Genomic DNA, 72,089 nt, shown 5'->3' on the forward strand with positions numbered 1-72,089 from the left:
ACTTTACTGTTGTTGTCTAGATGTACCCTTGATTTAGTACAAAGAAGAAACAATTGTTCAACAAAAGCACCCTGATTTTCTTATTGCGATCGGAGATGGTTTGGCTTGAAACTCATGGTTCCCACAATCTGAGAACCAACTCAATGTTCAGAGCATGTTGTACAGTCCTCTTGTATCCACTTTAGAATGTACATGAGAGATACTTTTTATGAAAGTCTCTCTCTCTCTCTCTCTCTCTCTCTCTCTCTCCCTCCTTCCCTCTCCCTCAACCTCTCCCTCTCCCTCTTCCTCTCCCTCTCCCTCTCCCTCTCTCTCCATGGAAGCTTTTGGACATAGTATGCAGTAAATGCTTGGTTGCTGCCAAAAATGTTAACCTCGCGTCTAGTTCCCACTCCTCCTCTATGGCATCAAGTATAGACTTCCCCAAACTGGTGCCTACCAGATGTTTTGGACTTTAAGTCCCATCAGCTCCAGCAAGCATGGCCAATGGTGAGGAACGCTGGGAGTTGTAATCCAAAATACTAGGTCGGGAAAGGCTGATCTAGCAGAATTTACCTTGTATTGTGATGTCAGGACGTTCCACATTCCTTTGCCTTCCCACAGAATGCCGTGATGCCATCATTTGATGTTCTATTAGACGTTACAAAGGAAGAGGAGGCATTAGGCAAGCAGATGGTATTTTGGCTCACCTGTCTCAATGTAGGAGTGTGGAAGCTTATTTGAGTTGTGGACCAAATGGCCCCACTACCAACCCTTCATAGTCCAGATGACATCAGGAGGCATGGCCATAGCTGGGGAAAGCCCTCTCAACTGGAGATGACAGCAGAGAACCTCCTTAATGAACCACTCACCCTCCCAATTTGGAAATAGGGGAGCATGCAGAGGAGACTTTGCCTGCCTGAGACTCACTGGTTTCCTTGCTCGTTCGCTTGCTCGCTCTCTGCTCCTGGAAGCTGTTGTTCTATTGCTAGAGGAATCTAGACACAGAATATTAACTTAGACAACTGAGCTCGCAAACCTTAGCCCCCACATCTTTTTTTTCTCTTTGGGGGAGGTGGCCTGAGGCTTTGGGGAGGCTCCAAAGTGATGTACTTAAAGTTCCTACTTAATCACTTCCTTTGAATTATTACATTATATGAAAAAAGCACCAAAATAATAATCAAGAAACAATTTCATTTACAACTGCTAGGAGAAGCTGCACTTAGACATTGGAGAGGGCAATCAGGTCCAGCAATATCAGAGTAGAAATGCAGGTAAGTGAAAATTATCAAAATATATAAGAACACAGAAAGTCAAGTACGCAATGGCTTTATTCAAAATTGGATGCCCTTTATTGACTCCAGGCAAAACAGTCCTACAGATTAATTTATTTTTGTCATATACATTGTTATGTAAGCAGTAGCATTTTTAAGTCATTGTGGTATACACGTAAGTCCTGTAATTTCATGAATTTCAGAAGTAAAATGTTTAATGCTAATTATTATTGTACTACAGGTGTTGGATCATGTCTGAAAAAAATACTTTCATTTGGGATGCATGTGAATGGGCTGTTTTGTAGAGTGGCCACTTAAGCATTGCCAAAAAAGAGGAATTGTATCACCCAAAAAGTGGACAAAAGAGGGCACCAATTTTGATGATATTTGCATATGCAAATATATATATATATATATATATATATATATATATATATATATATATATGGGGTTAAAACTAATAACTATAAATAGAAATTGAATGCCTCTCACCATAGTGGTGGAGAGTGACCAGTTCACATTGTGTGCCTGCTCAGTCTGCTGTCCACGTACTAATTTATGCTGGTGGACAACTTCAAGACCCCTTGTCTCCTTCCTTATGACTCTGTCATTTTAAACCAGACTTGGAGTAGACAATCCATCACATACAGGACATCTTCAGATAGGGACTGTTTTCTGTAAAGTAGGACACCAGGGCATCCTACTGCTTCGGCTATTGGGCGGTATAAAAATGTAATAAATAAAATAAATAAATAAATACTGTTTTGGCTATAACAACACTTTCCCCCTTTAATGGCAGATGCTTAAGAAAGGAGTCAGGGTGTTTATTTAAGGCTGTGATCCTATGGTCCTTGGGAGGCTATTCCAAGGGTCATAGGACATTGTGAACCTCCCCTTCCATCAGCAGAATGGGAAGTCGACTGGCAGAAATTTTCTTGTGCTCCAAGGTGGGGTGAAATGCATTTATTTTGAGCTTTCCCCATGCTAACATATGGCTTGTTTCAACTGGATCAGTAAGACTTCTTCTGGTGGGTTGCAACCCTACTTATGGTAAATTTCACCAATGGTGCTACAACTATCTTTTAGAAGGAGAAGGGGATGGAAGGAAGATATATAAAAAGAAAACAGAGAGAAGAGAAATATTAGTTAATCTGTCAACACTTTTTTTGTTTCAATCCCATTTTGGTTAAAGATGACATGAGTTAAAGATGAGAGTTTGATCAGGAAAGACGAAAGACATAGTGTGCTGTGACTCACCTGCATGCTAGACTTATAAGTAACTCTGCAGAACAGATTGGAGAGGCAGACAAGATTGGCAGACGTGTACCATTGCAATTCGTAAAACATTTTTAGCCATTGTTGGCACCAAGTCTAACATTCTTCTTTTTTCCTTTCTTTTTTCCTTTCTTTTTGCAAGGTAGGCCAAAATTTATGGCTTTGGGATGAGTTATTCTTAGTCACTGCTTTAGGCTGAAACATGAAAGCTGTTTGCACTATTTTAGTTACCCATTCTTTTTTTAGATTAATCCAAGCAAATCCAATTGTAATTTATTTGCAGGAATTTGTACAGAGGGAAGGAGACAAGGCCAGGAATAAATGTTATTTTACCCATGTGATTTACGAGCTCCTGTGTTTAGTGAGAGTTGTATGTGTGTACTTTGTACACCAACTTGTGTTGCTTCCTAGCTTTGTGATCAGAAATATTTATTTTTGTAGTCCAAGGCTTAAATGTCAGCCTGTATTTCACATTCTTCCTAATATTTACTTAGGGATGCTGATAACATGGTTTTGCTTCTGAGTAGAAAAAAGCACATTTTATGTATGACCTGGCCAAAGTTTAAAAATTCAAATTAGATGATTGAAATAGATATGGCTGAATTTAATTTCTTATGCAGGGTTATGTTAGACTTATGTCATAAATCTGACTGAAGGAATCCACATCAGTTCCATTGTGGGCTGCTTGTACCCTGTCAAATCCTACTGAAACAAAACAGAGGTTTCCCCAACCAGAAAGTTTTCTAAATGGAGCCCAATTACTCATTTATGTAGATATTTGTTTTTTAAAAATGTGCCCTAGTTTGGCCAGCTCAGTATCTTTAATTTTGCACAAGGCCCTCGGACATAAATTTTGTTCTTGGTTTCATAATGTTACCAACATTGCAGGAGTAGTTATTTTGAGATGTAGCCATGATTCCATCCCCCCACCTCTTCCTCTGTTATTTCCTTTGAACTATGAATCCTAGAGGCAATTATAATTTCTTAGCCTGATTTGAAGTGTAAATTGCCTTTCCAGAACAGCACTCTCTGTAGTTTCTAAAAAAAATGTAATGCAAGAGCTAAATGTAGCAGTTTTTCTTGCAAAAAGTATGCAATTACTCCGTTTCTTTCCTGTTGTAAAATAGATTCATTACCCATGAACAAACATTTTTGAAAAATACTGATTGGACACACCATGGGTGGGGACTGAAAGAACTACATTACTCAGGGGCTGGGATCCAGAGGCCATACAGATATTTTGGGCTACAACTCCCATAAGGCCCAGTCAGCATGGCCAATGAACAGGGATAATGGGAGTTGAAGTTCAAAAGATCTTGAAGGCCCCAAATTGCCTACCCTAGGTTAGGAAACAATTCCCAAATAAATTATGGACTCTTATCTTCAGCATAAGTAGCTGCCATATACTGTCAGTTCATCAGTCTATCTAGCCAAATACTATTTAGTCTGATAGTGGCTCTCCAAGATTTCAGGTAATTCTCAGCACTGCTACTACAGATAGACAAATCTGTCAACTGCAGAAATATGTCACATATTCCCAATCTTAAATTTGGATCATCTTGAATTTTGAGAATTTCTGCAGTCTTAAATTCAGTTCATCCCAATTTTTTTTTAAAAAAAATTAAAGTTCATATGAAAATTCACATATATTTTTTGGTACAATTTACAGATGGGTCTTAACAGGCTCCACTACTATGGCTCCTATCATCTAAACTGATAGAGATCTAGTTATTAATACATAAATAATTTTCTTTGTTACTAATGTTGGTGGTTTCTTCTGATTGTTTTTAATTGTTTTTTGCCTGCTCCTCATAAACTGGCAAAAACAAAGAGGTTCCTTACAGCTCAGGTGTTCCTTATAATTCAGAAGCTTGTAGCTCCATTTGTTACAAAAATAAAATAAAAAATGAATTCAATTTGTAATAATTCTACTGTACTTTAAATATACCAAATGTGATAATTTTATGCCAAACCAGCTAGTACATGAATACATAATTACATTTTATGTTCCTAAAGTAACAAAGTGACTTTCAATCTGTAAAAAAAAGTGCTAATACTGCATTTATTAAAAGTTTTCTGAAAATTTCCATTTTTTCCTGAAAAAAAATGGGAAAATGTTTTTCCCCCCAATGGCTTCAACATTTCTGGGAATTTTACATCTCTACAGACACCCAATCCAGGGGAGCAGTTTCAGGACTGTTCCAATCCATACCTAACTGATTACAAATTATACTCTTCTCATATCTTAAGAGAAATGCATGTCTGGTAAGGTAGCCATGTGCCTTCTTTTACTGAAGACAGTCCTCTATTTGAAGGGTGGCCAGAGGACCATCTTCTATTTTAAATGTGTCCTCTGTTTGAATGGCTGTTCAGTCCATGTCCAATTTCAAGATAACTATCAGAAGGAAATCCTGGGCTTTCAGGTTGCCCATCTACAGCACCTGGACAGCAGACTCACACAGGGAAAAATCATGTTTCCTTTCCGTCACTTCTCCACACTTCCTCATTCTTCCTGGAGGGGAAAGAGGAAGTAAACAAAGACCACGTGGCCCATTCAGAGGCTGTTTTTATCACACAACAGGAGATCGCAGCACATTCCCATATTTTTTTAAAAAGTCAGATTAAAAGGGGTCTATTTTGCTACAGAAAAATAAGTGGAAGGAGTGGGAGGCAGACAATGGGCTCATCTACACCAAGCAGGATATTGCACAATTTATTTATTTATTACTTTTCTATATTGCCCAATAGCCAGAGCTCTCTGGGCAGTTCACAAAAATTAAAACCATTCAAAGTATAAAACAACAGTATAAAACCATAATATAAAATAAAATATAAAAGCTCAACCAGATAAATGAAAGTGGTATATAAAATGCAGGAGCCCCACTACTGCTTTATAGAGGTATTGAAGGGCACTGCAGGATCTACACTACTGCTTTATAGTGGTACTGAAGTGCACTGACCACTGTTGGGGCCCATGAAACATCTACACCAAGCAGGATATAACACTATGAAAGCGGTATGAAAGCGGTATATGGAATGTGTCAATGGGCCCCAACAGTGGTCAGTGCACTTCAGTACTGCTATAAAGCAGTCGTGTGGCACCTGCCTTTTATATACCGCTTTCATACCACTTTCATTGTGCAATATCTTGCTTGGTGTAGAAGAACCCAGAGTGGAGCTATGCAAAAGAGTTTGATTTACCTTCATGTAAGCGTGCAGGACCCTGATTTGGATTGGGAACATGATGCTCTGGGGGAGGGGTGTTAAACCCTCCACCATCTGTTTTCATCCTAAATTTTCCCCAGCCACATGTGAGCAGGGTAAAATAAAGAAAAGAAGCCTCTATTGATTCCTTAGTCCAACCCTCTGGAGTAACAGAGAAAAACTCTTCTCCATCATCTCTTATCACGGATATGTCTCAAGCAAGCACTAAAAATGTAATGTACAGATTTATTTATTTATTTAAAAAAAACCAGTTTCCCTGCCTGTCTTAGGTGTCAGATTCAGTGAACAATTTCTAATTTCTGCTAGTATTTCAGATCAAAAACATTGTGATAATAATCGTTCTAGCCGGATGTGTAAATATTTCCCCTTCTATTAACAACCAGTGCAACACAGCCAGGAACCTGTTTGATATATATGTCCAATTATTTGAGGTGTAAGTTAGCATTATGACACAACTCATAATATATGCTGTCTGTATCTTGTGCAAAGAGAAAGAAACTTTCGAAAGAATCCCAGACATCTAATTATTCCTCATCTGTCAACCTGATCCCTATGTCAGTCTCCCAGTGAGAGATAGAGGCAGTTTTACTATTCAGCATTGATTATTTTTGCTCCCAGCAATGGCTATTCTTTTTAGAGATTTGTGGTAACAGTCCAATCTCTTTCTGCAGGCAGCTGTGAATCTGAAAATATTGAAGGAATGGAATCTGGTCTGGGGAGATTTCTTCTCTAATTCTTAGGCAGGTTTTGGGGTGTATGCCATGTTATGCTTCATGTTATTCTTTTCCTCCAAACGTGTCTGTTACTAATTTGGTATTGCATTTATGATGATATATCAGGGGTACAGTTCCACAAACAGGTGGAGGCCTGAATTCCCCACTACCACCAGGTCCTCTGTAGACCAGATGATGTCAGTGGGTATGGCCACATCCAATAATGTCATCCCTACCAACAATCATTTTGCTTTTCTCCATGTTCAGCCTTCTGAGTCCCTGGCTTTGCATGGCACACATGGCACAAAGCCACTTGGCAGACACTGGGGAAGCAACCCCCACCCCAGCACCTATCAAGTCCCTGGCTTTGTATGGTACATATTGCCCCCATGGAGGTGGCACACACCACACCAAGCCTCTCAGCTGACACTGGAAAGAGAGGGTGGTCATCCCAGCAGCGGCTGAGCCCCTGCCTTTGCATGACACACATCATCCATTTGACTGACAGCCCTGCTAGCAACATATCACTTTTCGAGAATTGCTTAATTCAGAAGAAAGCTGAAATGAGCCACACTGTTTTCCTTATCAATCAGTACAATTTTGTCGGCCAATCTTTCCAGATGCCAAAACAATAAAATAATTTCTTCCCTCCTGGTTTCTCCCATGCAGCTGTTTTTGTTTACTTTTAAAATGAGAAGTAATATTAATATTTATGATTGATAATATTGGGGCTTATTAATCATTTATCCCATTTTAAGATTAAAAATCTATACTCAAGACCCCATCATTTATTAAATATCCTATAATATTTAATATTCTATAATAATATTTTAGGATGTAATACAATATTACTTATATTTGATTTAATAAAGGAGAACAAAAATAAATTGACAGTTCAGCTACAGAAAGACGTCAGAACTAGAGAGTTAAGATTACTGGACTATTACTGGAGAGTGTCTGGGTATTCTCAGACACTGGTCATTGTAACCCCAAGGGTGTCAAGGACATTACTCCAGATTTCATATCGTTAAGGATACAAATTCTCATGATTTCATCACGTGTGATTTTTGAGAGTTTATCAATGTATTTATGAAAAACATGTGAAAGCTCCAGATTCATTTTCCAAAACAGCAAGGAATCCACATTCCACTGAATTGAAGGGCAATATTCCTGTCTGTCTGTCTGTCTATCTATGGCTGAATGGCACTAGGGATGGGCCGGACACACAAGAGGCCCAATATCAGCACACACCATGATCAGGCAAATGTGGGGTCCCATGGTCCAGGAGAACCCATAGGTGACTGCTGCTGCTGCCTTCTTCATCCCCCTCAAGAGGTGCAGGGCCCCACCCCAAATATACTATCCTTCTGCAATGCTAAGTTAAAGCTGATAAGCATGCTTGGGAATTAAGATGGTGGAAATTAAGATGGGTTGGATCCAGATTTAAGTTGGATCAACTATGCCAGCAGAACTGGACTTCCTTGCCTCTTCCTTCCCATGGAAACATCCCCAGCCCCCTAAAAATGCTACACGGAGTCAGGAGACCGTGCTGAATGGGGTGAGCTGTAGGAGATGGAGAGGGCAGGTCCCCAAAAATCAGTTGGAGTGACCTTCCTTGAGTGGAGCCCTTTCTTTCGTAAAAGATCCCTTCCTTTCATGGAAGGCAAAATCTGGATCCAAACCATTGACTTTAGAATCTCCATTTTCTCCTGGAAGACTGGTTAAGCAAAGATATAGGGTCAGGCAAGGCATGAAACTTGTCATTTACACTTGCTGATCTTTAATGTAATTAAACCATCAGTAGCAAACCCCTGGCATTTAAAGAAAGAGAGCTTCTGAAATTGCAAAATGTCTTTCTGATTTCTGAGACACTATTCTAAGGAAGCTACACCATTCAAGATGTACCACCACTACAGGTAAATACATTAGCAGTCATTTAGAGGTATTAAGGATGGGAGCATCCAAAATGTTTACACACTGTACCTCTTGCGGTCTAGAACTTCCTGCGCTGCTTTGCACACAGAACATTTTATACACCAAATGCCTAGAAAGCTCAGTATCCTACACTCTAATGACATCTTTTGTAGCAACAGAAGTGAGATCTTTTTTCTTTTCTGCAGCAGGGGATGATCTACACCCCACAGGGGAGTCTTGCACAGCAGGCAATAAATTTAGGCCAGTTGTACACATGGCCCCTAAGAAGGCCAGTAAGTCCAGGCACCTGTCTTCAAAGAAAGGAAAGTCCCGTGCCAATAAGCATCCCACCACAGTTCTCTCATCTTCATCTGATGAGGATGATTTATTTTATTTATTATTATTTATTTAATTACATTTATATACCGCCCCACAGCCGAAGCTCTCTGGGCGGTTTACAACATTTAAAAATAGTAAACATTAAAAGTATACAATTTAAAAACACACACACACACACACACACATAAAAAACAGTATAAAAACAACAGTATCCATATAAAAACAACAATTGTGGGGTCCATTAAAAACAAACTTAACGTTGTTAAATGCTGTTAAAATGCTGTTAAAAATGCCTGGGAGAAGAGAAAAGTCTTGACCTGGCGCCGAAAAGATAACAATGTTGGCGCCAGGCGAGCCTCATCGGGGAGATCATTCCACAGTCGGGGGGCCACCACTGAAAAGGCCCTCTCCCTTGTTGCCATCCTCCGAGCTTCCCTTGGAGTAGGCACTCGGAGGAGGACCTTAGATGTTGAGCACAGTGTACGGGTAGGTTCATGTCGGGAGAGGCGTTCCATCAGGTATTGTGGTCCCAAGCCATGTAGGGCTTTATAGGTTAAGACCAGCACCTTGAATTGGGCTCGGAAGCATATAGGCAGCCAATGCAAGCGGGCCAGAATCGGTGTTACATGCTCAAACCTCCCTGTTCCAGCTATCAATCTGGCCGCCGCATTTTGCACAAGCTGCAGCTTCCGGACCGTCTTCAAAGGCAGCCCCATGTAGAGGGCATTGCAGTAATCTAATTTGGAAGTTACCAGAGTATGGACAACTGAAGCTAGGTTATCCCTGTCCAGATAGGGGCGTAGCTGGGCCACCAACCGAAGTTGGTAGAAAGCACTCCGTGCCACCGAGGCCACCTGAGCCTCAAGTGACAAAGATGGTTCTAGGAGAACCCCCAAGCTACGAACCTGCTGGGAGAAGGAGGTGCTCAGTTGGTAGCCAGTTTGGAGGCCCTGGGGCATGAGAAGAAGCAGAAGCAAGGTGACTCTGGGAAAGCTAACCCAGGGGGTGAGGAGCTCAGTGGAATGGGATGAACCAGGCAGGCAGCAACAGCCCAGCTAAGAAAGGAATACTCCAATCATGTTTTAGACATGAAGACCAAGATTGCTATCTGAACCCACATCACCAGGTGCCAACCCATCCAAGCAACAATAGTTGGATGCCAGCTGTATCAACACCAAGCAATCAGGTCACACACTGTGGCCATGGGGGCCCTGTGCTATGCCTCTTTTCTCATCAAATTGGCCTTTTTCTCCTTCTTCAGGCTCACTGTGCCATAACATTTAGACATACTTACCTGTGACCTCATCACATTGTATGCTTTTCTACCCCCACTCAATCTCATTCGCTGCCATACATGGGGAGGCAAGGAAATGCATGATGACATCAAACCTCAAGAGAGTGTGCCTAACAGTGATGAGATGGGGAGGAAGAATTGAACACAAGAATGCTTGCTTTGGCGTTTCAAACATAAGGTCACTCCACTCTGAATTTGTTTGAAACATGAGTTGTCTATCTTAGGAAATGTCAAATGAAAAGAAGAATTATGATTACTGAGAGCAAAGCTGAAGTTTAATATTCAAGCAAGTTAAATTTGTATCAATAATATTCAACTTCACATGACATTTAATTTTCAGCATATATTATGTGCTGCTCCCACACAAATTAATGTGATTAATAATTTGTCTCAGGGTTATTTATTTAATGCCAAATACATTAGGGAATTTTGACATACGGTTACAAATGCCGATGCATTGTAAAAGTTCTAATCAAATGCTCCTGAGCAAATGCAAAATCAGTGGGATGTTTTTGATTTGTATAGTCCAGATGTTCATTTCATTTAGAACTATTATTTTAAATGTAATGATATTGATATTGTGGATTGGAAGGGATGAATAGTGTCTTAGCTATGTAAGAGATTCTGAATAGTCAACAGATGTTATGAATTTTCTAGGTAGACTCATTTTATAGAACAATGAGCAAAGCTCAATGAGGAGCGACTGAAAGAACTGGGCATATTTAGCTTTGAGAAGAAAAGACTGAGGAGAGACATGGTAGCACTCTTCAAGTACTTGAAGGGTTGTCACACAGAAAAAGGCCAGGATGTCGTCTCGATCATCCCAGAGTGCAGGACACGGAATAAAGGGCTCATGACACAGGAAGCCAGATTCCGGGTGGACATCAGGAAAAACTTTCTGACTGTTAGAGCAGTACAACAATGGAACCAATTACCTAGGAAAGTCACGGGCTCTCCCACACTAGAGGCATTCAAGGTGCATGGTGAATGGGTTCCTACATTCAGCAGAGGGTGGACGCAATGGCCTTTTGGGGCCCCTCGAACTCTACTATTGTATGATTCTCTGGGCATGTCTACACCAGGGGATGGGAGGGGGAGGTCTGCTAGATCTCTAGTAATAAGTCTTACACCTCTGTAATCTTATATAAGATGTTGGCATTGTTGTTGGCCGTACCCCTTTTGACCTACTCCTTTTGCCTTCAGGCCCACGAGTAGTATATGGCCCCTGAGCACTTCTCCAAAATGGAATTTGGCCCTTGGGCTGAAAGAGGTGAATCACCCCTGCCCTACCTCATTCATACCTCATTTGATATTATTACCCATAAAGAGGGTCTCTAACCCCAAGAGACAGCAATACTATCATGTAAGTCAACTGCTCAACTACCGTCTCAGTGCTGTGTGGCTTTAGTTTTGACTCACAGGAATTGTCAACTAGGCCCTGGTATAATTGGGTCATTTTACTCTTTTAGCCTGAAGATATATTTTCTTTTGCTTGACAACTGAAAAATGAATTGAAATACCCCACACGTACATCTTGAGCATTATATTAAGTTCTATTATGGCTAGTCACAGTAGAGTTACTTAAAATATGTTGCTAAGGTCATTCTTAAATGAACATTCAGGATACAGCCTAAATAGTACATCTGTAGAAAGAAAACAAAGTTTCATAGCATCAATTAAAATAGGGAAACTTTTTGTCCTTTTAGATTTTCATCCTGACTTAATGGGTATTTTTGAACCTAAAAGGATGCGACCATTCCATTATCATTATTTCTACTGGGGGTTTTTTCCCCCTGATTGCATTTCATTTATTAGCTGCAATAATTAAAGTGAAATTCCTCTCCAGCTCACAAAAACAGAACGCTTGTTGCAGCAAACCGATTGCCTCCAAGTTTGCTATATAAAGGAAAAGCAAGGCATATGGCAAATCAGTGGGTGCAATCAAACTCCCATTATAATTTATGGCAACATTCACATGGGTTTTAACAGGAGCTGGATTGTGACCAATGTCAATTGTCTCATTCCTCTCGAATTTGACCCTGCCCCACCAACACTTGACAGATGTCTCTTATAAGCTTCCAAGAAACTGCATTCATGCCTGGTATGTTAATAAGGATTTGTTTAAATTGCTGAACTCCTCCTTGCAGGGCTGGTTTCTGTTACAATCTTGAAGTTGATGAAAAATCTGTGGATATTTTCATTGTTAAAAAAAATACCAAGGAAAACAACACCTATTTATCTGCTTATCCTAGTTTTACAGCAGTTATGGCAGTAAAAGACTTCCATTGTATAGCGAACATCCTCTAACTTTCAAAAAGGCAATTCACCATTCACAACAGCCCAGAATTCAGGCATTCAGTTTTAAAATTGAGTACAGTGGTGGGTGCCCCAGCCCTGCCCCCTCACTCCTGATCTCACTGTGTTGACAAGGAAGGCCTATAATGAAAGTGTGTTGGGATGGTTCCTGGTCCCAGTAAGCACTTAATGTACATACATGTTCAGTTCCAGATCTGCCCCATGAACATGGTGAGGTTGGGACCTGAGAGTGAAAGGGTAGAGCTAAAACATATATTCTCAGCTCCTTCTACATTCCTTGAGCCATAGCTCAGTGGGTAGAGCATCTGCTTTTCATGCAGAAGGACCCAGGTTCAATCCCCACCATCACTAGACAGGGCTAGGAAACAATCCATCCTGAAATGCTGGACAGCGGCTGCCAGTCAGTGTTGACAATACTGGGCTGGATGGGCCAAGGGTCTGATTCAATATAAGGCAGTTTCCTATGTTCCTGTGTTCTTGCACAGAATTTAAAAACTGATCACCTAAACAGGACTAACATGTATGTATTATGTACAACATAGATAATAATAAGTGGTATAGATACAGGAGTGCTTCTGAAATGTTCATCATTGAAATGTCTCCCTGTATTTTGGTGTTTCAAGTTAGCTGTTTATGAAGTGGGAACTATTCTTTAGGAATTCATTGTTCTTTTCTTAATTTCAGAATTCTGTATAGATTCAGTACTGTTGCTCAGTTTATTGCAGCTTTCAATTGGTTCAGGTCAACCGTATCTACGCACGCGCACACACACACACACACACACACACACCTGATGTGCACGTGCATTTTAATAAAACGTGCCCCCCCAAAATCCAATCTTGATACAACCATGGCCATGATTGTGTCACAGTTCTTTCAATGTGGTATTTTACTAATGTACACTTAGGCCCTTTCTACACCTAAGGATTATCCCTGGCAAATGGAGGGATCATCCCTGCCTGCTCCCGGGATCCCCTGTGTGTCATTTGGATGCACAGGGATGATCCCGGGATGATCCCAGGAAAAAAGGCAGGTGTAGAAATGGCCATACACTCATGTACACTAATAAAAGACTGTAGAAAATGAATCTTGATGCAATGATATGTAAGATCACATAAGAGAGTGCTGCTCCTGCGGCTTTTCTTATCTTTTTTGCAATGTTTTATCAATGCGGCGATACACTTCCGTCATGTTGGTGTGAGGGGACGCAAACGAATGGAAGAAACTGAAAGCTAACCATACAGGCTGCAATTCCAGAATTATTTTTAGAAATTCTCCTGGTTAAAACTAGAATTCAAGAGGAGTGGGGTGCAAGGCGGAGCTCACATGACAGCAACTAGGGGTGTGATCAGCTTCTCCTCAGATCGGAGAAGCAGAAGCGGATTGGGGTGATCCACCTCCACTACAGGTGGAGGAGAAGCGGATCGGGGGGCTGGAGAAGCATGGTGAAGAGAAGCAACCATAAGCGGATCGCTTCTCTTTTCACGGCGCGCTCCACCCGCCATTTTGGATTTTTTCGCCCATAGGATTGCATTGCAGAAAAGATTAGTGGATAACTTTTTTGTTTTTCAAGCTATCTATTTGAAACTCGCTGTGCTTAGAGAGTCGTAGGTGGGGGTCATTTTGAGCCTATTTTCAGCACTTTGCGTGCTGCGGTTTGCGTGCTATAATTTTTCAAAAAATAGGGTAAAAAAGCGAGAGAGGTACCTTTTTGAAGTGCTGAGAAGCAGATTCAACTCCCAATCATGATCACCTGATGAAGCATCCTCCAATCCCAAAGTTGGAGGGGGGATAAGCAAAATGGGATACTTAGTAACTTGGGATACTGGGAAACTTTTCTTTCTTAGTCTCTGAATGGACTTTTCCCAGTGTTTTTTTAAACAGTAGCCCCACCAAATGCACAAACACAACCTGAAATCATACACTAAGCAAATAAATAACAGATAGGAAACACAGCACTGCTACCCACACTAACCTTAGTGAACAACTGAATAGATGTGGTGCAAGGGGGTGAGGTCCCCTAGGGCATGTGGACGTGCCCAGTGCACACACTTCTGTCCTTGGAGGGTCATCAGAACCCTCCAAAGGTTAACCAGTCGAGAAGCTTTGCCTGTCATGAGTTGAAGTGTCAGGTAGCTTCTTAAAGACTGGTACTTACTTAGGGCCAGTCAAATTGGCATAGTTCCCCCTCCCCCTGGGCAGATCCACTTTCCTCTTACCGGTAAAAGACAGACATAGCCTTTTTTTAAAAATTCTTGTTGTTGTTTATTCAGCAACACTGCTGCTTTTAATTCCACCCCTCCTTTGTTTGTTTATTTATTTATTTATTTATTTATTAAATTTTATATTTATACACCCCATAGCCCAAGCTCTCCTGGCTTTTCCTCTTCAGTGAAGTCAGGCAGGCTTTCATTGTGGTTCAACTCCTTATTGTTGTTGTTGGTGTTATTATTGCTATTAATATTAATTAGTACTGCTATTATTAACGTTATTATTTTGTTGTTGTTTAATAATGGCTGTGATCACAATGCAGTCAATCAACTCTGAAGCAAGGATCACAAAGCATTACTCTTATCCTCCTAGCCTCCTAGTTCTGGGATGCAAAAGAAAAGGCATCTCTCTGTGCTGCTCCCGCCTCACAGGGATGGTTTGCATTACTGGCTTTGAAACAATCCTTGGCTCACTTCGTTGTGCCCCCAGAAATGTCTGCTGCCTGCCTGCCTGCCTTCCCTCCTCCCCTGCCCGCCTCACAGGGATGGTTTGTGTGTGTCTTGCTTTGACTCAGGGGATAAGTCCTTCCTGCGCTCACTTAGACTTTTTGAAGTTCCAAATAAATTTTTCAAGTGTGGAAGAAGATTCATATTTAGGTTTATCTACTCCTCAATTCATGGCATGTTGGGATTTCCTTTGAAATGGCCATGAATAAAGAAAGCCCATTGAGCTGCCTGCAGCTTTAAAAATCCCTGAGATACTGGGGTGTCAGATTTTCAAAAATCCCCCAATAATCAGGGGAGGCTTGGATTTGCTTGCGGCTTGGCATGCATGTGTATACATGGATCAGCTATCATGGTGCCTAATTTGAGGTTTCTAACGTGAAAATTGACGGAGTTCTAGCATGGGACTTGAATTGTGGTGAGTTAAAAGGGGAAAAACCCGCCAAAAATCAGAGGATGATAGGATTTGCTTGAAACTTGTCATGAATGTGGATCTAGATGGCATCTGTGAGGGTGCCCACTTCAAAGTTTTTATCTGTAAAAATGTCAGAGTAAATCCCATTTCTGAAAATGGGGTGTCAGATTTTCAGAAATCAGGGGATGCTTGGATTTACTTGAGGCTTGGCATGCATGTGTATGCATGGATAAGCTATCATGGTGCCAAGTTTGAGGTTTCTAATGTTAACAGAAAAAAAGTTGTAGGTGTTTTTGGATTTCAATGCAAGTCTATGGGGGGGAAAGCGGAGCTCCGATCTGGATCCGGAGCTCTGCAGCGAAGCAGAGCGGACCATAGGCGGAGCGGAGCGGACCCAATCCGGAAGTTGCGAATCTGGAAGAGAAGCGGACCAGGGGGTCCGTGCACACCCCTAACAGCAACAATTAAGGGACAGAATAAGGGAAACCTTGGATAGGATGTTGTTAGTGTAAAATGTGAGTCAGCTCTACTGAATGGGAAGCCATCTGAAGTGTACTCCTGGGCTTTAGGAAAGGAATAGCTTCCTTGACCTTTAAATAGAAACTTTTATTAGATTTGGAAGTTAGTGAATAGGCACACATTCAAATGTGGCATTTCTATTGAGCCAGAAAAGCCCACTTATAGTTTGGGAAATAATAGAGCTGGCAATAAGATCTGACTGAAAAGTGAGTCATAACAATGTGTAATTGGAATTGCTTATACTTTTCCTGGGGAAAGAAATTCTCAGCATGCTCACTCCAAGCTGAAGCGAGTTGCTAAGAAATCCCTAGCTTTAAACACCTTTTAACCCTTTATTAGATTCTGGGATAAGTCACTTAAAGGCCTCTCTCTAACGTCACCTCAGCTTCTGAAGCCATGATGAAAAAATGGCTCCTCATAACATGAACAGTCTCCTGATTCTACAGGGCCTTCCTAGCTGTGCCGTTCAACTCACTTCCACCCAAATTCATCACAACTTTGCCGCGATATTTGCAGGAAGTGGTCAAGCCATAATCGCATAAGAAATAATGAATTCTTTTTATCTTTTTCTGGTCCCTGTTTAAGAAATGCTGTTTATTCCGAAGCCCCTTTACCAACTTATTTTCACACTACTTTACTTTCACGCTACTTTTCCACTGAAAAATTAGCGAAGTAGAGGTAGTGGAACTTGAGGTCAAAGTCCAGGGCCCCTAAGGTCCAGGGAGAGCAGTAGGTGCTGGGAGCAGTTGCAAATTGGCCCAGTGTCAGCAGACATCCAACACATTACTCCTCTCTGGCTGGTGGCCCAGCTCTTTCAAGCTAAACTACAAAAGCTGTCCCACATCTTCTTTGTCTAAATGGCCTGAAACTTGATTTCTTTCTGCTGTGATAGGATAGTACTTTGATTTGTGAAGGACGCTTTTCTATCCAAAGTTGAATCCCTTATATTTATGGTGAACAAAACAACAACATTGGCATAAAGGGTGCAATCTTATGCATGTTTAGACAGAAGAACCTCATATAGGTCCCAGCATACTCCAGCCAACCCTGCTGGCTGGGGAATGCAGGGAGTTGTGGACCTTTTTCCATCTAAATATGCATAGGATTACACCCAAAGTGAGCTTTCATATTAGTCAGATAGATGCCTTCATAAAATTAGAACTGTCTAGAGGATGTTTGTTTGAATACAAACAGGACACAAGGGGAGGAGGGGGTGCAGATGTCTGCCTCTGCCAGCCTAATTGCATGTGCCAAAATTTGGATCCAACCCTCTGTGCCTGACTCGACTTCCTTTGATAGTTAATTGACTTTTCTCTAAATAAATTGCCGCACTTCTTTTGGGCATGCATTGCAGAAAGTGCTGGCCCTTGTTGCTTTCTTTGCAGGACAGATACTTAGGGGAAGGACACAAAGACAAATGGTCACAGATCACTGAGTCAAGTAGGGTTACCCTATGAAAAGGAGGACAGGGCTCCTGTATCTTTAGCAATTGTATTGAAAAGGGAATTTCAGCAGGTGTCATTTGTATATATGGAGAACCTGGTGAAATTTTCTCTTCATCACACCAGTTAAAGCTGCAGGTGCCCTGCCCTCTTTTAAATCTGGTCACTCTAGTATAGCTCCTGCACTTTAACTGTTGTGAGGAAGAGGGAATTTCACCAGGTTCTCCATATATACAAATGACACCTGCTGAAATTCCATTTTCTATGCAACTGTTAAAGATACAGGAGCCCTGTCCTCCTTTCCATATGGTCACTCTAAGTCAAGGATCTATCTGAAGTGAAAGTGGCAGGATCTACACTACTGCTTATAACGGTTTATAAGAGTTATGACAACTGTTCAGGCCCAGGACACATTACATATACCATTTTCACACCATTTTAAAAGTGTTATATCCTGCTTGGTGTAGATCGGCCCAGTGTTGTCAATTCTCCAGGCATTTTTATTTACTTATTTTACAAATTTTAAAGTTTAGAAAGATCCAGCCTGGGTTCATTATAGAGTCAGACTGGGCAGCTGCTAGACTGGCAAAATTCAAGGGGTGAGCGCCATGCCTCAGGGAAACAAAACTCTCAGGCTGCTAGGGAATTATAGTAATGCAGACTTCACTAAGTACACAGACATCACAAGAACCCAAACAACCCTTGTTATTTATTAATTTATTCATTATATTTTTTTTGTTTTTTAATTTTGTTAATTTGCTCAATACAAAGGCAAACAAGTGAAGAAGAAAAATATATATCCAATTTAATTCTAATTAGTGACAAGAAGTATGCAATGCAAAATAGAGGACGAAATTGACAGCTCTGCTGGGCTAAATGAAGCAGCCTGGGGAGAGGATGAAACCGACAAGGATATTTACAAGACAAGAATATGCCTCTGTGGGGGTTTTATGAACCGCCCAGAGAGCTCCGGCTATTGGGCGGTATAGAAATGTAATAAATAAATAAATAAATAAATAAGTAGTGGACAGGCAGACTTACAATCATGAGCACTTTCTCAAGATCACCAATTTAAATTAAAAATAAAAATACACCACCATTTGCACAAATTTCAAGATTTACACACACACCCAAATGTGCAAATTGCCTAATCATCATCATCATCATCATCCTGAATCCACATATTGGTTCGACTCACAATAGATCAAGTCAACATGGAACAAAATCCTAAATGGAACAAAATCCTCATAGCCAGACCAGAAAAATCCATGTTTTCATCCCCCAAACAGAATTTTTGTACATCCCTACTTCTGTCTGACCATATTTTTTATTCTGAATTACTTCTTGAGAAGTAAGAACTTTACCTTTTCATAAAAAGTTCCATTTTCCTGAAGCCATGGGTGTGATCTATAATCCAAAGAGATACTGCATTGCATGGGATTTCAGCCAAGATCAAAGAGATTATCTACCAAAATCAAATTAGAAGAGGTTATATCTGGAAGCTTATCTGCTGTGACGTCTTCCTACTTCTATCTCCCTGTCTGTGGTTCATAAAGTGAACCTTAATGGAGTGGGCTCAAACAAAAATACATTTGAGGATTTCGTTTTGTTTTCTTTTTTTCTGGTTTAATAAATGAGCAGATTTTGGCTAGGAAATGAAGCTTATTAAACTGCCTCTTCCTACCATCAGAAAGCTTATGGGGGGGAGGGAACAGTTTGTTTTGAGGAAATTGGAAGCTTTCACAACAGGCTTTAAATGGGTGGGCAACACATGGCCTGTGAGCTGCATGTGATCCTCTACTGCTGTGCCATTGAAATTTGCACCAGTGGCCCAAAAAAATGGCAGTTTGAAAACTGCCAATTTGAAAACAAACTAAATTTGTCCCTTTAAACCCTTTTTAACCCAGTTTTTTCTGCGCAGCAGTGGAAGCAATGCAACCCATAGGAACCCATAGGCAACACCATGTACACTGATGGTGCTATATAAATTAATAATAATAATAATAATAATAATAATAATAATAGGGGAGTTCCAAGAGGTTAGAAGTGCCCCTTCAGAGCTCCCCCCTCAAACTTTCTCACCCCTGTCTTAAATGGAGAAAAGTTCAATAATGTTACAAAATTGTGTGTGTGCGTGATTACCACATGGGATAAATAGTTATATGAAATCTGGCCCTATCCCTGACCTTGCCAGCTGACTTTGCACTATGATTTATTCCTTTGCCCATTACCTGTCCTTCTCAATCAGCTGTAACCCATCCCTGTGGCTAGGTACACAGCATGGTTGCTAGATAAGCCACTAGAAAAGGCCTTTGTGACTTCAGTAGCCATTACTCCAATCAGACCTCTGCCATTTTCATTTGGTCCTGAGCAGCACTGTGACTGACATCACAAAAGCACCATCACAATAGTACCACCACAACCACTAAGGGAAAAACAGTGCTATTCTTGATCATTTCTGTCAGTGACAATTTTAATTGAAGGCATGGCTGTATATTGTTTTGATTGTTAGGAGAGCAGTGGTTAATAAATGCTATAAATAGTGCTGCTTTGAAAAATATGTTAATTTTTTTTAAAAAAAATATCCACAATTTTTTGAATAAATAAATACAATATAATCATAATTCCCCATGCAGCTTTTCAGAGGAAAGTACAACAGTTTCATGTGGATGTTAAACTGCATGAGAAATAGAGCCCCATGGCAGCTATAGGCAAAAAGTAATTAGGAAGAACAGCCATTTCTCAACACCACCTTGGAAGACATATCCTCCTGGAAGAATAGTGCCACTGTTTCTACATGAACTCCCTGATTCCCTGTATATTTGGGTGTTGTTATCAGAATGTCGACAATGCACAAGTCTATTTGTCCATCAGCCCCTACAGAGGCAGTGGAAGCAGTTTTTGGTGTCCCTATAATGAATTGGATCCAGATTTAGTAACATTTAGAGTGACCCATTGAAATCACTGGGACAAGTTAAACATGACTAACTTAAGTCCCACTGATGTCTAAAGTCTGGATCCAACCCAATAGACTGGATGAGAACAAACAAACTGAAACTTAATCTAGAGAAGATGGACATATTGTCCTGTTCAGCGTTACATATTGAGCCAGTGTTGGATGGGGTTGAACTCCCTTTGAAGCCATGGTCTCACACTTGGGGGCAGAGTATTTGGACAGTGCTGGCTTCTGAGACAAAGAGCATGAACTGCATAGGGAATCATGGCTGGGGAATTGTCTTCTCCCTCTCTAAGGTAGGATCTACACTACTGCTTTATAATGGTATTGAAGTGCACTGACAACTGCTGGAGCCCATGGCCATACCAAGATGGGGACCCTTGCCCTGGGATCTTGCCCTCGCCTTTGAGCCCACTTTTTCCATGGTCTCAGGCTGTTCCAGAGACCGTGGAACATGTGCGCAGTTGTTGCGGTTTGTCCTGGCTCCTCGCGGTTACTCACAAGGAGCCAGGACCCGCACACGGGGCACAGAGCTCCTCAGGGGAAATTATTATTTTTTAAAAAAGACTTACCGTCTGTGCACGAGTGCTCATGTGCTCCTTCTTCTTTAAAACAAAAAAATGGCGGCCGCGATGTCGCGTTCAATGTGTACACCAGTGCAACAATCTCGCAATCATAAAATCACGAGATCATTGAAGAACAACCCCCTGGTCTAGCTGAGGCTCATGACACACTCCATATACTGTTTTCAAACTGCTTTCATGGTGTTACATCCTGCTTGGCGTAGACCTGGCCTACGTCTACGCCATCTCCCTCACAGCAATGTCAGGAATATAAAACAGCAAGTTGTTGGGCTGGGCAAAGATGCTTTGCATCTTTCCTTGAGAAGTAATAATCCTTCTTTTGAGAAATCTGAAGCATTATGTGCCTGTAGCCATAGCATTAGGTAATGAGGGAAACATCTGGACCAACACAACAAGTTTTAAAATTCTTTCTTATTTTGTATCAGAGGCTGAGGGGAAATATGGTAAAGTCTTACAATGTGATGAATTGCTCCAGATGTTATCCTCTAAACCACTGTCAACCAAGAAAGGAACGGAAAGGACAACAGAAGCTTTATATCCTCACAGAGCTGTCAATGAAGAGGACTTTGCCCTCATCCAAGGTCAATAGGACTTTGCCCCAGAATGTATAATTCCTCTGAATGTATTGTTATGTTTAGCATGCATTCCTATGCATGTTTAGATGGGGTGGGGAGGCCTGCAACTCCCAGCATGCCCCAGTCAGCCATGCTAGCTAGGGCATGCTGAGAGTTGTAGGACTTTTTTCAATCGAAACATGTATAGGATTGCACCTTTAGTATGTTTTGCACAACGCTTAAGAGCTTCTTCTCATAATACAGCTGCCACACAATGACTACTTGAAACGGTCTCCATTTTCCAGTTGTGACACTGGGCGAGTTTGGACCAGCTTGCCCCTTGGTTTACCACCTCCTCTATGGTATAAGAGGTCTTCAGCATTGCCCTCAATCACTCCTTTCAGTGGCTTTCATATGGAGGGATGTTACATTAGGTTGACCATATGAAAAGGAGGACAGGGCTCCAGTCACACAGAAAAGGGAATTTCAGCAGGTGTCATTTGTATGCAGTGCAGCACCTGGTGAAATTCCCTCTTCATTCCAACAGTTAAAGCTGCAGATACTAGATAAAATGCCTCCCTAACCCCCAAGAGACAGAATGGCAATCTTCCAGTCCATACAATGTGCAATTTATGTGGCCCACATTTGGTGCTAATATTGTGGAACAGTCTTCCCCTACCTGGTGCCCTTTAGATATTTTGAACTTCAGTTCCCATTGGCTCCTTGCAGAATGGCCAATGCCATGGAATGTTGGGAGTTGTAGTCCAAAACATCTGGAGGGTGCCAGGTTGGGAAAGGCTGCTGTGGAGCACTGGGCTTTGGCAGTCCATATGGCTTTCACTGCAGCTCTTCTCCCTACATATTTCTTTGGTGTATCTGCCTCCAGGTTCAAGACAAGAGTGAGCACTGTCAGTTGCTATTTCTGTTTCTATTTTTGTCTTAAGCTAAGACAGTGCTGGCTGTTTGCTACATGCCTGCACCAATTTGAGGCTCGGCTATGTTCTGCACTAAAAACGTACAAGATTCCTTGCAGGCATATGTGCAGGTGTTGTGCTACTGTGCTAAAAACTATACTGGTGTCTGCAAAGGTCCAATCTTAAAGAACAGCATGACATAAATTTATATTGACAGCAATGTTGTGAATCGGGTGCAAATTCTGTCACCGGAGGCCACTGTGTCCTTGTAAATATATCTTGGCCAGTTTCTCCCTGGCTTTGCCCCTGCAGTTACAACAATCTAAAGGAGAGGTGGGAAGAAGGTAGATTTCCAAATGTTTTGTATTTCAACTCAATGTACCCAGTAGTCAGGAATGCTGGGAGTTGAAGTGCAAAATGGCTAGAGATCTACTTTATTCTCACCCCGGGTCTAAAGCATTGGTTACAAATGTAGTACCAAAATACCACCAGCTACCCCCTGAATGCCTCCTATTGCTTCATTCAAAGAGAGGTTAGATTGCCCCATGCCCCAAGAAAGTTAAATTTACTTCAATATTCCTACAGATGTTTGCCTGCTCAGGTTGAATGTCTCCTTGTGCAAAATTTGGCAGCAACTCTAATGATGCCATGGCAACATGAGGCTGACTGCAACCATCCATGTTCATTGATATCAACCATCCTGTCTCATCATGATGAGCCATAGGACCACTTTTGCCAAATGGTAACTTATCATGATGGATCTAATGCAAACAGCTGGTGACATGCAGCATCTGCCGAAGTCATGAAAAGAAGTTTGAAATGAGGAATGAGTTGAATTTCCATGGGTTTCACATTTTTGTACACAAAGTTGCTCCTATGACAAGGTAGAACTTATCACTGAAACATGTGATCAGGACCCATGTAGGTGGATGTTACAAATGACTCCCTCTATGTGCCCCCTGTGTTAGCCCAGCAAACCACTAGCTTCAAATGTGGTATAAAGGAGGTGGACCAAAGCTGTATCTGCTTTGGTCTGATCCAGCAGGCCTTTGATCTGATATGGCAGAACTTATATGGCAGAACTCTCCTTATATTCTTAACATAAGTCCCATTGATTTCATTGGCACCTAAGTGGACTTGCTCTGGGTTGTTGGGTTCCAGCATCTCCAACACCAGTGCTTTCAGACTGGTAGCTACTAGTGCTTTCAACCATTCCTCTTCCACTATATAAGCTACATGTTTCATTGACTTCCACACTGCAGCAAGCTGGGGAATGGTGGGAATTGTAGACCTTAAAACAGTGTGTGTGTGTGTGTGTGTGTGTGTGTGTGTGTGTGTGTGTGTGTGTATCTTGCTATATTCTGTATGCACTTGTGGAGGTGGAATGGCTGTGTGGGTAGGCCATGGAGAATTCATCTGAGCATGCTGTTCTTTCAATCAATTTTGGGTAGGATTTCAAATCAAATTTTAAATTTGTGCTTAAGCACTTTTTTTATTCAGGCACCATTTAGGAAACATTCCAATTCTGTTTATGGGAGACTAAACAGTGCTTTAGTATTTAAAGATCAGGGGTGGAAACCCACAATTCTAAAAGTGTGTCAACAAAAATATGGCTTGTGTGTGTGTGTGTGTGTTTGTGTGTAATGTAATTCACTTAGTGTGTGTGTGTGTGTAGGTGAAAGGTGTTTTGGTGAAAATCAGCAGATCGCTATTAAAAAAAAATCAAATAAAATGCTGTCTACCAAACTGGTAATAGTGAAGTTGTGCTGAACTGCAGATATGCAGTGATATGCTCAGATGCCACTGCACCCATCAAACTATGCCTCTCAGAAAAGACAGGTGAACGGTGCTAAGAATGATCAATGCCTATGGCACCTGTGCTTCTGTTGCATTCTTTCTGTGCATACAAACAATGGATTTCTGCACTTTGCAGAAATATGACGGAAATCCAAGATTTGATGATGATGTCACATAGATGGCCTGTAAAAAGTTAGTAATAAACAAAGGCCAGATCTACACCAAGCAGGATATAGCACTATGAAATTTGTATGAAAGCGTTATATGGAGGCAGGATATACACTACTGCTTTGTAGCAGTGTTGAAGAGCACTGACAACTGTTGGGGCCTATGGGCTCCATCACACCTACTTTTTTTTCCTGGTATGCACCCACAATTTTAACCTCCATTTCATTAGTGAGGCAAGAGCTGGTCCCTTACACAATTGCTGCTGTTGTTTGCTCTCCTGCTATTGTGCCTGCCCCACCCCTTCTCTTATCCCTTGAGTTTATTGGTTCTTGTCGGGCAATGGACTGTACAATGGGGCAGAAACTGGAGAGAAATACAACACCAGAACTAGGGTGTGTGGGGTTGGAAGCATATGTGTAAGGAGGAGATTTATGCAAATCCATAGGACTGGGTTTGTTTTCTGAAGCATAAGCATCACAAACTGCATCCTGCTAATTTATATTTTTGGATAAGACTGTTCCATCATTTCCTTTTAAAAACCTTCCAAAAATTCAGAGAGTTATTAGCTTTGTGGCACACTTCCTATTAATCACTGAAATGGTTTTCATATACTGCATTCCTCTTGTCTTTCTACTTCACTAACTTTTCATTTGCACCACGGGAACAAAAAAGCAGATGAAGAATTGACCGTATGTGGGATTCTGAAGAGGAAAAAAAAATCCATCACCATTCATGAATGCAGTATTGTACATTGTCGTGCCTTCTCTTGTTGTTTGTTTGTTTTGCTCATCCCTAAGAGAAAGTCATCCTTTCTTGAAGAACTTTAATGCATTCTCTGTGCGGGGCCGAATTATGGCAGGTCATTGTTCTTGTAGCATGTCAAAGATGCAGATAATGTTTGAATTAGAGCTACAAACTGTGCAATTAGATTCAGTGCACCAGGGTTCAAGAAGATGTGGCTGTCCAGATGTTGTTGGACTGCAATTGCCACCAGCCTTAGCCACCATAGCCAATGGCAAGGGATGACAGGAGCTGCAGTTCAACAGTGTATCGATGACCACATGATCCCCATCCCTGTGATACATGTGTACATATAGAAGTAGCTCTCCTTGGGTTGGTTCCAGGATCTGCCTTCCTTGAGAGGGAAGGCTTCATTTGTGAAAAGTTCTTCTGCCCAATTTTGGAGAATCCTCTCTCCTCCCCATCCTCTCTGTGTAGCATTTCAAGGGACTGGGGGAGGGGTTGCCATGGGAAGGAGGTGCAGGGAATTCCACTTCTGCCAGCACAGTTGATCCAACATAAATCTTGATCTTTGAGTTCACTGGCTTACTTCTAAATACATGTATAGGAATACAGTCCCACTGAAAACTAGCCCTTGCATGTACACACTTTCAATCCATTTAATCAGTAGGTTAATCTTTTAACATTAAGGCTGCAATATTAAAGTCATAAATACACTAGGGAGTAAGCCCCATTGAACACAGTAGGATTCACTATCGGAACTGGAATACTGAACTATAGTTTTCTGTTCTTAACTTTAATCAGTGAGGGTAAATGTTAATCAGTTGTGGAGATGGTAGTTGAGGACATATTAATTTTTAAAGGCTTTCGTTTTTTGTTCAAAGCTGGTCCAAAGGGAGTTAATTCTTTCCACCACAACCCCCCCCCACACACACATACACACATACAAACCTGCTAGTTGCCCCTGGTGAGGAACCTACAGGCACCACAAAGGTTTCTATATATTTTGTAAGAGACAAATAGCAACTTGGGGGTGGGAATAGTTTAGACTGAGAAAATGGTGTAGAGTTTTCAATTCCCTCCCCTCCTCCAGCACAATTTCCCCATTCTGATTCTCTGCCCACCATCACCACCACCTGCCTTGAACCCCCACCCCCCAAAAAATATGAGAGGTCTGCTCACAGATTTCCCAGAGCCTCATCTTGATTGATTGTGTAATAGAGAATGACATGTTATCATTTCCTTCTAACAATTAATGATATATTTTGTTCAGGAATGTAAATTATCTTAGGGCAAAACTACGTATAATGGATAGATCCTTCATTTACCCTCCATTCAGAAGGTACAGGGTTCTTGAAAACAGCTGAGAGGGAGGGGGAGGATTTTGAGCATTCAAATGTCAGGAAGAGAAAGGGTTAAGCACAAATCCTCCCCACACATCTCCTTCATTCAGGATTTCAACTTCCTCTAAGGCAAACTGGATATTGCACTATGAAAGCAGTATGGAAGCAGTATATAAAAGGTGGGAACCACACTACTGCTTTATAGTAGTATTGAAGTGCACCGACAACTGTTGGGGCCCATTGACACATACCATACTGCTTTCATACCACTATATCCTGCTTGGTGTGGCTCCTGCCTTTTATTTACTGCTTCCATACTGTATGGGAGAAGGCGATCTCACAGGTAACCTGGACCCAAACCATTTAGGACTTTAACGGTAATAACCAACACTTTGTACTTTGCCCGGAAACTAATCGGCAGCCAGTGGAGTGATTTTAATGTTGGGGTAATATGCTCACCCCTAGATATATCGGTGACCAACCTGGCTGCCATATTTTGAACTAGTTGAAGTTTCTGAACTAGGTACAATGGTAGCCCTATGTAGAGCGCATTGCAGAAGTCGAGCCTTGAGGTTACCAGCGTATGCACTGCCGTCTTTAGGTCTTCTGACTCTAAGAAGGGGCGCAGCTGGCGTATCAGCCGATTAGGCCTAAGGCTAAGCTGCTTTTCCCAAGGGACCTTTCAACGATAAAATCCCATCTATTAAAAGCCCTGCAATGACGAAAGAGCCCCTGATAACAACCTGCTCCAGAGGTGTGGGGCCACTGCAGAAAGTGCCCCTCTCTTGTGTACTTGCCCACCTAACTGCCCTCAACGGTGGGCAAGTGAGATGGGCAGGATGATATGGGTGAAGGTGGTCCTTCAAGGGGATGCTGCTGTGTGCATTATTTTTAATTGTGAAGTGCCCAGAGAGCCTCGCCTATTGGGTGTCAGGTATAGGTTTTGGCATTGCTGTGAGGCCTTGCAATTTGTACTTAGATTTAATTAGAACTAGTCTGGAATGTTAGAATCTATCCCTGACAGGGTTCCCAGAGAAAGCTTGCAGCCTCAAGGTCAAGGCAAGGAGGTGAAGTGACTCCATTCTGCTCTTTCCCTGGGAACCCTGACAGAGATAAGCTTGCACAGTTTCTAACATTCCAGACTAGTTCTAATTAAATCTAACTACAAATTGCAGGGCTTCATGGCAATGCCGAAACCTATACCTGCCATTGGGCAGTATAAAAACATAATAAAGAAATAATTATTTTTTTATTGCACGCTGCTTTGAGCCCTTTGTAAAGTCAATTTATGAAGTGAATCAATAAATAATATTTTATCATAAAACAGCTATAATAATTGAAAATAAATATCAGCTGTCTCTTTGTACATAGCACACATCACTGAAGTTGTTTTCTCCCAAACTAAGTGTCTTGATCCTTGCGCTGATACCAAACTTGTGCTGATACTACAGTAGATGTACTGAAAGCTACATCAGCACAATGTCAAAAAAATGGCAGTATTGCAGACAGATCTATAAGCATAAATGTATAAGCATAAATTTTTATATCTGTGGAAACAGCCTGTCTATGAAAAGTTTGTGTAAAGCAAGAGAAAAAGGGGGGAAAGTTCCAATGGGAGTTAAGGAAGACAGTTAAGGTCAAAACATACCATTTCATATATTGAAATGGGTGGTTCATGTATTACCACATTTCTTCGATTCTAAGACGCCATCGATTGTAAGATGCACACTAATTTCAGTACCACCAACAGAAAAAAAGCTTTGATTCTAAGAAATAATAAACGCACCTGTGATTCTAAGACGCACCCCGTTTTTAGAGATGTTTATATGGGGAAAAAGTGCATCTTAGAATCGAAGAAATACAGTACTACTGTTACGATGAGGGTAGTCCCCACACCTAACTGAACATTTTCTATACACTGTATAATATACAGGAAGAACATGAGTCATGCAGGAGCCATGGATCCAAGCCTGCATTGTGGCATTAAGAGAGGGTGAATACCTATATAAAACCTTCCTTAAATCCTACTGGTTTGAACGGCAGTGCTGGGCTGTTGGAACTATAGCCAGGAACAAGGAATCAGAATACAGGAATCATGAACCTGTAGTTGAGAAATCAGGATGCATAAGCTAGCATTGAGGAGGCAGGAATCAGAAGCCAGACGTCTCGTGAACCAGAAGCCAAGGGCCTGACACAGTAAATACTGTTATTGTCCAGGTAGAGCCTTTGCAATCTATATAAGAATGCAGTTGTGTAAGGCTTATTACTAGAGTCTACCAAACCGATTTTGCTCATTTTTGTTTTAAACCGAAGCTTGAGCAGTGTAGACATGCAGAAAAATTTTCAAAGTTCAAAGAAGTTCAAGGCTCTTGTTTTAGTAGCAAAACAGTATGGTAACAAGGACAGCCTCTCTGCCAGAAGCAAAAAAAAATGCCACTGCTTGCTGTTGCTGCCTTAACAAGTTAAGCCTCTTCGCCAGAAATAAAAATGGCAGTTCCCGCTGGTCAATTTCTCTCTCCCTCACCGGCCTCCAGTAAAAACAAAAAGCTCATCCCAGCCAGAAGCAAAGAAAACATAAACTACCATTGCCCCCTTCAAAAAAAAAAATAGCCTCTCTGCCAGAGACAAAGATTTCACCCACCTCCATGTTTATCCTTCCTCCCCTCAAGCACTCTAGATGCTGCATATGTGCATAAAAGCCTTCCCCGAACTTTAAGTTAATGAGGGAAAACTTGATTGATACAGAAATAAATAAAATCAGAAAGGAGGAGGAGGCAGCAAGAGAACGTTGGTGAATTATGCAGCAGGGCATAAGGGTAAGTGTGACCTCTGGGAGATGAAAAAACAGGCCCAGTAGTTGCCATGGAAACCCTCCAGGCCCTCCTCTGCACCTTCCCCTCCCCACCTTCAAGTGAATGTGGGGGCTGGGATGTGGTTCACTAATGAACAGAACACCATCAAACTCCCTCAGAAAAAGAAATAAATGACAATAATGTCCATTGGAATGTAAAGCAACCCCCCCCAATGCCCCATACTTCCTCATCCTCATATCTTTAAATGCCCCCCCACAATAAGAGCCCTCCTCGTTTCCCTTCTATCTCTCAGAGGGCATCCTGCCACCCACATCCAACCATCTTTTTCTAAACCCCCTCTCAGAAATGAGAACCCCCCCCTTTTCCCTTTTCTTTTAAGGTTCGGCTCTTGTGTAAGGTGACCATATGAAAAGGAAGACAGGGCTCCTGTATCTTTAACAGTTGCAAAGAAAATGGAATTTCAGCAGGTGTCATTTGTATATATGGAGAACCTGGTGAAATTTCCTCTTCATCACACCAGTTAAAGCTGCAGGTGCCCTGCCCTCTTTTAAATCTGGCCACTCTAGTATAGCTCCTGCAGCTTTAACTGTGGTGATGAAGAGGGAATTTCACCAGGTTCTCCATATATACAAATGACATCTGCTGGAATTCCCTTTTCTATGCAACTGTTAAAGATACAGGAACCCTGTCCTCCTTTTCATATGGTCACCCTACTCTTGTGTCCCACAGCAGCACTCCATTGTTGCTGCTTCCCCAATTCCCTGGTAACAGTGCTTTCTTTCCAGCCACTCTAAAACAAATTTTAAATAATAATAATAGTAATAATAATAATAATAACAACAACAACTACTATTACTACTACTACTTGCTGAAGGCAAGTGCGCAGCCTGGAAAGCAGCAACCGCTGTTAAGGTGCCACCTCCTCCTCCTCCTGGCTCCGCTCCAGACAACACTTGGAAAGTGCATGGAGCAGATGCAGAACAGGCTGGACTAACCCAGGATGCTGCTTCTCTCCGCATCATCTGCTGGTACGGAGGCTTTAGCTAGACCTACCTGTTATTGTGCAATGGAGAGGTGAAGATCTTGTGATGTTTTTATCATGAGATCCCCCTCTGTTTAAATGCAGCGCACGACGACCTCAGAGGGAAAGGCGTCGCACCCAGCATTTTTTATTTTTCTTAAAGGAGAAGATGTGCATGAGTGCTCATGCGCAAAAGGTAAACTTTTTTTAAAAAAAAACAAAACCTTATTTTCCCTGCTTCCCCCAACCCATCCCCGATGGGCACAGTGTCCCTGAGAATCTCTGCACCCTGTGCGCAGGGCCCAGCCCGAGACTGCAGAAAAACCGGGCCTAAAGGGTAGGGTGAGATCCTGGGGCAAGGGAAGCATCATTCCTACCTGATTCCGGGATCCCCTGTGCATCATGCGGATACACAGGGACGATCCTGGGGATCGCTCTGGGATTTTGCCCCATCTAGCTATGGCCAGAGACTTTAAAAGTCCAACTCCTCTCAGGCTTCCCAATGGGTGGGATTTTCTTATCGCCCAGCACTACCCCAAATGGCAACTTGCAGTATGTTTCTCCCTCAGACTACTGGAGACCATGGCAACATAGGCTTTACATTAGTCCTTTCAGGTTAGGGGGAGCCAATGGCCAGCCCAAGTGGGCAGAGTGAGTGTGAAAGCTCCACTGCCCCAGGGGATGCTTCAACCTGCAGCTCCTGTGGATCACTCTTCGTGGCAACAACAAACAGATCCATGATCCATGCAGTTTTAGCCTATCGAGTTTCACCTTTCGGCCCAAACACAGACTCAGATGCAATCTGCACTTGATGTCCATACTTTTCCAAGTTTGCAGGGTGATTTGCAGACCCCCCCAAAAGTGCATTCAACAACATGCATACATTTGAAAAATGAGCATGAAAAAAGGCACACTCTTGGAAAATGCACAGAAATGAACTTTAATCAAAGGGAGAAGAATTTCAAAGATGTTCACAGCTGATTCGTACCTTTCAGAAAATTTGCAGATTTCATGCACACAAAAAAAGCTCACAATCTGAGATGGATTTGAAACAGAATGAGCTTCATGATGGAATTCAGCAAACTTCGGTGAACTCAGGTTTTGCTGATTCGCACAACCCTATTCTATTCTGTGGCTTCTTATATTTTACATTTAACTTGGTGCTAGATTGCTTATGTGAAGGCTGCAATCCAGACATGAGATATGCTGCAATCTGTTGTTTTCCTAGTGTATTTTATGCCTTTTGACCCAACTAGAGAACATTGTTATTGAGTGGCCTAAATGAACTTTGGGTTAGATCCAGATTTGTGTGTGTGTAACTGGGCTGTTGGAAGTTGCCTTCCTGCCTTCTCCTCTCCACAGCAACCCGTCCTGCTCCCTGGAAGTGCCACATGGAGGGTCAGGGGGACCCTACTGAATGGGATGAGTGGCAGGGAGGGGGCCTCCCAGAAAATTAGGCAGGGCTCCTCCATCAGTAAAAGGCAGATTCTGGATCCAACCCAATCAAATGTGCTTAAGTCCAGTTAATTGGACTTGAGCCTTGTCTACAATCTTATCTCCATTTGTAACAGTTTAAAATGTTATAATGTCCCCAAAAGATCCTGGGAACTGAAGTTTGGTAAGATTCTGGGAACGCTCTGTTAGAGATTGTTCCCACCAACACCCCAAACTACAATTCCCAGAATTTTCTGGGAAGAAAGAATGAATGTTAAAGCAGTGTGACGTCAGTAATATGGAGATACCTTTAGTGTTTTAATAAGAACAGCAATGCCAAGAAATTTTCGTCCATAAACTTTTCATTCTTTTCTAGATTTTTTACGAGGTCTTTTAGCACTCTGTCCTCAGAAATTAGCCACCATGCCTTTCTTCCCTTGTCTCCTCTCAGCTTGAAGTTTCCGGTGATTTTTCCGTGACATTTCTATTTGGCCCCTGCTTTTGTGGGAAAAACAGAAGGAAATCCTGCCTGTGTGAACTTAAGCCACAGAAAATGAATGCTGAAAGTATCAGTGCAGAATGAATTGCACCCTGGGCAGAGCTATGCCTATGACCCACTAAACATTTTGTCATTTAACTTGAATTACCGAGAGAGAGAGAGAGAGAGAGAGAGAGAGAGAGAGAGAGAGAGAGAGAGAGGAAAGTCATCTGCTTCTCCTAATGCCCTGTTGCTTCTGAGACAGACTTGTCCATTTTTACTCAAGATGGAAGAATGGGCCTTGCTCCAAAAGATAATTAAGACTGCAGTCCTATATATTTATTTTTATTATTGCATTTATGTCCTGGCTTTTTTCTTCAAAGAAACCCAAGGTGGCATACATAATCCTCCTCTCTATTTTATCCTCATAACCGCAACCCTATGAGGTAGGTTGGACTGAGAGTCTGTGACTGGCCCAAAGTCACCCAGTGAGCTTTTATGGCCAAGTGGGGACTAGAACCAGGGATTTCCTGACTCCCTATCCAACATTTTAGCCACTACACCACACTAGCTGTATAACAGACTTCCACATATGGTGCCCTTTAAATGTGTTGGACTACCACTCCCATGACTCTCAACCCTCCCAGAATACTTCTAGAGAGCACCAGGTTGGGGAAGGTTGATATACATGCATACCTTGGATTAAATCCCATTCAACTTAATGGACCTACTTCTGAGTAGATGTGCATAGGACTGTGCAAAATATTCTGTGTGATGGAAACAAACTGCAAGTATTTTTGGCTTAAAAGCAGGCACTTTTGTGATGTTTAGAGCTACAAGCCCTAACCTCAGCTGGTATTAATCAGCACAGAAACGTGGATTTCAAAGAAGCCCTACCCATTAACACCAGTGAAGGGTTTGTGCCTTTGAAGTTACATTTCCTTTCGCATTACCCAAGCTCTATTTCTTTAATTCTCTATGTGCGAAAAGTTACATCAAGAGCATGCTTTGGGGAACTGACTTTCTTTCTTTTTTTGGCAATCTTCTAGAAGCACAAAATGCCTTCTGAAAACATGATCGTTCACAGATATTAAAAATGTACGTAATTAGATTAAATATATATTAGCATGAGATCCAAGGAGCTAGTTTGCAGTGGGACTTTTTTCTTTGTTTCTTGAATAACAGATTCCTTTCCTATATCTCCATTTTGCTTTGAAATGTTCCCATACATCAGGGGTGCAGATCCAAAGGAATAATGGGCCAAATGTGGCCCTCTGAGAGCCCCAGTTCTAGGGTGACCATATGAAAAGGAGGACAGGGCTCCTGTATCTATAACAGTTGCATAGAAAAGGGGATTTCAGCAGGTGTCATTTGTATGCATGCAGTACCTGGTGAAATTCCCTCTTCATTCCAACTTAAAGCTGCAAGAGCCCTGCCCTCTTTTATATCTGGTCACTCTAGTATAGCTGGAGCAGCTTTAACTGTTGTGATAAAGAGGGAATTTCACCAGGTGCTGCATGCGTACAAATGATACCTGCTGAAATTCCCTCTTCTGTACAACTGTTGAAGATACATGAGCCCTGTCCTCCTTTCCACATGGTCACCCTATGCTGCATAGTGGGGGCTATTTTTTTATTGGTCACCCTATCCAGTCCAGCCCCCTTTCTCCTGGCCCAATCTCTATCCCCTGACCTCCAGTCATTTGCTGGTTCCCCAGCTTTTGTGTAATCCCCCTCCCCCCACCATTCTAAAATGCTGAAATGCCTTTTCTAAGACTTGGGGCCAAACTAAACATTTTTTGTAGCACATTTTGTGGAGCTATTGTGCTAGATGCCTTTACCTCTGTGTAAGCATACATGAACTCAATTTGGAACAGGACCACAGCACTCCAACACAGGAGACTTTAACTCTCCGCCCGCCCACCCCCAGACACACTCTATTTTCATTCCAAAATCCCACCACCACCACCACCACCCAGTCGGAGGGTGTGTGTCTTTTTTTTTTAACCCCTCCATTGGGGGATAGAATTTTGAAACGAAAATGGGGGATAGATGGAGGCAAAGAGATCTAGCACATAGTGCTATATCCTGCTTGGTGTGGCTCCTGACATTTATATACCGCTTTCATAATGCGATATCCTGCTTGGTGTGGCTCCTGACATTTATATACCGCTTTCATACTACTTTCATAACGCGATATCCTGCTTGGTGTGGTTCCTGACATTTATATACCGCTTTCATACTACTTTCATAATGTGATATCCTGCTTGGTGTGGCTCCTGACATTTATATACCACTTTCATACTACTTTCATAACGCGATATCCTGCTTGGTGTGGCTCCTGACATTTATATACCACTTTCATACTACTTTCATAACGCGATATCCTGCTTGGTGTGGCTCCTGACATTTATATACCGCTTTCATAATGCGATATCCTGCTTGGTGTGGCTCCTGACATTTATATACCGCTTTCATACTACTTTCATAACGCGATATCCTGCTTGGTGTGGCTCCTGACATTTATATACCGCTTTCATACCACTTTCATAATGCGATATCCTGCTTGGTGTGGCTCCTGACATTTATATACCGCTTTCATAATGCGATATCCTGCTTGGTGTGGCTTCTGACATTTATATACCGCTTTCATACCACTTTCATAATGCGATATCCTGCTTGGTGTGGCTCCTGCCACTTTCATACCACTTTCATAATGCTATATCCTGCTTGGTGTAGATTAGGCCTTTCAGTAAGAATAGCAACATTTCTCCAGGCAGTTCCACACATCCCTAGTTAAACACTCCTTTTCCATTAAGACAACCCTCTCAATGATTTCTAATGAACAATATATGGGGGGGGGGGATCCCACCCTTCTCATTGTACATGCACTGCTTGCTTTTGACCTCTATTATGCCATTAAAAAGGAACACCTGCTACATGCAAATGATTTAGTTCTGTTAAATCAAGTCAGTCATGCAAGCTGGTAAGGTCACAGCTATTGTAAGAACTAAGAGTTTTATGGGCCCTGACCGTCTCTGTGAAATACATCAGTATCTAAGGCAGCAGCTCAGACAGGGATCAGGCAGCAGAAATCAAAGGAATTTGCATCTGTAAGTTCACATGAAAGATAACTACTCTTCGAACAACGTTTGGCAAGGCGAGCTCTGTCCAACATGTTTCTGGCTGTAGTTTCTGGGGGGAAATCATTCTGCAGAAGAAATTAGTGAGGAAATTCAACTACTTGACTGTGATGGAGGACACCTGTCTAATAATGGGGAGTGAGGAGCTGGGCTAAATGCATTTTATATGACCATCATGATCAATACAGTAAGTGCTGCAGGCCACTTATAAGAAAACTAAATCATTGAAAGGTTCCATCTTCATGAACCACAGCTGTGTAATATGGTTTGGCCATATTGTTCTTGAATATAAGATGTTCTGCTTTTCACTTGGGGCAACCTGTCCTTTGAGTTAAACATGTCAATGGCCTCCCCGCTCTCACCAAGTCTTTGGAAATTAGGAAGGACTGATATTGTAAAAGGGAAATAAAATGTACTTGGTCTTCTACTGAGCACAAAAATCTCTCTCCCTTGAAACTCAAAGAATATACAGTAAAAATCTCAAAGAGGGAAAGGACGTAGGTGTTACATGTATATCCCGTCATTGCTCCAAGAGCTCTGGACAGTGTATATGGTTCTATTCCCTCCTATTTTAACTCCACAATCCTGTGAGGTAGGTTAGGCTAAGCAGTAGAAACTGGCCTGAGGTCATGCAGTGAGTTTCTTGGCTGACAGATTTGAAACTGGGTGTCCCTCCCTCAATCCTAACTCAACACCCTAAACCATGGCCCTCCATATGTTTTGGCCTAAAACTCCCATAATCCCTCACTGTTGGATATGCTAGCTCAGACTGATGAAAATTGTAGGCCAAAATAACTAGGGGTTATCCAAGGATGACCACTGCATTTTCCTGGGATATCGCTGACTACTTTTTTCCCATTTCCCCCCTCTCTCAGGACAATCCCAAAGTCTGCGGTAAGGCTCCATCTCCTGAGGTCATCGCTGTTCCTCGCGAGTAGCGGGGATCAGTGAACAGGCAACCGGGGCGAACCCATGGGTATCACAGGCAAGGGGAGAGCATTTCCGTCACGTTTTGAATGGGCATCAGCATCTTTCAGTGCTGAGTCTGTGGGCATGGCTAGACGAGGGGGGTGGAGGGCGACGATCTCTTGATTTTTTGATCGCAAGTTCATCACCTTCATCTACACATGGTGCGCGACATCGTGGCCGCCATTTTGGATTTATTGTTTTTAAAGGAAAAGGAGCACACCAGCACTCAATGAAATTGTAAGTTAAAATAAAACACCTCGCACTCTCCCCACCCCACCCCCAATGGGCACAGAACTCCTGAGGAGCTCCATGCCCGGTTCCTGCCTCCTTGTGTTACTCATGAGGAGCCAGGGGGAAACCACAACAGCACGCCACATATTCCACACTCTTAGGATCATCCCAAGACTGCGGAAAAATTGACATTTAAGGGACTCCAAGAGTACTTATCAATAGAACCTTCTCAAACTGGGGAGAGGCAACGAGTGGGGTACCGCAGGGCTCAGTCCTGGGCCCAGTGCTCTTCAACATTTTTATTAATGATTTGGATGAGGAGGTGCAGGGAACGCTGATCAAATTTGCAGATGACACAAAATTGGGTGGGATAGCTAATACCCTGGAAGACAGAAACAAACTTCAAAGTGATCTTGATAGGCTGGAGTGCTGGGCTGAAAACAACAGGATGAAATTTAATAGGGATAAATGCCAAGTTCTACATTTAGGAAATAGAAACCAAAGGCACAGTTACAAGATGGGGGATACTTGGCTCAGCAATACTACAAATGAGAAGGATCTTGGAATTGTTGTAGATTGCAAGCTGAATATGAGCCAACAGTGCAATATGGCTGCAAGAAAGGCAAATGCTATTTTGGGCTGAATTAATAGAAGTATAGCTTCCAAATCACGTAAGGTACTGGTTCCTCTCTATTCGGCCCTGGTTAGGCCTCATCTAGAGTATTGCGTCCAGTTCTGGGCTCCACAATTCAAGAAGGACGCAGACAAGCTGGAGCGTGTTCAGAGGAGGGCAACCGGGATGATCAGGGGTCTGGAAACAAAGCCCTATGAAGAGAGACTGAAAGAACTGGGCATGTTTAGCCTGGAGAAGAGAAGATTGAGGGGAGACATGATAGCACTCTTCAAATACTTAAAAGGTTGTCACACAGAGGAGGGCCAGGATCTCTTCTCGATCCTCCCAGAGTGCAGGACACGGAATAATGGACTCAAGTTAAAGGAAGCCAGATTCCAGCTGGACATCAGGAAAAACTTCCTGACTGTTAGAGCAGTGCAACAATAGAATCAGTTACCTAGGGGGGTTGTGGGCTCTCCCACACTAGAGGCCTTCAAGAGGCAGCTGGACAAGCATCTGTCGGGAATGCTTTAGGGTGGATTCCTGCATTGAGCAGGGGGTTGGACTCGATGGCCTTGTAGGCCCCTTCCAACTCTGCTATTCTATGATTCTATGATTCTATGAATAGCTAGATGGAGCGATATCCTGGGGATCAGAACGCACAGGGGATCCCAGGAGCAGGGATGAATGATTCCTCTCTTTCCCTGGGATATTGTCCTACCAATTAATTTCTATTTTTCCACAGTCTTGGGATGATCCCGAGACCGCGGAACATGTGGCCTGCCGTCGTGGTTTTTCCCCAGCTCCTCGCGAGTAACACCTGCCATTTATCTAGTAACACGAGGAGCAGGGAACCGGGCACGGGGCTCCTCTGTGCTCAGGACCTCTGTGCCCATCAGGGTGGGGTGGGGGAGCATGAGTTTTTTTTTTAAAAAAAAACTTACAATTTTGCTCAAGCACTCGTGTGCTCCTTTTCCTTTAAAAACAATAAATCCAAAATGGCAGTCGCAATGTTGCGCACTGCGTGTAGATGAGGGCGATGATCTGGTGATCATAAAATTGCAAGATCATTGCCCTCCACCCCCCTCGTCTAGCCATGCCCAATGGGTAGGGCAATATCCCAGGGAAACGACGGGATCATCCCTCCCTGCTTCCAGGATGCCCTGTGCATCATGTGGACGCCCAGGGATGATCCCAGGATGATCCCCAGGATATTACCCCATCTAGCCATGCCGTGTGTGTGTGTTTAAAAAAATCACATCTTTGCACAGGATCACAACTCTGTTCTTGCGCAAGCATCCATAGTAGTTTAAAAAAAAAAAACCTTTGCCCGGGGACAGCTCTTTTAATTCCGGGAGAACTCGCTTACATGTGGCCCCTGAGGGATGATCTCGGAAGCTGGAAACCCCGTGATAATCCCTCCCCATTCCCCAAAGGGCTGCAGGTGTAGATTAAACCCTAGTTTCAATTCTCCACTCAGAATTCATTTGTCAGGGTGAAATTCTTCCTTTTGAATGTCTTGGGAGTAGAGAAAGGGAAACGGTTAGTCTGTCCTTGGAAAATGTCAAAATAGGGCTGAAAAATATATTGATTTCTTGTCACTCTCAGGTGCATTTTACACACATACACACACAGGAGCTGCTTTTCCCTGATATGATCACATACAGCAGGGGATGGTGTGAATGATGTAACCATCTGGGTGGAGCAGATTACAGCATTTGGAGAGAGAGAAAGAGAGGGAAAGATTGGGATTGAAAGAGAGAGAGAGAGAGAGAGAGAGAGAACTCATGTTTATGAGATGCTATGTTTTTCATATCCCATTTCTGCACAACCATCAGAAGGAGATAAAAGCCAATGAAATTAGGGGGAGAGATGGTTGTTAAGAAGATCACACTGAAATGGTAAAGTGATGAAGAACTGTAGTTAATGAGCACCAAATCCCCGATGACTAAGACTGAGCTGTAAATAATCTCAAGAACAGGAATTACATTGTAGATAACCTTTAAAAGTCAACCAGCACTCTTAATTGTTTCTTACCTTACTGCCGAAAAAAACTCGGTGTGGCAACACATATTCAATGCTAACTTTATCAGCTTTTCAAATCCAAAACAAATTCATTCTCCAGGTTTTTCTTATTGTTGTTCCTGATAGTGATGATCTTTTTGGAAATTTGCAAGAAGAGGCAATTTCATATCTTGCCAATCATTCACATATTGTCCATAATTTGTTATTTTTTTTCCATTTCACTAATCGTCTTAACCTAAGATTTGTTGTACACACAACTAAGATTTGAATTAGCAGCTGCTGCATTGGATGGAATATAACATAAGATTGGTGCTACATCTAGTTGCAAAGTTGTTACATCAAAATGGAAGAAAGATATTATTCCAAAAAAGTTTTGCGTTGGGCAGTATGAAACCAGCAATTATGGTAAGTGGAAGTACTTGGGACAGCAGCCAAATTCTTCAGATTGTGAGCAAATCAGTTGACAATGAAAGGGTTAAATTGGCTTGAAGACAAGTCAATCATGTTAACTGGTTAGTAGATTGTATTCTAAGTAAGAATCGGAGAGAAATTCAGCCTAATTTTACACTTTGAAATGAATATCCAAACTGAAACTCAGTTGTCCTTCAAAATTTGTACTTCTCTGAATTTTTAATAGATTTCTCTAATCAAAAACACGTGTACAACAACGCAAATATTGGGGGACAGTGCATGCAAAAATGTGTATACTCATGAAAATAATGTTAAAATGGGGGAAATGCTTGTAAAAATGTGTATGTTAATGAAAAATGCATACAATCTGCATGTATGCAATGCACACAAAAATATGTACAAATTTTCATTCTCTGGTCATACTTTGCATTAAGAACAATGCATCTGTTTGCATCTCATTCACATGCCACAAACTGTAATGCGAGAAAGACGTCTGAGACTACAACCTCTGACACATTCATACCAGTTTATGACAAGACATGCCAACAAGTGGATGTGAAAATGCCTCACACTTCTGTGTCACAACATTCAAAGCCACTGTGTGACTTCAGTTCTTAGCATTAGGAGGTACTGCATTGAACTCAGTGAAATACTCTTAGTATAGTGAGCAATTAATCTTCATCTCTCTCCTGAGCATTTTTTCCCGAATACAGCCCAGTACTCAAGGTTCTCTGTGTGGTTTACAGTAGATTTAGGAAGCCCTCCTCCCATTATGAATTTCGTCACAGAAGTCACTTGCAGGACCACTCCCTGGTATAAAAGTGGTAGCCTCAGGAAAAGATTCACATAAGGAAATTGAAGTACAGAACAGTCAGCATATTGGATGCCAAAATAGTAAGCACTGAACACAAAAGTGGAAAAATGCCAAAACTGTCGGACTCTGCAAGACTCACATATTAATATTTATTACAGCAACTAGCATTAACCCGGGAATTTGAAATAAACAACTCCTAGTGCCAACGAGAAGACATGTTTTGATTCAGTTATATAGCTTCTGTTGTTGATTCTGTTGTAAATGGACATGAGCTGTCTGGAGTTGGAATTATAAATGGGTTGGAAGCAGACTCAGTTCTGGACTAGAATCCTAACTTATCATCTTGTTCATACTGAGCTAGGACAGTTCAAATCAACACACAGCCATGAAACTCACTGGGTGGCCTTGGACTAGCCACTATCTTTCTGCCTAACCTATCTGACAGGGTTGTTGTAAAAATAAAATGGACACTACCCAGAGCTCCTTGGAACAAAGGCAGGATATAAATGGAATACTAATTAAATTAGCTTTTATAGATCACATTATAGTATCAAAGCACTTCACATACACTATGTTAGTAATCCTTATAGCAACCATGTAGATAGGTTAGTACTGACGATGAGAGACAGAATAGAAAAACAATTACATGAGAGGGGAAATCATGGAACTATCCAGTACATACAGTCATGTGCAGGAGGGGGCATCACTGAAACAACAGGACTCACTGGCTGAAACAGGACATCATGGGCAGTATCCAACTGTGTCATTTCATTAGTGCAAATGATGTTGCACTAGCAGAAACTAGGTGCTGAACTATGTGCAAGAGAAGAATCCAACTAAACTTATGTTTGCGCAAGGCTGTGCAAGCAGTTGTACATTATGCTTATGTGATGCATTGTGCAACCAGTTGCACAACCCATTGTTGCACATTCTGCCTGGGTTACACAACTGCTTGCACCCACTGTGTAATATTCTGTGCAACCTGCTTTGTACCTGTTACACAACCCATTGAGCTTGTAGAATGCCACTATTGGATACTGCCCATAGACAAAAAGATCTTTAGGCTGACACCCATTATCTGGAGAAGGAACGTTTTGATTCATTTTTAACCGGGGGTGGGGGGCGGGTCTTCCCTGTTTTCATTAGAAAACAATTGGGAAATCCAGGGATTGGATCCAGAGTTGGTCATAGTTAGAGTAGAACCTTTGAAATTTGTCTGAATCCAACCCCAGGATTTTAGCATAGGTGTGATTGCACAGTAATGTGTCTACCCAGAAATTGATAAGAGAGAAAATACAGTGGTAAAAGGGTTAACGAGTGAGATATACAGAGTATTGCTTGGGAAAGGGATGATGGAAGATTCAGGAAAGATGGTGTGGGAGACAGATTTGAAGGTACAAATAGGGCAGCAGAGTTGGGAAGGATTATGGAGACAAAGAGTGTTAAGGAATATGTCAGTGAGAATAAAAGAGAATTATTATAAAATTATATGGAGGTGGTATCTAACTCCAGTAAGATTAAATATAATAAATAAGCAGTACTCAGCAGATTGTTGGAGAGGTTGTGGGGGGAAAGGGACGTATTTACATATGTGGTGGGAATGCAAATTTGTTCAAAAATTATGGAAGATGATGTTTACTGAGATTAAAGATATTGTAGGAATAAAGATTGATGAGACACCAAGGGCCTTGCTAGACGAGGCGGGGCCGAGGCGCGCTGAAGTTAGCGCGCCTCCCCCAGGCTACCAGACGGCGGACACGTAGCGACGTCGCATCCCTGCCGGCGTCCGCCATTTTTTTAAAATTATTTTAAAGGGGCCGGGTGCAGCCCGAAGACGGTGGACAAGGTAAGTGGTTTTTTTTGTTTTTTTTACGGGGGGGGGGCGAAGGATCACCGGGTGGGTGGCAGGGTGGGTGGCACAGGGGGAGGCCAGGTGCGATCGCGCCGCGCGCCGCCCGAGCTCGGGCAATGCCTGGCATGGGGTGGCATTGCCCGGACGGCGGGCGGCGGATCGCACCTGGCCTCCCCCCGTGCCACCCACCCTGCCACCCACCCTGTGATCCTTTGCCCCCCTCCTGCCGATGTGCCCGGTCCGCAGCTTTTCGTGGCTCCTCGCGAGTAGCGAGGAGCCGCGAAAAGCCGCGGAACTCTCCACACTTCCCCCAGCCCCGGCCTGAGGCCGGAGCTGGGGAAAAGGCGCGCCATAAGCGACTTCGCTTATGGCGCGTAAGACCAGGCCTCAGCGCGGCCTGTCTCTGGATTCCCCTGTGCGTCATCTGGACGCACAGCAGGGAAGCCGGGACAGAATGCGCGCTAAGGCCTCGCCTAGGAAGGCCCCAAGAGTGGCATTACTATCCTTATATGGAGATGTAAAGTGTACTAAAGAAACTAAAGAATTGATAACAAACTTGCTGACTGCTGCAAGATTAATTGTATCAAGGAACTGGAAGATTCAAGGAGATTATTCTATTGAAGAATGGTATAAAGTAGTGTGGGATATTGCTATTAATGACAAATTGACATGTAATATTAAAGTAAGAAGAGGTATAGCAAAAACGAATGAATTTGAGGGGATTTGGAGACAGTTCCTGGTATATGTGTTATCTAAAGGAAGTGGGAAACCACCTCCAGAAGAGGTTTTAAGGTTTTGGAATCAGGAATGATCCCGAAGGGCAGGGGGAGCACTATGTTTTCTTTTTTTATTATGTTTATGGATAAAAAATATATGTTAATAGTCAAATAATTAAGTAATTTGTTATGTGTTATGACTCGTTTATGTATGTTATGTTGCTGTATTTTATTTAGTGTTTAATAAAATTATATTAAAAAAAAAAGTAATGTGTCTACCCATTACTGTGCATTCCTGAAAAGAGATAATAGCAAAGAAACTTGAAGAAAGTCATGTTTCTGCGTGTATGTTTTCAATATAAAGGCTCATTTTGTGAGCTTAGAGTTCTATTTACATATTCTCCATGTGTATATTATATTTGTATGTATATATATTTTTTCCCCAACCATGGAAAAATTCCTCCAGAATCCCATGCAAGCAGTTTGATCTTTAGCTAATCCTTTAAGCTAGCTGAAATAAATACAGTGGATATGGAGGGCAAGGGAGTGTTCCCCTTCTCTTCCTCTGTCTTCAAAGCATCATCATCTCCTATAATGATAAAGAGGATTCCATGTCAAAGCATAGACATCAGTATTCTGTATGGGCATGAGGCAAACAATAAGAGTCAACTATCCTTCTGCATATGGAGCTTGCTGATACAAGAACTGAGCACCCCACATTTAACTTAATAAAATTGTCTTCTATTCCACAATCATACAAATTATGGGCTTGAATCTTTGCTATCTTGCAGCTCAATCTAGTTCATTAATTAACAAATAATGAATTTAGTGACATGATCGGTTTGACTAACAATGAAAAATCCTTTCGTAAATGTGTTATGCTGAGTTATACACATTTTCTTCTAACCATGTAAATATTAACACTTTTTTCTAGTAGCACTGCCATTCATATAACTCAAATATTCAATTTATTACTTGGATAACAATTTACCCATGCAATCATTTCATTAAGAAAATATCAGTGGTACATTTGTATTTTTGTATTTTATATCGTATTTTGTATTCGTGTTTTTAAATTGTTGGTTGTTTTTATGCTCTTCATGGTTTTCATTTTAGTAAACCGCCCAGAGAGCTTCGGCTATTGGGCGGTATAAAAATGTAATAAATAAATAAATAAATATTTTTGGAGGAAGACCTCTATGAAATAAATTTGTATAATATAGAAGTTGGCATGCTTGACATAAAAAGAATACGAAGCTATCCCATTTTGCTTCTTAATAATACATATGTAGTATGTTTATATAAGAGTTTTTGCTTTACAATATATTGTGTGAAAATGTCGAAATCAGTATGAGCAAACTTCACAAAATCAGGTTAAAGCAATTTTGAATGCAATGAAGATTTCATTTTGTGCCCTCTGCCACAGTAATTCTTCTGTTTTCAAACTAAGCTAGGGCAATTCACACATTAAAGTGGCTGCTTTTAATCTCCTCACAACTCCCCTGGTTATACCCAAATTCAGGATCACATGGAAAGAATCTCACTGGGCAGGATCCAGACCAAATTAATCACAGTTAGATCCCACTGAAATAATTCGTACTTCAGTTCGCATAACTACCTAGGTTTCTGCATTGATTTCAATGAGAGCCAGTGTGGTGTAGTGTCTAGAGTGTTGGACTGGGAGTCAAGAGATCCGGGTTCTAGTCCCCCCTTGGCCATGGAAGCCCACTGGGTGACTTCGGGCCAGTCACAGACTCTCAGCCCAACCCACCTCACAGGGTAGTTGTTGTGAGGATAAAGAGGAAAGGAGGAGGAGGATTATGTACGTCGCCTTGGGTTCCTTGCAGGAAAAAAGGCGGGATATAAATGCAATAATAAATAAATAAATAAATAAGTCAGTTAGATCAGCCTTCCCCAACCTGGTGCACTCCAGATAGTTTGGATGACAACTTCCATCACCCCTAGCTGGCATTACAAGTGGTGAGGGATTATGGGAATTGAAGTCCAAAACTTCTGGGGAGCACCAGGTTAGGGAAGACTGGTCCAGATTTTTATTTTTATTTTAAATTGCCGTGTGGCAAGAGAGCCACAAAGGGAAAACACCTGTGCCCTGTCTGCAGAAATTGTCGCTTACCACTGGCTCCCAATTTGCTCTGGTCTTTTGTAACGTGATGTTGTCCAAACGTACTGTAGTTTACGAACTTCGAAAAGATTAGTTGAAATTAATGCAAGTAAAGCCCTCCCTCCTCACCTCTAGGCATCCTTTTTCATTTTAACTTCTCTGATCTTCTGTGAGCTGCCTTCAAGTTTTAGATATTCTTTTCCTACCTTGCCCAGAGCTGAAGGAATGAAAAGCCATTGTGGTATCATTGCATGATCTGAAGAATTATCACCTTTGCTACAGTTACAACATCTTTTTCTTAAGTGTATATCTTCTCTGCCCCTTTTAGTTAGGTCAGGGGTGGGCAACTTGTGGCGCTCCAGATATTTTGGCCTACAACTCCCATTAACCTTAGCCAGCATAGCCAATAGTGAGGGATGATGGGAGCTGTAGGCAACAAGTTTAGGTTTCTCAAAATGTTAAATGGTATACACAGAAACACACACACAGAGAGCTAAGGTGATGTGTGGCAATGCTTGGCACAGAACTTTGTGTGCTGGAGGTTCTGAGCTAAGAGAAGAACTTTGAGTTATTAAGCAACAGGATATATAAACATAGCTGATACAGCTGGCATTGAAACATATCATTGTCAAACCAGTGGGGAAAGCAGGGGGAGTGGCTGGTTGTGGGGAGCCCAGAGAGGAATAAAGTATTAGCACTCAAATGGTCTGCACAAGTCAAGCTGGTAATACATTAATGGAAGAGATAGATATTTGATTTAGAGTTGCTGAAGTTTGCTCGGGCCCACTTCTTCATGATTACTGTTAATTATTTAATCAGCTGATCTACCAGTTGGTTTACAGTAGAAGAAAATGGCACAATTTTGGGTTTTCAACCTTTCAGAAAGTTGCTCAGCAAGGGAGGAAATTATGCCTGCAAGTACTTCTGAGAACACTGAATCCAAATCTGTTAACATACTGTGAATGCACACTGTGTACCCAGTTTGTCACAGCCATTTATGGAAACATCAACAATTGAAATCTAGCACAGAACAATTAACTTGGGCAATAAGAGTGACTCATAGAGTTAACGCCAATTTTTGTGAATACACTGTATTTCTTCTTCTTCTTGAGATGCTTCTTCCTCTTTATTTCTGCACTTCGGGGAAAAGCCTACTTCAATAGCAAAGATATAGTATATCAAGGGAGTTGTCTGGACCAACAGAGTTTTCTAGAAACATGGATGGATATTTATGCAGAATATTTGTGTTGCAGCCAAGGCTGAAACTTGGTGAATGGTGACATACACATATGAATATTGTACAATCCCAGATGAATTGTGTGAACATCCAGAAATAGATAAATGTATTTCCCCAACCTTTAGACATAAACAAATTCATGCTGACAATCATTGCATGACCATCAACATTCTCTGGTGTGTTTCAGTTTTTGAATATCCACAAAGTTTGTGTGGAATTGTTGACTTTGGCTTGAATCCAGATTGAGTCATATTAGAGTAGGCCTGACTGTCTTAAGAGCCTGATTAACTTGATTCCAATAAGTGTATTCTAAGTATGACCAAATCTGGATCCAACCCATTCACACATGAATGCCGAGAGTTGCCCAAACTTTATACCCTCACTTTAATATATACTTTACACAGTAAATGAATACTTATACTCTTGATATACTGAAGACATTTTTTTTATTTCATTTCAAAAATGTATACTGTGCCCTTAAATATACACATTAACACAGTGGATTACAGAAAAGAGCATAACTAATAACTAATAATAATAATATTTTTAAAAAAAAACCGCAAGGAGGGGGAAAACTATTCATATTTTTTTAAGCAGAGAATAAAACCAGCTCAGAATGATTAAAAGTTCATTAAAAGTCAGGGGATATTCATGGCAAAATACTATGCATATTTAGACGGGGGGGGGGGGGGGAATCCTGCAACTAGAGAATGCTGTGAGTTGTAGGATTCTTTTCTGTCTAAATATGCATAATATTGCATCCTAAAATGTCCTTACCGAGTGCAAAAAGGACAATCAAAGCATTCCACAATGTGTGTGCCACAAACAAAAAGGCCCCTCTCTGGTCACCACCTCCTTAAAATTCAAAGGTGGGGGAACCAAGAAAAGGCCTTAGAGGAAGATATTATTTGGTGTGGACAGGTTCACATGGTGGTATGCAGGCCTTCAGGTCCTGGGACAGTGGCAGAGCAGACTTAGCCATGAGCATGATGTAATGAGATACAGAAGTAAGAGGATTCCATATCCTGTAATAGTATTGAAACTGTGGCCTTAGCTAGCCCCAAGGTTTATCCTGGGATCGCCCCTACCTGCTCCCGGGATATGCTGTGTGTCATTTACATGAACAGGGATGAACCCGGGATAATCCCAGGATAAGGTCTAGCTAAGGCCTGCGGTGCATTTAAGTTAAAATCATAAGGAACACATCATTCTTTTTCAGGGGTGCAAAGCACTCAAGGTACTGACTGCTTAAAGTTTTGAAGGCCTGGGACCCCCCCCCCATCTCCCCCATCCCCACTGCCACCTGCCACTGCACTATTCCAACATTGTCAAAGAAAATAGGTTATTATGGGGGCCCATCTACACCAAGCAGGATATTCCACTATGAAAGCAGTATATAAAAGCAAGGAGCCACATTCCTGCTTTATAGCAGTATTGAAGTGCACTGCAGGATCTACACTACTGCTTTATAGTGGTACTGAAGTGCACTGACAACTGTTGGGGCCCATGACACATCTACAGCAAGAAGGATATAACACTATGAAAGTGGTAGGCAAGCAGCATATGGTACCGTATGTGTCAATGGGCCCCAATAGTTGTCAGTGCACTTCAAAACTGCTATAAAGCAGTAGTGTGGCTTCTGCTTATATATACCGCTTTCATACCACTTTCATAGTGGAATATCCTGCTTGGTGTAGCTGAGCCCTTGGTCTCTTAAGGCATGGTTTACATCTTGTAGTATTACAACACTGAAGCTATACTATGTTTGCCATTATCCACGTATGAACTCATCCAAATTCAAGCTGCAATCCATCATGAGAAATCCCTTCACAAACCCCTTGAACTGAATGAATTCTGCACAAGAGCATTCATGTCAATGGCTATTGAACAGCAAAAATTCCCAGTGGATTGATGTGATTGACATCACTGCCCTCAAGTTGTAAGTGAGCCAGGACTCACACAATGCCCTGGTCCCTAGAGGGTGTCAGGTAAGCCAAAGTAGCTAGGTGTCTAATAGCCAAGCCTGTACCATATCTTATCCAAGGCTGCCATAACTTATCCAAGGCTGACACCAACTACTGAACTTGATAGAACAACAGGACTCTTCTGAAATATGCTTGACTCTGTTGACAAATGCCAGAATGTGGGGTCAGATATATTATCCTGGGGTTGGATCCTGGCTCTGCCTTCCATTGATGGAAGGGCTCCATTTAGAGAAGACGCCTCTACCTGATTTTGGGGGATCCACCCTTGACCCCCCCGCCAGACCCACACCACAGCTCACCCCATTCAACAATGTCCCAAAACTTCTGTGTAGCAATTTCAGGGGCCTGGAGGAGCTACTGTAAGGAGGAGGGGTAAAAGTTAGTTTCAACAGCCCACTTGCATGCATCAGCATCTGGATCTAACCCCTGGAATCCACTCAGAAGAAACCAGACCACATAAAGTATCTATACTAGATATTGTATTTATTTAGGAGGCATATCAACCAAGAACAGTGCAGTCATTAAATAAAGATCAGGAAATAATGTTTCTATCTAATAAACTGAACTAATATATCTAGCTCCCCTTTTCATCAGCTATCTTGACCCTCAGCCTCTTTTAAAGGATGGCTGGGTGAAAAAATGGACAGGGCTCCTGCCCCTTTAAGAGTTGGGAAGAAGAAGGAAATCTCTTTTGTTTTGGAACATGAAAGCCCATCCACCACAGCAAATATAACTTCAGAAGGATTTTCTTCAGGACCACAGAAGGTGGGGAAAGGGTTAAATCCCCCCCAACAACAACTGCTCTAACCTGGTTAATTACCAGCTAATCATTGGCGTGTGGACAACAGGTTCAAAGGGTTCAGTTGAACACCCTAATCCACCACCGCCACCGCCGCCATGTTGCAGTAGCAAGGCCAGTGCTAGCTGTAGGAAAGAGCGACAAATTCAGCTGTTCCCCACCCCCCTCCTCCTCCAGAAGGCTTTTTTCACTGGTGCAGCCACTGGGGGCCCCCGCCCCTGCTTGCTCTTTCACTCATTCACTCACTCAGCCTCTCCCTGCTCCCAGGTGCTCTGCCTGACCTCTCGTGACAGATGATGAACAAGTTGGGAGCAGCAGCCATGCTGGGGCCAGGAAGCAGCACGTGGTGGAGCCAAGGAGGGGACTGTTTCTTTAAGTCGTAAGATTGCCCGCAGCTGCAGATTGGGGCCCTCCTCCCTTTGGAGCTGCTGCCCTCCTCTCATCATCAGCCCTGCAGGTACTGTAATGTTTGGGAGAAAGAGAGAGAGAGAAGCTGTCTGTTTACGTGCCTTCTCTCCTCATCGCTGCCCCACCGCCCACCCCAGTCTGGACTCCAGCAAGAGAAAAGAAAGGGGGAAGTGGGGAGAACTGCAATGCCCCCCAGGACCTCCTGGCTCATTCAGCAGCACCTTTTTCAGAATGCTTGCTAAAACAATTCCTATCTGCCCTTGCTTATTTTAGGGTGTCCAACCCCCTTTTTTCAAGCCGTTCTTTTGGAAAACATGGTATGTGTGTATCTTATGTCACTTTAAAACAGAGCTGCAGCACAATCCTATGTACGTCTACTCAGAAGTAAGCCCCACTGAGATCAATCAAACTTACTCTGAGGTAAATGTGCATAGGATGCAGCCTGAAAATGAAGAGAGGATGAAAAAAGGACAGGAGAAAAAGAATTGTAGAAATAGAATAGCAAGGTAACTGTGGGACATTTAACCATATTTAAAGTCAATAAGTACAGTAAAATTAGTGCTCCTCTACTTCAGTCCTAATCAAATAATTACAACAGTGCAGTACATATTATTTGTTAATTAAAAAATACAGTTTACTTCAGTTTTCATTTATTTCGTTTGTTTGATGAATGAAAAAAAGTCCCTTATTACTGTATATTCAATCAATGTTTACCTTAAAAAAAATCCCTGACCGAACCACCTAATGAAATGTGCTGCGCACACCTATGCAGCTGATGTAATCTGCTCTGTTAAAACCCTGCACTTTAGATGCAAGTTGCATTTAGTTTAGCCCACAGCTATATCATACCTTCAGATTTGACCTTCAAACCTTTGGCAAATAAAATCCCCCTGTGCACTTTCCATTATTACTGGCATGAACGCAGAAGAGGCCATTAGCTGTGATCAAGAAAGATATAATAGGTGTGTCCAAGCTCTTGGGTTTTTAAAATATTTTCTTTTCTTTTATTGGTGTGTTTTTCCTGTGAAAGAGCAGTGAGAATTTTTACTTCTATTCTTCTGAAGAACGGGCAGGCAGGCAGTGGAGGCTGGTGACTCTGATGTGAGTGGGGCTGAAAATCTGCTCTAGGTTTTGGGCAGAAGCAGTCAGAACTCTAAAAAGAGCTATCCGTGGTGCTGAACCTAATTTGTGGTTTAGTTTCACCACCTCGGATAGGTCCTTTAGAGTTCTGCTTCTAAATGAAACCCAGAGCAGATGCACAGCCCCACTGACATCAGAGTCACCAGCCTCCACTGCAGTCATGTCATATAGAAAAACAGGGCTTTTGAAATTCCCCATAATTTCAACATTAGTTTGCCAGGCAGCATAAGAAGAAAGATAGGCTTGCGAAAGTAGCCACCTGGTTCTTTGTATCAAAGCCCTTTGATATCTATACTGTACAAACTGAGTAGGTGTTTTAAATAGTTCTTCTTTTTAAATGGCATCAAAACAAATCAGATTGTGTCTGCTTTTCCCCAGCATAGCAACTTCATTCTGCAACCTCGCCCTCCTCTGCTGAACCTCTAAACCCTTTTAATGAGCTGCATCTGGTTAAAAAATACACCTGGAGTTTGGCAGCAGACAGTGCGTTTTAAAAGCATATCCGCATCCCCGTGTTTCAAAGGCATGTTTTCAAGTTGTCAACAGCATGTTCAAAGTTCATTCCTTTTCAAAACGTTGCCTTAGAAAATAACAATGAGGCATCTAGTTAGCTTAGTCATTTATGACTAATTCCCTGCCCCAATTTTTGGAAATAATTCTGATAACAGTGAACCTAGAAGTTACAACCTGGGGGCTATTTCCATGCCCTTGTCATGATCTGCCTAATATTTCCAGCCTGAGATTTTATTAGGCTTCTCCACTGCACAGAGACATGCAATGTTATTCATGAAACTGAAGAAAGTTGTCAGGATTCTGCAAAGGATTGGCCCCGGCTCACCTAAAAGCCACCTTCAGGCATGCATCAAGTGAAGGGGGATAAAATAATATTTAATTTCCTCCCAAACTTCCTTTTCCCTTATAAAAATGATCATAAATAAAGCCTCCATCATTCTGAGGAAAACATCTCACACTCCACGGCGTTCAGGGACAGGCACGGTAAAGGATGTCTTGACCATTTCCGACACATTTGGTATGAATAAAAATAGCTTACTGTACAAAGGTCGTTCTTAACATGGATGATGTGGAAATCATTAGGTTGGGCACAGTGAACAAAGGTTTAGAACCACTATGTACTACTTCCAGTATCAGAGGCAGGTGCCTATGTACATCAATTGTTGGGAAACCTGACTGGAAGGGTGCTAATCGCACACACATCCTACTTGTAGACTTCCCACAGGCAGCTGGTTGGGCACTGTGTGAACAGAATGTTCGACTAGATGGATTCTTGGGGCATATCTACACAGGGCGATATCCCGGGGGTCGCCCCGGGATCATCCCTGTGCATCCACATGACGCACAGGGGATTCTGGGAGAAGGGAGGGATGATCCCTCCCTTTCCCCAGGATATCGCCCTACTCTTTAATCACGTTTTTTTCCCCACAGTCTCGGGATGATCCCGAGACCACGGAGGTGTGGCCCATCATCACGGTTTCGTCCCAGCTCCTCGCAAGTAACTTCGAGGAGCAGGGACCTGGGCACGGGGTCCATCCCCTTCGGGGGTGGAGTGCGGGGAGCAGGAATGTATATATTTTTTTAAAAAAAACTAACTTTTTTGTTCGAGTGCTCAAGCACTCATCTTCATTTTTAAAAAATGGCGGGCGTGACGTCCCCTGTCCTCCCCTGTTCTCCCAGGACCTCGTGTGCTACGTGTAGACTGAGGGCGAGGGTCAGATGCAATTTCAGAGAAGCTCTTGGAGCCTGGATTCCATTGGTGGGTGTGGCTGAAGCCAAAGGGGTGGAGACAAAGACAAAGGAGGCAGGAGTTACATCACACCTACAGATTTGACTTTCAAATCATCTGCACATAAAATATACCATCATAAAGCTCTGACTGTTAGTAAATATGCTGTCGGGAAGCATAGCAGCCTTTTAGGATGGGCAGAAATGCACAACAGCTGGAAAACTACCAAACAATAAATTGTTAGGGGGAAAGGGTGGAGCTAGGGGGAAGGGATCTGGGGGATCATAGCAGGCTTGGTTGGGCTCCCAAGAAGTGCCAGATTTTCCCAACCACCCCACCCTAGGTTCCCCACCACTGATTTATTACATGTCCGTTCTTCTTTAAAGAAGCTCAGCATATCATTTCTGTTTCAAAACAAGCCTGTGAAAAAGGTTGGGCTGTATATTAGCAAAAGCTCAGTCTTGGTTCTTTTTGAAATGGTGAGGGAAATGGAACACAACTTAAAATTTAATGAACATAAGTACCACTCATTGACAGAAGAAAATGTCATCTTTTTTAATTCCCTATTTCAATTATACACTAGAATAAAAAAATAGCCTCAAAGTATATTAAAAAAAACCTTCATGCTTAAAATAGTTCCACTGATTAAAATTGGCCTTCTGTGATTAATGGTTTAAATAACCTATTAAAGCTTTCAACTGGTATTGAAATGTTGATGTTATTCTCTAATGTCAGAGGGATCTTTTTTAAAAAAAAAAAGTGGGGATATTAATACATCTGAATAGAAGGGACAGGAGGCATTTATATGTAAATATGTGGAATGTAGATCTAGACGAACATTTAAATTCAAGTCAGCTGAAATTCTTAAGAAGAAAAAACCTTCAATTTCACATGCAGTAAGATTAAACACATTACAGTTCAACAAAGAACTATTTTAGGCTGCCCCAGTGGAGGCTGATGACTTCAATGTCAGTGGGGCGATGAATCGGGGTTTCAACCAGAAGCAGTCTGACTGGTTCTGACTGAAGTCCAGAGTGGATTCACTGCCCCACTGACACTAGAGCCACCAATTTCCACTGGCCTTCCCCAAGCCTTCACAATGGGATTTTTAACTTTGAACTAAGGACCCTCATCTCATGCCCTATCACAAATAGCTTGCAAATGCCTCTCACTTTCAAAAGCCATATTCCATCATCAGGCCATCCTGAGAGTTTGGCCTACAACTTCCATCAGCCGTAGTCAGCATAGCCAATGGTGAGGGATCATGGGTGTAATTGGAGAAAACAACTTCAGGACCTCAAGTTGCCCACCCCTGTTCTATAGAGCACAGAAACTGTTCTTTAAGAACACAAACCCAAAGACCCCCCACAACCATTCTTTAGTACTTATGCAATCCTTGGGGTCTTAGGCCAAATCTACACCAAGCAGGATATTCCACTATGAAAGCGGTATATAAAAGGCAGGAGCCACACTACTGCTTTATAGCAGTACTGAAGTACACTGACAACTGCTGGGGCCCACTGATGCATACCATATATCACTTTCATACTGAAATATCCTGCTTGGTGTGGCTTCTGCCTCTTATATACCACTTTCATACTGCTTTCATAGTGCAATATCCTGCTTGGTGTAGATCTGGCCTTAGTTGAGGTTAAACTGGTATAACAAAATATATGGACTACTTACAATGGGAAAGGTATTTACTCAACAAAAAGCAATCCAAACCTAAAGGTAAGGACATGTTTTATTTTGAAAAGCCGTTTCCTTTCTTATCCAGAGTAGGCTCCGCAGTGGTTAAATACAAACATCCACGGTTGTTGTTTTTTGTTTGTTTGTTCATTTGTTTGTTTGTTGCAGCAGTCCTCGGGATGTCTACACTAGCCCTATATCCCGGGGCAGTCTCTGGATCATCACGGTGCATCCAAATGACACACAGGGGATCCCAGGGCCAACCCAGAATGACCAGGGACTTTCCCCGGGATATCCAGAACCGTGGAAAACCTGAGTTTTCAGTGGTCCGGGGACGGGTGGGTGGGTTGATCACTTACTACTAAACCACGCTGCTGCTTATGTGGGTTGGGGTGGCATGGGGGAATCCCTGCAAGTAGAAACTAACATGCCAGGATGCAAACTGGGCCAGAAACTTCCTTCCTGATGGATTCTACCATTCTATTCTGCTGCCACTGTAAACCGGACCTCAGTCCTGCCCAGTGATACCTCCAGCAGAGACTGGTGGCTCCAATGTCAGTGGGGCTATGCATCCGCACCAAGTTTCAATCCGAACCTGTCAGAACTCTAAAGGAACTTTCCAAGGTGCTTCACATCTTGCATAGCTCCTTTGGAGTTCTGACTGAAACCAAGAGCAGTTTCACAGCCCCACTGACATTAGAAACACCAATCTCTTCTGGGTGCACGCAGTTGTAAAACAGCACCAGTAAAAATAAATAAATAAATAAATCCAGCTTTAGAAATTCAATTCAAACTATTATCATTTTGGAAGATAATTTCCCCCCCCCCCTCCAAACTGTATGCTGATCAGTGGTATGATGGAAGCCGAGATGCTGCCCAAGGATTCGCACAGTTGTCAAGCTGTTTTATGGAGCAATAACAGAGTTAGTAGATGAACGACGAAGCTTGAAGCAAAGTAGCTTGTCCCAACAGGGAACAAAATTATTGGCTCATAAACCTCACCACTAGTCTTATTTTGTTACTGCAGTGCTAGCATTTATAAACCCATTGCATTCAACACACTCACCTGCTGTTCCTGGAATTCTGTCTAGAAATTCTGTAACTGGTAACTCAGGGCCAGTCATTACATGATGAGGAGAATTCTGAACCCCAGTATCATATTTGTTCAATAGCCACAATGGGCACAGTGTGAGTCAGAAAACTGCATGGCTGTTTTTCCAACCTCATTGCTCAAAAATAGGTTAATCGGGTAGGCAAATAAGATATCTGATATCTGTAGTCCTATTCAAACATTAAAAACCGTAGGATCACAGACACATGAGGGGGGAGCAGGGAAACAGTCAGTGGTCCCACCCACCCCCACCCTTTGCTGCTGCCCTCCCCCTCCACTTCTGTCCATGCATTGGGGAAATGTCTGCGATAATGTAGGGTGACCATATGGAAAGGAGGACAGGGTTCCTGCATCTTTAACAGTTGTACAGAAAAGGAATTTCAGCAAGTGCCATCTGCATGCATGCAGCACCTGGTGAAATTCCCTTCTCATCACAACAGTTAAAGCTGCAGGAGCCCTGCCCTCTTTGGCATCTGGTCAAGCGGGCAGGGCTCCTGCAGCTGTAAGTATTGTGATGAAGGGGGAATTTCACCAGGTCCTGCATGCATACAAATGACACTTGCTGAAATTCCTTTTCTATACAACTGTTAAAGATACAGAAGCCTTGTCCTCCTTTCCATGTGGTCACCCTATGATAACCCAGCCTCTTGGAAGCATATAAGCTCTTTCATGTAAGCTTCCATGATCTGGAAGCCTGTATGATGCTTCTCAGCTTCAACCCCCTTTAGGTGTCTATCATCTAAGTAACCAAATCAAGAATTCTGATACGGTGATCACTTGTAAATTGCCCAGAAAAAGAGGCCATTCATCACCCAAAAACAAGGCAAAAGGGGACACCAAATTGGAATATGCTAATGTATATATTTAAATGCAAATTTAGAAAGCGTTATTATAATTTCAATTATAGTGCAATACGTCTCACCATTTATTTAGTTATTATCTATTTCATTTATTGTATTTATATCCTCCCTTTTTTTCCCTGAGGAACTCAAAGCGGTGTACATAATCCTCCTCCTCTCCATTTTATCCTCACAACAACAACCCTGTGAGGTAGGTTGGGCTGAGAGTCTGTGACTGGCCCAAAGTCAGCCAGTAAGCTTCCATGGCTGAGTGGGGACGAGAACCCAGATCTCTCGACTCCCAGTCCAGCACTCTAACCACTACACTACTGGTGAGGAAGACTATGTCCAGGTGAGCTGTGTGCCCTGCTCAGTTTGCTGTCCAGTGGCACAGAGTGCCTTTGCCCAGCTTTGGCTAGTGCACCAGCTATGGCCATTCCTGGACAGTTAGTCTAACCACTTAGTCCTTGGCCTGGTGACCTCGCATTTGGATAATTGTAATGCACTTTATATTCGCCTGCCCTCGAAGATGAAATTACAATGATGCAAAAATGCTGACAGAGACAGCTGTCAAGGATCATATAGCACCAATCCAGGAAGAGCTGCGTTGGTTGCCTGTCGGTTTCCAGGCCAAATGCAAGGTGTTGGTATTGACCTACAAGACCTCAAATGATTTGGGAACCAGATACCTGAAGGAACACCTCTCTCTTTACTTCTTAGATACATTTGGCAGGCCTGCCTTGTTGTCCTACCACTGGAGGAAGGAGATTTTCTGTTGTGGCATCCTGACTTTGGAATACCCTCCATCAAGCGGTATGCCAAATTTACTAACATTTCAGTGTCAGGCTGAGATCCATTTTTTACAATTGGCTAGTTACTGCCAAAATAAATAATATTGGATCTATTCTTGATTATTCTTTTCTGCTGCCTATTTACTGGTTTTGTTAGAGATTTTTTGGTGTTGTTTTTAATATTATCACCTGCTCTGCAATTTTTGTGTGAAGGGTGGGATATAAATAGAAAGAAATATATCTCAGTCTCACATAGGGCCTTTCCAGATTATCACTTCATTCCACAATCAATTTGCAGTGATTGGTCAGTTGTTGAAGAGAATCCAGATGTCTGTTCATTCCTCAAAGTAGCCCTTATTTTGAGGGGGGATATTGTATTTTCCAGTGGAGGCTGGTGGCTCCTATTTTAGTGGGGCAGTCAATCTGCTCTGGGTTTCAGTCAGAACCAGTCAGAACTCTAGGTGAGGTTCAGCACCTTGGAGAGCTCCTTTTGAGTTCTGACTGGTTCTCACTAAAACCCAGAGCGGATTCACTGCCCCACTGAAACAGAAGCTACCAGCTTCCATTGATATTTTCCAAGCCGTTATCATAATATTGCAAAACCCGGACATGTCATTTTCCTCCCCACTTAGCACATCGGTTGGGATTGTTATTGCTGGGTAGAACGTAGTTTAATGAATGTGATTGGCACATATTGGATCGTGCTTGTGTGTTAAGAGCTGCCAGGGCTTAAACTGGGAAGCTTCATAGCTGTGTGTGCCTGCCCAATGTAGTGCTGTGCGTTTTCAGCATCTGTCTATGCTGCTTTATACCTTAAAAAGCCTTGGACTGACCCTTCCCATCCAGGATAGTTGTTTGTTTGTTTGTTTGTTTATTTATTTATTTATTACATTTCTATACCACCAAATAGCTGAAGTGCTCTGGGCAGTTCACCACACTTATGCATCACCAAACAAGAGGAAATAGAGGGAAGTGCTATCCTTTGTAAAGCAGGATACATGGCAACCCTAGGGCCATTAGGTTCTCCTGGGCCGGATCTACACTAGTCTTATAACGTTGCTAGTGTCCCTTTCTAACGTGGTTCTCTGTATCGGTTCTCTGTATCACGGGGCACACTAGCATTACTTATGTTTAGCTGCAACGGTACTTCAGGGCACATTGTTCAATCCTTTCCGTTCTTCCTCTTCTCTGAGAGTAAGCAGAGCTTCTCAGTTTGCTCCACCCACTTCCTGCCTCGTTCCTAGCCAGCAATAGTCATAAGCACACACAAACTCCCTCCCAAAACATCTTAATACAAGGCCCTGGGAATAGCCTGAATGCATAGGAGCCAGCCACTTTGCTGAAGCTAAGATGAGCTGGGTCTGGTCAGGGTTTGGATGGGTGACAAAGTTGAAAAGTTTTAGCAGCAGCCCCAGATGTTGAGATTATTTCAAACACACCATTTAAGCCCTGCTGGTCATGAGTTTTGGACTGGGAGCAGAGACCCTTGTTAATTTTCCTGCACGGAGCTACAGCGCTCCTTTGAGCGCTCCTCAGCTCCTTTACAAAGAGGGGGAAAATGTTAAAAAAAAATCATAAAAAATCAACCGATGACCCAATTCGATTAAAATTTGGTATTTGAATTACTGTGCCAATTTTGGTGCCTTTATCTATAAAGCTTACGCAGATGTAAGCATTTGTTTAAAATCCTGCTCCTGTGCCCACAGCAGCGGCTCGGGCGAATCTTTTGCAAAAGGAGCACAATTAAGGCAGGATGCATCGGACTACTTCACAATCAAAGCAGATTCTAAGGTGGAAAACTTCTGAGTCCTTTGCATGCAATTGTCAGTGATTGCACAGTATAACGCTGGTGTGATTTATCTGCTGTAGCAGATAAGATAGCAAACGGTGCGAAGGAAGGAGAACAGGAAGTGGGCGGAGCAAACCCAGCAGCTCTGCTACTCTCAGAGAAGAGGAAGAGGAAAATTACCGGTAGAAGGAGGCACATGAATCTGTAGCCGTGCTGCAACTAAGAAATAGAACCAGTAAGTACAACTCATTTACAACGTTGGAGACCCAGGGTCACGTGATGCTGTGCATCACAGTAACCCATTCAAAACATTAGAATAACATCAGTGTAGATTCCCACCTGATTAGGAAGTACTATAAGAGGATTTCCTGTTCCAGTTCACCTTGCTTAAGTCATAAGGTCTCCCTGGGTTCTGGCATCATCCTGCATAATTTCTTTGTCCTTCAGTCATGACTTCTAGCTTGCTTCTTAAACTTGTCTCCTGGTTTGTCCTTCAGGTACAAGAACATAAGAAGAGCCATGCTGGAACAGACCAAGGGTGCATCTAGTCCAGCATTATGTTCATAAAGTGGTCAACCAGCAATTGATCAGGAACCCACAAACAGGACATGGGTGTGACAACACTCTCCTGCCCATGTTCCCCAGCAACTGGTGTATATAGGCTTACTTCCTCTGATACTGGAGGTAGCACATCGCCATCAGGACTAGTAGCCATTGATGGCCTTCTCTTCCAGGAATTTATCCAGCCCCCTTTTAAGGCATCACTCACTACGTCTTGTGATAGTGAATTCCATAGTTTACCTATGTGCTCCTTTCATGCTCCTGAATTCAGCCACCACCACCCATGCCTGCACTGTTTGGTAAATCTTTGCAAGTGTTTTTATCTTCTACTTTTTTAATCCATTGTTTAAAAGTCTGAATGCTCTCTTTGAAATACCAATAAAGTGTAGAGTGCTCCCTCTGTGTGGTCAGAGTTCCAGCTCTTGGGGACAACCTACATACATTCAGCAAGCTTCCCTTCTGCAGACATCCCCTGTGCATGGACAGTGTGAGGGCAGGAGTTGTGGGGCCAAGATCAGCATACATGGGCCCACTGTCCTTCTACACAATGTTAATCATATGAGTTGGAACACCTGAATAGGGGCATTGGTTCCTGACTATAGAATCAAATTGCAATTGTTAATCAAGACTTAAATAACAGAGAGTACAAGAGGGTGATGTTGTACTTGAGATGTTACAAATACAATTAAATCATGTTAGCTACAGGCATCTTTTAAAACACATATATGTGCAGGCACACATTTATGCCACTCTGATCCTAAATTATATATCTTCCTGCCATTCCTACAGCCCTTACCTCTATCAACAACAACAAAAATGTATGTTTGGGTGATGCCCAGTGAAATATCATTATGTGATTCTGTTTTCACTTGGCCTGGAATGGGATAATAATATATTTTCTCTCCAGCTATTTGGACCAAGGCCGTCATTTTAAATGACTTAGCTTCTAAGTCACTGTATTTATTTGAACTTGTCAAAGTGAAATATTTCAAGCCTTTACCACAGAACACAAGGAGAAAATATTATTCTGAAAAACAAAAACAAAACATGTGGACAGAAATAGATATGAAAAATAATTTGTTATCTTCTTCCTAGCATACTCCTATTGAAAGAAAAAGCCACCATAAACGTAACCCTGTTTGAAGGAATTTGACATTTAAACAAGTTTCCCCTGAAAAGCCTTGACACTTGGCTGACCTTGTGAGGAAAAGTTAGAAAACTGGACAGTTGTGGTGGGTTCACAAGGTTTTATGTAAATATTTTTGTTTGCTTGAGTGGTGAGTTTAATGTGAAGTGGGTGACTTAACCCCAAATATGAAAGAATAGAAATTTTCCAGTGTTAAGGACAAGAAAATTAAGGGAAAGAGAAATGAAATAAAGACGGCTTTAACATTTAGCTTATCATATGTTAATACTTATTTTTATCAACATTTCATATCACTACACTCATCCCACTTTTTCTAGGGGTGAGAGGTTCCAGGGCTATAGCACATATCCAGATTTTTGCTTTGGAAGGAGGTTACAGGAAGCTTAAATAGTCCTGTAATTTTAGAACTCATTTGCAAATGTAAGGTTGGCACAGCTTAAAGACTTCAACGGACTGGTCTCATTTCCGAGCTCTAGGGAAAGCCCCCAAATCTGTTACCTTATGGAGCCCAAATTAAGCTGTGTTGCTTGGTGTAAAGAAATTCAAGAAGGAGACATTTTTCTCCCTCTCTCATAATACCAGAATGTGGGGTCATCCCATGAAGCTGTTTGGCGAGAGAATCAGGACAGATAAAAGGAAGTAGTTCTTCACATAGTGCATAGGTAAACTATGGAATTCACTACCACAAGATGTAGTGATGGCCACCAATTTGGATGGCTTTAAAAGTGGGTTAGACAAATTCATGGAGGATAAGACTACTAATCTTAATAGCTACTAATCTTGATGGCTGTATGCTACCTCCAGTATCAGAGGCAGTATGCCAATGTATACCAGTCGCCATGAGAACATGAGTAGGTGGGTGCTGATGCGTTCATGTGCTTCCTGTGGGCAGCTGGTTGTCCACTGTATGAACAGAATGCTGGACTAGATGGACCCTTGATCTGATTCAGCATGGCTCTTCTTATGTTCTTAGGTTCTCTTGATCTCTTCCCCAGGGTGTTAGGGCCAAACTAAATGGTAGCGTAAATGTGTAGTGTGTAGCTGATCCTAACTTTTGGGGGGACCTACTTTAGTGTAAGCACATAGAGCCCCAATCCAAATCAGCAACATTGCATATGGTTAAGGGGAGGTTAAACCCTCTTGCCCACTTTCCCCCTTAAATTTGCTCTCCCCACTATCATCACCACCACAACAACACACGCAGGGGCTTAAAAGGGGGGATCCATTTACACACACCCCGCCAACAAAGGTTTTCTTTCTTTCTTTAGTGCCTGTGCAGGGATCAGCTATCTGCTATGCATTTAATGTATACCATGCAGTTTAGCACTTAGTCCTACTTGAAAGCTGCAATCTATTGTTCTTTTCACACAGAGACACCTGGATTACATCATCCCTACCTGGGAGTGTGCTCCTATTCAGGTCTTTCCTAGCTGTTTAGCCACTAGTCTCCCTGACAGCAACAAAAAATGGTGCTTGGAAACTTTGCTACAGTCTATCAAAGAACATCCACAGCCATTCTGGCTCCATTAATCCTCTCCTGTTCAATCCTTGAATCTTACAACAATGTTTTGAAAGCTTGGTCCATTGGTAGAATACCTGGCTCAGCTTGATAATGCACTTCTTACGGACATAGTCTCTCCACATTTCCTCATTTTAAAAAAAAATCCTTTCTAATAGGCAACACTAAATTTCACATGAATGATTAATCACACAATACGTATTCATAGAATCAAAGAATTGTAGAGTTAGAAGAGAACTGGGCTGTCATCTAAACCAAGTCCCTGCTCAATTCAGGATCTATAATGCAAGAACTTTTGCAGAGAAATGAAGAGGTTGCAAAAGGACAGGTGAGGTTTCGGCCCAGCGCTAGGTGGGACATCCTGTCAGTGCTCAAGAGATGGTGTCCAATCCATACATTCTAATAATGGGGGAGGTTGAGAAAGGGAAGAAAGAAAGAAAAAAGCTCTGTTAGGCCACAAATCCTGAGAAAATAAATGAGTTGTTGGAGCAAAATTATACTGAGTCCCCAGTGCCACTCTTGTGAAAGTCAGTGACAACCCTACATATCCACTGGAGACCGTTTCATACCTGCAGATCTGAATCATGTTGATTGAAATGTAAATCAAAGAACATGAGGGCTGCTCAGTGGATACACTGATGTAATGATTTATCATTGACAAGGATGAGACTTCCAAGCAGAAACTAAATCAAACAGAATTGGATTGACTTCACTCCTGGGATATGCTGCCATCTTGAAACATGGGAGAGGGAAAAGTACAATCACTTTCCTGAATATATTCTTTTGAAAATTTCCATCACAAAAAGATGCTCATTTTTTTTGTGGCATGCAGGACAAAAGAAATGATGTATTGTGGCAGGTTGCACAATCATTGACATTTTGTGCTGTTGCTGTCATACGCAATCACAGCTGAACCTTAGATAAGGGTACAAGTAACGTTCCGTGAATTTAAACAACTTCTTCAGATTAAAGCCATGTCCCCCACTCAAATGCTTCCGCATAGCTGACTCTCAAACGGAACATGGCCCCCTTAATTTCAGACTCCTCATAATACATTCATTCATTTTCTCTATAATGTCTTCTGTAGAAAAGAAAAGAAAATAACACTTCAGATACATCTACCTAAAGAAATCTGCAGAGAAGCAAGTAACTCCACAGTACCTGTAAAAACTGAACAATGTTTTCCTAAAACAAAGATATAATTATGGTATCTTTCAATAATATTGTATTTTACATTATATTTGATCAATAGATTTTAGACAATACATGTTGGGTTATTGTGCCAGAACTTTTCTCTCTCTGGAACTCTGTTTGTGCTCAGAAACAAACACACATCACGCAGGTCTTACACAGCAGAGCTGGTTTATTTCCTTCAGGCTTCTGTGCAGTTCAATTCAGATCAGTTCAGATCAGCACACTGAGGCATACACAGAGAGCAGTGATCATAGAGCAGTGATCTGTTAGCAGTGATCAGTAAGCATTGATCAGTTCCATTTTACACAAGTGAGAAACTATATACAGATCTACACAATTCTTATCTACATTACATACAGCTGTGATGAGGCTAACTTAGAATCTTGGCAAGGTTCCCAGAACAGCCTCTATCTCAAGGTAATTGCCCACAGATAGACTTTCACTGTTTAACCCTGAGATAGCCATACACACACAATTTTAATGACTAAGCAAGTATTTCTTTTCATATACTTAACAATACAGCCATTAAAAATCAGTGGAGGCTGGTGGCTCCGATTTCGATGGGGTTGTGAATTCAGTCTGGGTTTCAATCAGAACCAGACAAAACTCTAAAGGAGCCTATTTTGGGGATAGGGTTCAGTACTTTTTATAGCTGATATAGAGTCATGCATATAGAGTCATGTATTGTGGCCTTCTAGATGCTTGAAATCTCCTCCCTGGTTTGAATAGTCCCATGCAGATAGCACTGACAATGGTCAATACCATGTATTTGTTTCTTCCATGGGAAGAGTTACCTGCTGTTGCCTTTTCCAAGCAGAAAAGCCCACAGGCTTACAATCTAAATGGCACAGCAAAAAGAAAGCTGGGGCCCTTCCACACGTCGTCCCCAGAGCGCATCTATTCGACCCCAGTGCACTCTGAGGACGATCGTGAAACTTCCCTGTAAAAGAAACGACGAAAAGACGTCCTCCGCGCCGGCACTGGCGCCGCCGCTACCCAGCTTCCTGCTTCCCGCCCGGGACGAAAGCTCGGCAGAAGAAGGTGGAGGAGAGAGCGGAAGAAGCTCTCTCTCCCAACGTCTTCAAAAAAAGCTCTCTGAGCCGGCCGGGGAGCAGGAAGCTGGGTGGCGCCGCCAGCGGCAGCGGCGCCGAGGACGTCTTTCCCAGCTTCCTGCTCCCCGGCCGGCTCGGAGAGCTTTTTTTGAAGACGTTGGGAGAGAGAGCTTCTTCCGCTCTCTCCTCCACCTTCTTCTGCCGAGCTATCGTCCCGGGCGGGAAGCAGGAAGCTGGGTAGCGGCGCTGGCGGCGCAGGCGCGGAGGACGTCTTTTCATCATTTCTTTTACAGGGAAGTTTCACGATCGTCCTCAGAGTGCACTGGGGTCGAATAGATGCGCTCTGGGGACGACGTGTGGAAGGGCCCCTTGATGCTGAGTGAGGGCAGGGGGAGCAAACTCCGGTGCCACTTCTTAAAGTTAAATTGTAGTTCTTCTTATCATGACCAGCTGGAATGAAAACAGTTCAACTCTGCTACAGTCTGATGAAATGGGAGGAGCCTAATGAAGCTGTTCTTATAGCAGAGCCAGTGGAATGACCGTGATTCCCACCTATCACTCTGTTGTTGATTGCCCCTTGTCTCATTATGCAAGGCGGAGCTCATAGAATCCTAACGTATTGCCATAGCAACCATCAGACAGTTGGGTATGGACAGCCAGTCATTCGAATACAATTACACCAGTTCCCTTCAGGAGTTCTCCTCCATGAATCCTCACCATCTGCACAATAAAGTTGGGGTGAGGTCCAAAGAGGGGAAACTGCTCTATACATGTCCACTCCCTCCCCCATTGGGGAGGGGCAGAGATGGCTGGAGTGCTACAGTGCAGGTGAGGTCTACAGACATGGCCCCACTCTCTTCCTCCACACAATGATGCATGTGTGGAAGTTTGTAGGTGGCTCCCAACGGACATCATAACTCCTTTCCTTCCAAACGTTTGCCGGCACCTTTCAAAAGAAAGGGAGGTCACCCAAACCATTCCTCATAGTTCCATGAGATTCTCAGTGAGGTGACAGCCTGCCCCTGCCCCCAGCCCTGCCTAGAGTCATACAGACATTATGTAAAGGGGTTCTGCTGCCTTTAATTCAGTATGGTTGAGGAACCTCCCCAAGCTTGGTCAGACAGCCTCAGAGATTACACATCTTAAAACACAAGAACATAAAAAGAGTAATGCGGGATTGGACCAAAGGCCTATCTAGACCCAACATTCAGTCCTCGCAGTGGCCAGCCAGTTGCCTGGGGGAAGCACACAAGGTGGAGATGAGTGCAATAGCTCCCTTCTGACCATGTTCCCCAGCAACTGGTATACAGATGCACACTGCCTCCAATCCTGGATACAATAGATAGCCATCATGACTAGTAGCCATATCTTCCTTGCTCCCAAGGATCAGAAACTTTCCTGTGTCCTGTGGGCTAGCTTAAGGACTGCGCCATTCCTTGAAGCCTTAAAAGTCTATTTTTGGGGGGTTCTTGCGGACCTAAATTAGTGTCAGGACTTGGATGAAAAGCAGGCTTTCGGTCTGTGTGAAATTTGCTTAACTTATCAACAAAAGGCTCTCTCCCATATAACATGCAAATTTTGACACAAAAACTAAGCCCATGAAAATTCAGCTCTGCTCTAATCCTAACCATGTCAGGCTTCAGAGAAGCTATAACCCGTTTAGTATGATTGAGGTTTATTGTTCTGTTTTTATTTTTTCTCTCTTTCTGTGATTTGGGTTTGAGCTTGTTAAAGTATTGAGTTGGACCTTAGAAGAGGAGTCTCTGGGTTGGATCCACGTTTAGCCGTCTTTATATTAGACCTATTGTAATCAATTCAGTCTCTGTTCTAATGATGACTATCTCACTGCAACCCTGTGTATATTTGAAGTGGCAGAAAGATTAGCATTTTTAATGAATAGTTTGATATATAAATTCCACAAAATCCACTTTAATCCACTTTGTCCATAGACATATTTTGTGAGGCTCAAAATTCACATTGTATTTCACAAGAAAGGTCCCCACACCCGAAATGTCTGTCATTACTTGATAGCAGCAGTTAAAGCTCTTGTGAGCTTAACCTTATTTATTTATCCTGTTTTCTACAAACAGCACAATCTATATGTTTATTCAAATTTGTAACCCTTTGAATCTCTAAGATTCTGGACAGCGAATGAATACTCTCCCTCTCTCTCTCACACACACACACACATGTACTTTGAATTGACTGACATACACAGTGCTCCAAAACAGTCGTTACTGGGAGCAGGGAGAGAAAATGAGACGTTTTCCCTTGAAATTAAATTAGGACATAACTGGAACCCCAAATGGTTAAGGTATTTTGCAACTAGCTAGACACTTGACCATTCCTAATAGTTAACCTCATAGTTCATGACAAATTACCTCATAGCAGTACACATTACTAGGTGCTTGGGACTGACTGATTTGACTAAAGCTGCCTCAGAAGGAAAAGATTCACGGAGCAACCCAAAAGATACTCTTAAGGCAACTTTAGTGTCAGTGGTCAAAACTAGAACCCTGTTGAGATGGCATACTAAGGCCTTAGCTAGACCTAAGGTTTATCCCGGGATCATCCCGGGGTCGTCCCTGCCTGCTCCCAGGATATCCTGTGTGTCATTTATATGAACAGGGATGACCCCGGGACAATCCCAGGATAAACCTTAGGTCTAGCTAAGGCCTCTGTCACAGTGGTTAAGCATTTTGAGCTTAACTTTATGACTTAGCATGTCATGTGAACCATGATTTAGTGTGTTGTGTGAACCACATGGCCGCTATATAACCATGGTTTAAACACACTCACTGACCATTTGCTGCAGAAGTGATAGTGGCCTAACCATGGCTTAGCATGTTGTATGAAGAGGCCCAGAGATTTTTGTACCTCTTTATACAAATCAGCCTTGAGGAATTATTGCTGGTGCTAACAACCAGGATCAAGCCCAATTTCCTAGTAGGTATTGTTTATACAGAGCTAGTGGTAAGCATAAGAGAAGCGAAAAGAAGTTGTGAGCTGTGGTACACTCCAACCCAGATTTTAAAAATGGGCGATGTCCTTCAGTCCAAGAGAATGGTATCAGAATGGTGTTACAGGGATGTACGGAGTATAAATGAATCAGTTAACAGAAAAGTGCTGTACATTTCAAATAAACTGCTGTGATCGTGCTGTCTCTTCCATCTCATAAAATATTTGTAAATCACATTATTTCCCTTCTTAGATAACTTCAATTAGCTACTACCTGATTATTTCCTGACATGATTATTATCTCATGTCTTCATCTTATGGGTTTTCTCTACATTGATATCGACATCAATTAATTTCACTAAGAATATTAATTTCCAACAGTAGGGACATTCCAAGGATTCTCTAGATTATCTTTTGATCATCTAAAACAATGTATGACACCTAGACTTCTTTGACCAATGAATTATACTCAACCCTCAACCTTTTTTGTAGACTGCAATTTTCACAATGCCAGCAATAACACTCTGTTCTTACAGCTGCTTTAAAGCTATTATTTTAAATTAAATTTCAAGTAAATTAAATTATATTAATTTTCCTCTATTTGAAGTCATCCTCTATTCAAAAGGCTGCCCTGTCCAATTCTGGTTTAAAGATAAAGAACCATAAAAACTGCTGCCCATCAACGCTAACTCCTACACAGCAGCCTGAATGAGGCATATAGGTCACTTGATCGTAGGGCATGTCCACACCATCCATTTATCCCGGGATCATCCTGGGATCATCCCTGTGCATCCAAATGACACACGGGGGATCCCGGGAGCAGGCAGGGACGATCCCTCCATTTGCCAGGGATAATCCTTAGGTGTAGAAAGGGCCATTCTGTCTCAAATCAGTTCTCCAGACTGCCTTGAGGTACCTGCTAGTCCATGCCAGGATTTATACTGGACTGACAGGACTGAAGGCATTCTGGGAGAGAGACTGGGAAGGGTTCAGTTATATGCACTGAAGAAACTTGAGATATTAAAGTCTACAGTCAGTTTTGGTTATTGTTAAGTATCTCTAGTTAACAGGACACCTTATTCTGGTGTTTTGCAGTAGATCTTTAAGTGCATCCAATGCAGCACTGAGAGAAAGTTAACTGCTAAAATTTATCTCCTGTGTGAAGCACATTCATGTAGCAGACAATTATCTGTCAGCAGTTCTAGTTGGTACGTTACCTATTTAAAAGCTTGTACTGCAAACTGCATCATCTAATGGTATCAGCTAGCTACTTCAGAGAGTCAGGACCCATCATTATGTTCCCAGCAGCAACTCTGAAAATGTGCCAAGGACAATAGTTAAATGTCCATTCTGTGGTGCTCAGACAAGTACATTCGGTCCTTTAGCATCTACCTCACACAAATGTGTGCTTTCTGTAAACTGGACTTGGCAGCCATTAGTGAGGGAAATTAGAGGCATATAGAAGGTAGTTTAGACTTCAGACACGTTTTCATGGGGTAGTGTATGCTTTTATTAGGAAATGAAAGCTAATTAATATTACACATTGTAAATTTAGAAAGGTATAACATTGATAATGGAGAAAATTTGAAGACAGTTTCTGAAAGGTTATTGGCTTTAATTCAAACATCGATTTCATTGTTGTAAAAAAACCCCGGAGAGGTTTGTATTGATAATCTGAAAATGCTGCTGCTGATCATCAAACCTAGCTCTTCTGTTTAAGACACATGCCCTACAGTATCAAAACATTTGCTTAAAGCAAAGCAGTGGGGAAATTAATTCACAGGACAAGGTAATAAAAGCACAATAATTCTCTTTGAGAGCATGGTGGCAATTTAGGAAGCAACTCATGAATAAATAACAGTGTTTGTTTAGCAGCCAAGGATAAGGGAGTAAACACAATTTCAACTTGCTGAATTCAGTCAAGAATGTAAATGAACGTATCCCAACAGGAATTATGAATCTTTGCTTATATCACATCCATCCCGGGGGGGGCGGGGTGAGGGTGGAGGGAGGTAGCACTCTGCACATGACAAAAAGTGGTGGCTGCAAACAGCTTGAATGAATTCAGGTCCCTTGCCAGTTAAGGATTTGTCATGTTTGAAATTGTTAAATGTGTGTGATGGTGGATCGCAAACCCACACAATTAAGGGCAAAACTACCTATTATAAGAGATGGGTGGCTACTCCTCTTGGATCAGGGTTAGTGTCAAGAGACAGCATGGTGTCTGGATCTATGCTGTACTGAGTGCTTGCAGGACCCAGGTCTTCGGTCAGGACCTGTCCTGCTGGGGTGTTTGCAAGCTTCAGGCCCTGACTAACTACATGCAGGGGGTGTGATTGGAGTCCAGCTGGGTGGGGCCAGGGTAAGAGCTATTTAAGCACTGCACTTCTCTCTCAATCCTTGCCACAGTAACACTGTTCCTGTACTGCCTGGTTCCGCTTCAGCAAACCTTTATGCCCATTCCTGATCGTGTTGGTTCCTGACTTCTGGACTGCCTTTGGACTTTGCTTTGCTTCTGCTATGCCTTGTTGGTTCCTGACTTCTGGACTTTGCTTTGCTTCTGCTACGCCTTGTTGGTTCCTGACTTCTGGACTACATTTGGACTTTGCTTTGCCTCTGCTATGCCTTGTTGGTTCCTGACTTCTGGACTGCCTTTGGACTTTGCCTTGCCCCCTGCCTCTGCCACATCTTATTGGTTCCTGACCCTTGGACTGCCCCTGGACTATGCTGTGGTTCTGCCTCTGTCTCAGCAGGTGGTGCTGGACCCTTGTGCCGATTCTGGGACGTTGCTCCAGCTTGGCCCAGACTCAGGTTCAACTGTACCTCTGAACTCTTGCATGCTACGGGAGGGCGTCTCTGGCTCTAGCCCTGGCACACACACTAGTGACAGTCAATAAAGCTGAACCCTTCTTGATCCTGCTTCAGTGTGGTGTTCTCTTCCGTCTCACTCCCCTGGTGGCCCAGCCTAGCTCCCTGCTGCCCATGCCCTGGATGTAACACATGGTCAACCATCTGTCAAGGGCCAGCACCTTATCAAGGTCCACTGACAATGCTCCCCTCCTTCAGAACTGCAATCCACATCTCACGCTGGCCCAGAGGAAGTGAACAAACAAAGAACAGTGGAGAAAAACAGCAAACTTAGCTCCCATTGTCTCCTCACTCATTGGTTCTCTGCTTGGCAAGCAAGCAGAAAAGACGTGGATGATGAGTAACAGCCACTGGCAACTGTGCCAGTGAGGGAGTAGGCTCACTGGGTGAGGGGGGCATTGGAGCTGTCTTGCCCAAGGGCCCCCAAAACCTGTGTTGTCTTGTACTACACTTGACTTGGAGAGAGGAGATGCCGGGCTGCTGTATTAGGAGTCACACATCTTTGGCAACGTGTAGAACAGGTTCCTAAAAACCCTGTGAAGAGGCCTATGGCAGCAATCTGACGGTGAGTGATTGTAGGGTTGTGTGTGATTGTGGCCTAGGGCAGCAATCAGATGTGAGCAATCAGACCCCTTCTTCCCAGGAATGACAGAAGGCACAAACTCTCTTCCAGACTTATTTTAATCATCTCACAATGTCTATCGCTCTACTGCAAATTCTTTCTCCATAGGAGTTCCCCCATCTTGAAGAGGTTGATTTCAGCTTTTTCACATCTATGGTCTGTTCTCTACCACTATCTCCATTGCCAGTGGAGGCTGGTGGCTCCATTTCGGTGGGGCTGCGAATGCATTCTGGGTTTCAGCCAGAACGCTAAAGGTGATGAACCTAGTTTGGAAATAGGACCCAGCACCTTGGATAACTCCTTTAGAGTTCTGGTTGGTTCTGACTGAAACCCAGAATGGATTCACAGCCCCACCAAAATTAGAGCCACCAGCTTCCACTGTCAATGAAGATAGGAATAGTTAGACTGGCAGCGCAATGTCAGGATCTGTCCTGCAGCACCAGCTGGCATCAGCTTTCCATATAACCAGCCGCAGTGCTTCACAGGATGCCAGCCCTGGCTGGTAAAGGCTTGCAGGGTTCAGGCCCAGACCAGCAGGCATTTCCAGGTGGGCTCACACAGAACAGCTGGGAGTGGCCAGGAAAGGCCTATATAAGAACTGTATTTCCCCTTCAGCCTTCGCCACAGCCTCTCATGCAAGCTGCAGCTGGTTCCTGACCATTTGCTATCGCAGATCTTGCCTCGCTGGACCTCTTGCTCATCTCAACCACGCATCTGCCTCTGGCCCCTTTGCTACCTGGTAAGTGCCTGAACCTTGCTTTGCCTTTGACCATCGACTTTTTCCTCTGGCCCTTGTTTGGACTCTGTTCCTCCTGGACTCTGCCTCTTGCCTTGATCCCTGCCTGGACCTTGTCTGCTTGTTGATTGGACTTTTCTTATGCCTCTGGCCCCTGCTTGGATTCTGAACCTGTGTCTGACCTTGTGCCTGTTTCCTGGATCTGCCTCCTGCCCCTGGCCCTCTGTTGGACTCTGCTACCAAAGACCTGTACCTCACTCACAGCTTGCTCCACCAGTATTCCAACTGCCCAAGCCAGTTCCGTCTCCATCTGTCGCAGCCCCGGTGTTCCTGCCTGAGGACCCTGCCACCCACACACCGGATAGTGACACTCAGTCCCCCTGAAATCAGTGCCACCAGCCTCCACTACTTCATTGTGCCCCATCTTTGGTATCTGCCACTTCATCCTTTTTCCTGTCATATCGAACTTTACTCTTCCTGCCTCAGGCCACACCCTCAGGGTTGGTTGCTTGCTTGCTCTCACTCGCTCTTGCTCTTTTTACATGTTCAAGTCATTGAAACAATGGCTTTAGTACAGTGTGTGTGTGTGTGTGTGTGTGTGTGTGAAACAAAATAACACTTTCCCATCTGAAAAGAGTTTTAAATTGCCACATTCATTTCCTCTGATCCAGACATAGGTGTGTGCTACTGAGCAGACAGCAGACTTCCGCACCCTTTCCATTGCATGGCAGTCCACCCAAAATACTACATAGGGGAGTCTGTGAACCCTGCTGAATGGGACAGGCT

The sequence above is a fragment of the Elgaria multicarinata genome, chromosome 1 (genome assembly GCF_023053635.1).
Source record: "Elgaria multicarinata webbii isolate HBS135686 ecotype San Diego chromosome 1, rElgMul1.1.pri, whole genome shotgun sequence".
Lineage (NCBI taxonomy): Eukaryota > Metazoa > Chordata > Lepidosauria > Squamata > Anguidae > Elgaria > Elgaria multicarinata.